The sequence below is a fragment of the Balaenoptera musculus genome, chromosome 19 (genome assembly GCF_009873245.2).
Source record: "Balaenoptera musculus isolate JJ_BM4_2016_0621 chromosome 19, mBalMus1.pri.v3, whole genome shotgun sequence".
NCBI lineage: Eukaryota > Metazoa > Chordata > Mammalia > Artiodactyla > Balaenopteridae > Balaenoptera > Balaenoptera musculus.
In genome coordinates, this window is record NC_045803.1 from 31,333,474 (window position 1) to 31,404,507 (window position 71,034).

The window sequence follows — 71,034 nt, forward strand, 5'->3', positions numbered from 1 at the left end:
AGTATCCTCAGGACACTTCCAGGACCGAGCCACTTGGATTCCAAATAACCTCCAGACCAGCCTTTGTGTGTCAGGGTCTTGGTGTCTGCAGGGAGATGGCCAGAGCTGGGCTGACGGCACCAGCCATCACCTTGTGCCCATGGCCTGTGTCACCAAGTGCCGTGGTAAGTGGAAGTGACGCCTCCCCAGGGATCCCGTTAGCGCTGATAATGCTCCAGCCGCCTGCCCACCCACTTGCCCTCAGGCCACCTGGAGGGGCAGGAGGCAGGGCACAGAGAGAAGCCACATGGCCCCATGGCTCTTGGAACTGAGGGGCAGGGAGTCTGGGCCAGAGATGGAGAGAGATGCCTTCCCCTTCAGCACAGCCGCGGGCTGGTATCCTCACTGCTGTCCTCCAGAAGTCTCTGAAACCACAAAGTGGAACCCTCAGGACTTGCTGGCGGCCCCTCCAGTGATGTGCATGTATTGGGGGGGGGGGTGTCTCCTTCCATCTCTGTAGCGAACACTTCCACTGCCTCACCAACACCACTCGTCATCCACTATTCCTGCCAACGCAGACCTGACCCACCAGCTTCCTACTGCCCCTACCTGGGACTCTGATGGGAGCCTTTTTCTGGCAACAGGAGGTCGCTCAGCCCACACACCAGACAGGCTGGGAATGCTGGGAAGTTAGCACCCTTCCAGGGAAGGCTGAAGGGAGCAGCCTTCATGGATAAATACTCCAGCTTCCTTGCCCGGGGATGGGACAACTCCGAGGCAATGCTGTCTCCCAGAAGTTCCCAGCAGGACTGACCAACAGCTGCCTACAGCCGTAACTGCTTTTTTTTTTTTTTTTTAACATATTTATTGGAGTATAATTGCTCTACAATGGTGTGTTAGTTTCTGCTTTATAACAAGGTGAATCAGCTATACATATACATATATCCCCATATCTCTTCCCTCTTGCATCTCCCTCCCTCCCACCCTCCTTATCCCATCCCTCTAGGTGGTCACAAAGCACCGAGCTGATCTCCCTGTGCTATGCGGCTGCTTCCCATGAGCTATCGATTTTACATTTGCTAGTAACTGCTTTTTAACGTCCCCTCTGTTGGGTTCCTTCCCTTTCTTACCTCCCCCCTCCTCTATCAGTGCTTCCCGTATCCCCTCCTAAATAAACTTCTTGAATTCAATTCTTTGTTTCAGGTTCTGTTTCTGGAAGAATCCAACAGAAAAAACCCCAGCCAAAGACACCAAACCCAACCAACAATTGAGATCTCTCCTAGTTCTGTTGTGTACACATTTCTGGAGTGCAAGCTATGTAACAGGATATATCAGGTACTGTCCTTGTCCCTAGTAGGGAAGTCACACAGATAAAGTACTAGGCAAAAATACAAAGCAATATAAAGGAGGAGTTTACTCTCTTGTGGGAGGTGGTTATCGGGGAAGGCTTTACAGTGGAGGTGACATCTGAGGTTTTAAAGGATGAATAGGAGTTCTCCAGGTAGACAAGAGGAAGATGGACAGCCTACTTAAAAATCCAGAAGTGTAAAAAGGCACAAGGTGTTCAAGGACCCATTAATAGTTGAGTATCTCTCATGTTGCTGGAGAATAAAGCACATTTTGGAGATGGTAAAGGAATTTTAAGAAGAATGAGGAGAGAATTGGAATAGCAGGAGATGTGGTTAAATAGGCAGGCAGAATCTTGCCTGTACAGCTGAAGGTGTTTTGATATTATCTTGGAAAGATCGGAAGATTTTAAGAAATTATCTTTTTTCTGATTGCATAAGTATCAAATGCTCATTGTAGAAAAGTTGTCAGATAAAGAGAAGTATAAAGAAGAAAATAAAATTACCTCAAATCCAGGGTTAATTAAATCACGTTGATGTGTTGTTGTCTCTCAGAGGAGTTTTATGCAGAAGAGTGAGGTGATCAGATGAGTTTTAGAAAAGGCTCTGGCAGCTGGTGAATATCATGTGGCTGGAAAGATACTGGACACGGGGTGACCAGCGAGGAGGCTGCTGCAGTGGAAGGCGATGGGTGGGCACCCTCTGTGGGGATGCTGCAGCAGTGGGAATGGGGCTTCGTAGCAGGTTTAAAGGTGGGATTCTCAGGACCAGTTGGATGGGACATGGGGTAGAAAACAGGAGGGGAACATGACTCTCAAGAGAGATTCTGAGTGTCTCCATCCATAAGCTGGTGGAGGAGACACAGGCTGGGAGCCAGGAGACCTGGGTTCTCATTTCAACTCTGTCACTTCCAACCTGTGAGACTTCACAAACACAGTTTCCTGACCCCCAGAATAGAAAGATGATTCCATTCCTGCTTTCCTCATAGGCTTATCAAAATGGTCCACGGGTCAGAGGAGATGAATGTCCTTGATGGGCGTGGTTCCAGGCTTTCCTCCTGAAACCTCCTCCTTTCTCTGACCATCGGCCTCCAGAAGGCCAAGGCTGACCCACCACCCCACTATTTTTCCTTTTCTCTTCTCTCTGCATCCTTCACAGAGGACATCTGTCATGCTGGTCGCCCTGATGAAAATGCTCTGAACACCCTCATACACCACCATTAATTCATTCACCTTACATAACTGATGCCCTAGTATGTTCCAGATATTAGGAATATGGTAGTGTATAGGACAGCCAAGGTCCCTGCCCTCATGGAGCTCATAAGCCACCAAGAGGAGACATATAATAGATAAACAAATTTTAAAATTTGGATAGTGATGTAATGAAAGGAATAAAACAGGATGATAGGGTGATGTGATAGAGAGTGGGCATACACTTTCAATTTGAGTGGTCAGGAAGGGACCACCAAACTGAGACCTGAACAACTCAGGCAGAGGAAACAGCAAGTGTAAAGGTCCTGAGGTGGGTTTGAGCTTGGAATGTTTAAACAAAAGAAAGGTTGGTGTGCCTGGGCTTATTCAAACTCCTACCTATCCTGCTTAAGTGTTGTCACCTCTGTGAGGCCTTCTTGGATCACCACCCCACCCCTTACTCGCTAATTCAGCTGCGCCCAATTTCCACACCCTTGTGGTCACAACTAATTCTGACCACACTGATTTGTGATCAACTCTTTACACACTGGACTGAGAGCTCCTTGAAGCCAGGGACTATCTCCATAGCTCCACCAGCCAGCACACTTCAGGCATATAGCAGGTGATCAGCATCTACTGATGAATGAATAAATTAACCAATAGGTAAACGAATGAATGAATATCAGGTCCAAATGGCTCACTCCTTTACTTGTTTAAGCGTCGCCTTCCCAAATTCCCTGGTCACACTGCAACTGCACCCTCCCCCCACACAGCACTCCCTATCCCCTCATAGTACAGATCACCTTCTGATATACTATATAATAATGTGTTTACTTGTTATGTTTCTTGTTTTCCCCTGACTCCCCCTGACAGATTGTAAACACCATCATGTCGGGGATTTTTTTTTTTTTAAAGGGATTTTTGACTGAGTTGTCCACTAATGTATCTCAAGAGCCTAGAACAGTGCCTGGCACATAAAAGGCATATGTAGGAACACGTGAGCAAAGGGGTGCATGAATGGGTGAATAAATGAATGAATAGCGACTCTAAGCCTCATACAACAGGGGTCACAACCTCAAATCCCTTGCTAGCCTACCCATAACAAACAGATGAAGGAGTAAGTGCCCAGTTGTGACCTTTCAATTCGAGCCAGCTAAACAAAACCCACCCAATGGCCTGCAGGCCCTCAGTGTGCCTTCCTAGGCATTGAACAGAATATTCCCATTTTGTTGGTGGAGAAACTCCGGCCAGGTAGTTTAAGTGGCCTGCGGCGGATGACAGAGCTGGTACCGAACCGTCATTGATCTCCCCAGTCCTTTCCCCGTCCCCTCTCAAACGCGACTCAGATCCTAGTTCTGAGAATCTCGCTCTCTTCCCGTAGTCAGAGGTCAGAGCCTGGTGCCCCCAGGAGCTGAGTCTGGTGTCCCAGTGCGTGCTGGAACGGGAATGGGCACCCGGGTCCCGTGAGTCGCCGGGAGCGGGACTCCCGCCGTCCCCCGAGCCCGCGCCGCGCTCCCGCCCCTGCCCATCCCCGGCCGCGCTGTCAGTCTCCATTAGCGCTAACAGGCTCCAGACAGAGCGGGCCCGGCGCTGGGTTAATGCAATCGGCGCGTTACCTGGGGCGCAGGCTACATTACCAGCCCGGCCCCCACCCGGCACGGTCAGAACCAGCCAGCCTGCGCCCCGCCGGCCGCCCCGCGCTTTCAGCGCTCCTCGGGCCGCGCCCGAGCGCCACGCGGCGGAGCCCAGCCCCAGCCCGCGCCCCACAGCCTGGAGAGGCGAGGCGAGGCGAGGCGGGTCCGGAGCAGGCAAGGCAGGGCGCACGGCAGCAGGGATCCCGTCGCCGCGGAACACGTGAGTGCGCCCTGCGCGCGGAACCGAGCTAGGTGTGCCGGGGAGGCCCAGGTTGGGATGCGCAGAGCTAGGGTGCCAGCGAGTTTGAAGTGCAGAGGTAATAAGTGTCCGGGGAGACTCCTGGGGCTCTCGGACGTGGCTCAGACCCGAGCCGAGGGTAGGGGGCAGCCAGCTGCACCCGGCCGGGTCACCGCCCTGGGAAACCTCTGCCTGGACGTGTCCAAACTCCGCCGTTTGGGGACAAGAGAGAGCGGGTGAATGAGGGAAGAGCTGCGGGGTGCCTAGCAGGATCCCTAGGGCGGCAGGGGCGGTCTCCACCTCGAAGTGCCGTCCCTTTCGGGCGCCCCACTACTCTGCTTCCAAATTTTTCCAACAGACGCGCGCCCTTTTCTAGGAACCTTGCGTCCGCTCAGCGCGCGCCAACCACAGTATCCCAACGCTCCCGGGAGGCCTTGGGAGGCGCAGGCAGGGTGGAAGGGCCCAGTGACCGCGTCTTTTCCTTTGATTCCAGCAGAGCCTCGGCGTGGTCCCAGTATCACCGACTCCCCTCTCGCCAGCCGCACCCATGCTTCTGGCGCGGATGAACCCGCAGGTGCAGCCTGAGAACAGCGGGGCGGGCCCGGGGTCGGAGCAGCCCCAGCGGAAGCGCAAAGCTGCAGAACTCTTGGTGGTGAAAGAGCGCAACGGCGTCCAGTGCCTCCTGGCGTCCCGCGACGGCGACGAGCAGCCCCGGGAAACCTGGGGCAAGAAAATCGACTTCCTGCTGTCGGTGGTCGGCTTCGCCGTAGACCTGGCCAACGTGTGGCGCTTCCCCTATCTCTGCTACAAGAACGGCGGAGGTGAGCCCCCTGACGGGCTGGGGGTTTGTACTTGGGAGGCTACCTAAAGTCCACAGCGGTGGCCGGGAGAGGAGCTGGGATACACACGGGAGGAGAAGAGGAGGCAGAAGGGCAAGTCTGGGACGCAGGAAGGGACTGGATAGGGCTCACGGAAAAAAGAGTCCCCTGTGGAACAGGGAAATCGAGGCATGACTTTGGACAGTGATAGGCGCATGCGTGGGCTCACGGAAAAAGGAGTCCCCAGTGGAACAGGGAAATCGAGGCATGACTTTGGACAGTGATAGGCGCATGCGTGGAAGGACCAGGTTGGGTGAGGAACTCTGACCTTTTGATGGTCCGCAGGAAGGGAGGTGGAGATCTGGAGAGCTCTTGACTGGGCGCCAAAAGTGCCCACGGTGACCCTAACTCCAGCACTCCAAGTTTGATAAAGGACTTGGGAACCCTGAAGGCACTTGGGAGGCCCTGCTCCCTTGGGGATGGAAACCCTGGAACAGAGACGCATACAGAGAAGCTAGTGGCAGAGAGAACTCCACTCTCAGGTTGGTGGTCCTTTGGCTGGAGGGACCAGAGCACACAGCCTAGGCGGGATTGCATCAGTGGGTACCAAGAACCGGCCTGGTCCTTGAGACAGGAGGCCTGGGTGATTGGGATGAAGCCTCTACCTCCCGGGGTCCTGGCCACGTTGCAGGGTGGAGTGGGAGGAGGGCCTGGAGGAGACCCCAGTCCAGCAACCAGGCTCTCTCCCCCTCCCCCTGCTGGGTGACCAATTACTGTCTGCCCTGGGATGAGAGCCTAGAAATCAACTGTAGCCTACTCAGGGGGCAGAGTCCTGGGGGAAGCAGCCCAGGGGGCAGGATACTGCGGCCTAAAGCCCGAACTCCTTCCTGAGAGCTTTTGCCCAAACCACCCCAGACCTGCCCCCTTTGCTGGAATGAGCTCAGGAGTACCCTGTAGAGAGCCTGGGAAAATGACCCAGAGGAAGAAGTCGGCAAAGGGGGGGCCACCAGCAACTGAAACACTTTTCTATCCACTGGGCCATCTGCCTGGCAGGGGCTCTGGCTCAGGACTCCAGGGGGTCAGAGGGAGGTAGGGTGAGGGTTTGGAGTTGGAGGGAAAGCTCATGACCTTGTTCCATAGGGTCTGGGACCCTGCTGATTGCTTCAGTGTGTACTCTGGACCCTTGCTTTGGGTGAGGAATGGAAAACGGATGATCCAGAGGTGAAACTTTCCCTCGTTTGACTGCTGCAGCTTCTCAAGAGTTTCTGGTCAGGTTTAAGCATTCTGGCCCTTTGGACTCAAGGAGGGAGGAAATGCAGATTCTCTGTATTTTTAGCAGACAGGAAGATGAGGAATGAAAGACAGACTAATAGAACCTAGGACACTCTGTCTAGCATGTCCTCCATGACTGTCCGAGGCTGCGTGTCCCTAGACGGCAGAAGGTTCTATCATTAATCCGCAATATTTATTGGGTTCCTCTTGGCATGAGGTACAGTGCTAGGCTCTGCAGGGGTCACCTAGATGTATTAACCACCACTTCTGCCTGCCAGGAGCTCTAGTCATCTAAGGGCTTCATTGTCATGCGCTACACATCATTTCCATTGTTATAAGTATCTGTTGAAACTAAAAGCACCCCAGATGGCCAATTGAACACATCAGCTAGATGGATATTCTGGGGCTTTCACTGACACTGTCCGCTCACTTGGCCACCGCCACCAACTGAGAGTGCCTGCTGTATGCCAGGTAGTCTGTACCAGGCGCCCAGGGCACCAAACACAGCACATTTGTCACACGTTCCAATTTGTAGGTGAAGTTGGCCAGAAGCTCCCTCTCCTAGGCTTGCTAACCCTGCACATCACCCATCCTGAGTTGTTGAGCGATTTGTCTCTTTGTGGGTCCGTCTTCCAAACAGACTGGGGCACACTGAGCGCGGAGACTGTGGCTTTTTCATGCCTGTATTTCTAATGCCCAAGATAAGGGCTAGATCCTGGCAATGTGGTAGAAGGTGCCCGACAAACTTCTGTTGAATGAAAAAAATGAATGAAATGGTTCAAGCCCTCAGAGACCTAATGCCTACCCAGGAACAGCAGAACCCCCGCCTCCACCGGCAGGAACTAACAAAGTGAGGGAGCCTGTGCTGGTGGGAGGCGGGGTCGGCACCTAGAGATCAGAAGCCCTGGCTGTGGAGTCCTGGGTCCCAGCTTCTAGCTGTGTGACATTGGGCAACTCTCCAAGCCTCCGTTTCCTCATCTGTCAAATGGAAACAATGGTGTTCAACTCAGAGCGTTGTTGTGAGGACTCAACGTGATAATGCTGTGGAGGGCCTGGCATGAAGTACGGCCTTAGTAAAGATAGCTGCCGCCTCTTATTCACATCCTTGGGATGATGCGTGAGATGGATGGGAGAGGTGTCGTGCTCTAAAGGCCTGAGTAGAGGCTGCTTAGGAAAGACTCGGAGGAAGTGAGCTGTGTGGTTGGAACTCAGCTCCTTGGGACGGATGGAGCACGGACAAGCCTGGGGAAGGGAGCAGGTCTACTAGTTGTGCAAGAATGCAGGAGGGATCGTCTCTGAGATTAGGAGTGCAGACTGGCTGAAGGGCAAGCCGGGAGAGATAAGGGTGGAGAGGCAAGTTGGGGCCAGGCTATGGAGACCTTGGCTGGCAGGCTACGGGGTGGGGAAGTTATACGAGTGAATTTCCATTTCTGCCTAGGATGTCTATGTCTGGCACAATGGAGCGGTGCAGCCCCACATCTCAGAGTCTGAGGCAGCTCCTGTTCTAACTTACTCCGCACCCCTCCAGGGGATGCTTGGCTGGCCCCTTCTGGGCTTTGTCTCTGCTGAGACCTCCTGGCTGCTCCTTGTGGATCAATTCTCATCCAGCAAGTATAAAGTCAGCCCTAGAGGTGGGCAAGCAGGTTGGCAGGTGGATATCCTGTAATTCTAGAAGCAGCCAAAAGACCCAAGTTCAAATCCCATCTCTGTCACTCTCTCTGAGCTCAAGTTCCCCGCTACAGCTAGAGGTGAGCTTGGATGACCCCCAAGATCCGTCCCTCTCCAATGCCTGGCTCAGCACTGCACCCAAGCCAGGACTCACGCACCCTGTTATTTAACAGGCTGTGTTCTCTTCTGGTGCCAGTATTAACATGGTAACCTCCAAGTCCAGCTGTTCATGCTGGCCCAGACTGGAGGATGTTTTGAAATGATAAAGGTGCCAATAGTTTAGGCCCCTGGCTAATATTTTTTGAATGAATTACGGAGAAAGATCAGCCTGTCCGAACATCTTCCCATAAGCCAGCTGCTGGTTTGCACGGGGGCAAGTGGCTTCCTTCCAGCTGGGAAAGCCACTCTTGGAAATTCCAAGGCTTTGTTCAGAACCTTCTCAAACAGGGAGGCGGTGCCAGTGGGGCTCTTTCCAAGGTCCTCCGCTCCTGCGGTCTTGGGCCAGGCCTGTGTTGGCCCCCAGGGAGGAGTGGACAGATCCATCGAGTCCCCATGTCTGTCTCCTTGCCATGGAAGAGGCCACTCTGAATTATCCTCTGTAAATGACAGCTTCTGTTTGAGATGTGTCCGGCTGACAGCTCTGAGCCGTCAGAGATGTCCTTTAGGTTCAGACAGACCTGAGTTTGAATCTGAGCCTGACATTTCCCAGAAGTGTGGCCTCGGACAAGGCACTCGTCCTCTTTGGACCTCAGTTTCCTTGTGCAGAAAAGGAAGGTGACTGCCTCTTCCCACAGGGTGATATGACATTAGATATAATATAAGCAAAGTACTTACAACAGTGTCTGACACATAGTAAGGGCTCAATAAATGAAATTGTTGCTGTTACTTTTATTGTTCAATGATTTTTAACTGCTAGACCCAAGCTAGATACAGGAGTAGGGCAGGGTCCTGATTTTGGAGCAGATTTGATTCTAAGAGGAAGTTAGAAGGGATATAAGGCTGGAAAGTAGTCACACTTGGGCCTGGGATTTCTAACAGCCTAACCTTATCCCACTGTTTTTTCCCTACCTGGAAAATGGGGATTGACATTCCTATATGGGGTCCCATGAGATATGTAGTTCTGGGTCCCAAGTGGGGTTCCCTTCCTTCCTCAAGTGAGCTCAAGGTCTCAGGTACCCACAGACCTTTGGGAATCCTCTTGGCCAGAATATCTGGGGTTCTTGAGGTCAAGTGAGAGGCGGTGACGGGTACAAAAAGCAGGAGTTTGCAAACTCATCGCCCTGACGTTGGGCCTGGCTGCAGGGGGCCATCTACACCCTGAGCTTGCCAAGCCTGATGCCGATTGCTCAGCTCGGATGTACATGAGCCAGCCAGCTGGTATGGCCCTTCGGCTAACAGGTTGCAGGAATGAGGCATTCATCAGGGGCTGGAGCTGAGACCGTGATCTGGCATTACCAGCATGATTTGGCCCATTGCTCTGAGCTGACCAAAAAGATCGAGAGGGACTGTTTTCAACAAAGTGGGATTTCATAGGGATAAATGTCACATCCTGCCCTGTGGTCCCAAACCCAACTGCCTAAGTAAGGATTAGGCCACAGCAGAAGTGGAGAAAGGCCCCGGGGCTTTCATTAGCTGCATCCTCTGTATGAGTCACTGCCGGGATCCATTTATTTAACCAAAAAACCCACTTACTAAATGCCCGTCATATGCCAGGAATATAGAGATGAGCAAAAGGCAATCCCTGCCTTTAGGGAGCTCATAGTCTATTACAGATACTCTACGAGTTAATGTCATTTTCAATTCTGTTATTGGAGGTACTATATCCCAAATCAGAGAGGTGAGGTTCCACTCTGTTCTTTGTGAGTTATATTTCCTTCTCTAATATAGTTCTGACCATTCCAAACACCCTGTAATTTGTTCCTCTTAAAGAGACCAGGATGGAAGAGATGGGAAACCAGAATCTTCGAGGAGCTTCATTAGGAAGAATCAAGTCAGATCCTGCAAAGTTGACAGCTGAGGGAGAATTGTCACAGGAGGAGGGGTAGCCTCAACTCCAGTTTCCCTGAATTTCACCCCCACTGACCTCCTTAGAGGAGCGGGGTTTAATCTACCAGAGGAGCAAGCATGTTTCCTCATTGGAACTGTCCTGCTCTCAGAGCTAGGGTCCAGAGATCAGCTGGAAGAACCCAAAGTGCAGATGAGGGAGCAACCCCTCGTGGGACCAGAAAAGCCGGTCCTCATCACTTGGTAGATCATTCTGTAGAATCCCCTCTTGGAATAGCAGGGGCTTACGTAGAGGCGTGTATAGGTGCTGCTGGCTAGTCTCAGTAGCGTGCAGGGGATGGAGTGAAGAGGTGCAAGACTCCACTTGGGCTGAGGTCCCGGGAGCTCTGAGGCCAGTGGGCACAGCCCCACAGTGGTCGCTGAGGGTCCTAAGGAGAAGGTCGGTCTTGGGGCAGAGAAGACACAAGTTGACACCACATGGCTCAGCTACCCTACCCACGGCAGAGCCTCTGTGTTGACAAACTTGAATGACCTGGGCGTGATTTGTTATAGGAACAGGCATGGTTCCTTACAGAAATGGCCACTGGCAAAGACTCAGAGGGGGACCCTACGCCTGGCACCCAAAGGGCACAAAGGATTGCTTTGGAAAAGTCTGATTTGTTTTGTTCTGGAGGACAGAATGAAGGCAGTAGGTGGAGGCTGCAGGGAGAGGGATTTAGGAGAAGGGAGGAAGCAGAGCTGGCCAGACGGAGAGGTTGGGCTGCCAGGGTCAGCAAAGCCTCAGCTGACCATGGTGTCCTCTGAAGCTGGGATGGCCCTTCAGACTAGTCCTGAGTTGGGGTGAGGGGGCCAGGACTGTATGCCCCAGGGTCCATCGGTCATTGGATGCCAGCTGCCCTGGGAAGGGAATGTGGCCTTGGGCGAGGCAGCTGGCTTCAGCCGAGGCAATTCCCAAAGGGCTGCAGCCGAGGGCTGAGCAGTCCCAGCTGCGGGGGAACAGGTCCTTCATTCTTGAAGGAGAATCTGGGCCGTACCGCCGGAGCCCTTTTTGCTCATGGGGCTGGCTGTGACCTGAGGGAATCCTTGGATCTACTCCTCGTGGTCAGCAATCTTGTTTGGACACGAGGAGGAGTAACCAGCCTCACTTGGGATGGGGGCAAGCAACTTGCCTCAAAATCCTTCCGTGCTGGGAGCCTCTGTGCTGTGCTCTGCAGAGGACCCGGCCACCTTCAGCCTCACGGGCGATCCCTTGCTTGTGGTTTCCAGTCTACAAAGGCGCATCCCAGCTGCTCTTACATGTGATGACAGGGCATGCTTCCCATTTACAGAGCACCTCAGTGCCAGGGACTTCACCTCCGTTATCTCTAACGATCACAGCAAACCAGTGATGCAGGTATTATCCCCCCTTACAAAGGGGGAACCAAAGCTCAGAGAAGTCACATTGGCTCAAGGTCACAAAGCCATAAATAGCATGGTTGGGGGCCAGGATTGCCTCAGATCGAGGCAAGGGGGTAAGAGGAAAACTCCATTTTTGTACACATTCTACAGTCTTTTGACACCAAATCTGTAGGGTTTTTCCTAACACCAACCCATCCTCCAACTTTGGGGTGGGTGTCCTACCATTCAATTCTGACACTACCTGGAGTTAGTGCAGACCCCACAGGTTAGGGCTCAGTCTCACAAGAATTCTTTCACTTCACATGCCAGTCACAAGGGTCAAGATGTCACCTGTGCTTCTGACCAACTGGTTATAATCAGGGGTTCCCATGACCCCCTCTGCAGGTTTGATAATTTGCTATAACAGCTCACAGAACTCAGAGAAACATTTGCCAGTTTGTTATAAAGGATATTATAAAGGGTACAGGTAAACAGCCAGGTGAAGAAGTACACAGAGGGTGAGGTATGGAAGGGTCCTGAGTGCAGAAGCGTCTGAGCCCATGGAGATGGGGTGCACCACCCTCCTAGTACGTGCATGTGCTCACCAGTACATCAGTCCGGAAGCTTTCCAAATGCCCTACGTTTGGGATATTTATGAAGGCTCCTCGCAAAGGCATGATCGATATTAACTCAATCTCCAGCCCCTCTTCCTTCCCTGAAGGGTGGGCGTGGGGCTGAAAGTCCTAAGCCTCTAATCAGGGCTTGATCTTTCTGGGGACCAGCCCCCATCCAGAAGCCCACCAAGAGTGGCTTCATTAGAACGAAAGACACTCCTATCACCCAGAAAATCCCCAGGGATTTAGGAGCTCTGCGTAAGATGCTCCTGTCACCCCCATCACTCAGGAAGCTGCAGGGGTTTTAGGAGTTCTGTGTCAGGAGTCCAGAGCAGAGACAGGGGGTCTGCCCTGGACCCTGTGCTTTGGAGAGCAGAGAGGGCCCTGTGCCCTGCTCTGCCCTCCTCTCCGCCTCACCCAGGCCAGGGCTGAGAGGGCCTGCCCACCCAGAGCACTGATTCTAACCCCCATCAAACTCCAGGTACCTGGACTCCGGAATTCCCTGCCCAAACACTCCAACATCCACCCACCCCAGTCTACAAGGTCCTCTTACCTGGACCCTGCTTCCCCAGCCTGGGCTGTGTTACAGGCCTGCACAGCCCCAGGCCCAAGGGGAAGCCAGAGGCCCCCTGTCTGCAGAGGCTGTGGACAGAGCTTAGACGTGTGGGCACAAGAGTCCACACGTACGTGCAAAAGGCCTCACACACTGCTGGTTGGAGCTGAGGTGGGGATGAAGCAGGGTGCGGCCTCCCCCCAGGCCTCCACACTCCGGCACAAAGCTCCAAGAACTGGGGATTCCAGATTTGAACTTTATAATAGAACCATGCTGAGTTGTCAAGGTAGGATGATAGAGCAGGTTTGGTTCAGCAGCTGTGGCCTGAGTTGTCACCTTTAAATGTGTAGATATCGCAGGGTAAGTCTCCACGGGTGCTCTTGTCCCCATTTCTGCAAGTCGGGTGGGCCTGCTGCATGCAGCCCTGTCTCTACTGAAATCTCACCTTCTTTTGCACCCTGATGTCTATACCCTCGGGGTAGTTGGGGAGCGGGGACAAATCTGGCTACCGTAGGCATTGACCAAGGTTTTCTTGGAATTCTGGTGAAAGCCACGGGCAGTGAGAACCCATAGCTGAGCTGCAGGCACCAGGCAAACAGTTCTGTGGGTTTTCACTTCTTAAGGTATCAGGATGTGGCCAGTTTGAGGAATCCTACCCTCCACCAACTGGGAAGCTGGTCCAGTGAGGTCTCAAGGGACCCTCCTGTCCCTCCTGCAGCCCCTCCCTGATCACAGTCTCTCCACCCCCCACCAGGCCTGGCCCGCACCTCCTCTTGCTGAGCCACCTCCCACAGGCATCCCGTCCCCTCCCCTGGGGTCCCCCTCACCCACCAGGGGTCTGCTCCAGCACTTCCCACTCTGAACTGAGTGACCGCTGGCTTCCCTTTTCTGAGGACTTGGCATTTGCACAGAGGAGTCCAGAACCCCTCTCTGACCAGTAGGGTTCCTCTCTAATGCTGGGGCATCAGGCAGTGTGTGCCAGACAGATGCTTTTCTCACTGAATTCATCCGAAGGCCACGGGTCGGAGTCCCTTTCGCAGCTGACAGTCTTTTCTTCCTGTGTTCGTGTGAGTGTGTTGACGTGCAGAATCCGTGTGTACCTTTGCATGAAGATGTACAGGTGTGCATCTGTGTACGTGTGTGGATGTTGGAGACTCCTAGGAGCTGAGACCCTCAGGAGGTCTGCCCCTGTCAGCCCAGCCAGAGCATTCCAGAGCCAGGATTCTGGGCCTGTAGCTCCTTAGGTTCTCAGCTCTCTGGCCCTGCATGAGGCTGGATAAAGCTGACACTGCCACGCATGGAGATGAGGCAGGGCCGTGGGAATGTGGCAGTTATGAGCCTTGCAGAGCAGTACCTTCTAGGAAGTTTGCAACCAGCCTCGGTGTCCCAGGAGCTGCTGCATGGCTGTTTCTAGGAGAAGCATCCTTAGCTGACCTCAGGCACCCCCGAAACCTCTTTCTGACTCTTCAGCTCTGTCCTGGCTTCCTCCAGATCTTTCTGCAAGGGGGCTTGGGCCATCTCCCTGGTCGATGTCCTCTTTTAGAATAAGACACTGGCCACTGGGCAGCTTTCTGGTTTTCATTCGTACTCAGCCATTCCATCATTCTTGAACGTTCCCCGTCTGTTACCACCTGAAGCTTTGGCTGGCCCGCATCAAACGCACTTGGAAGAGTCTTGGGCTTGTGCAGACCCATCATCTTTCCTCCTCTCCTTCCACTGGAACTCCCAGCCAGCACAAGAGGAGATGAATCTCAAACTGGGCAATTTACCTACCTGTTGGCAGTGCCACCCAGAGGGTTAGAGTTGAGAAAACTGGCCAATGTGAGATCCCTGGTGAATTGGCTGGCGTTGCTCGTTCCTCTGGTTGTAGAAAAGAACATCTAGTTGACAGCGGCAAACCACGGTGCCAAGATCTGAGCCGTGACTCCTGGCTTTTTCCTTCCCTGTTGTCCCTTGGGCCACTGACTTCAGTCTTCAGGCCCGTTAAATACTCTAATACGTCTATTTCCCTTACTCTCTGGCTCCAGGCCCCCAAGGGCAGCGACAGGCGGCCACAAGGCAGAGTGGGGCTCTGACAGATCCAGATGTGGAGCCAAGCAAGCATACTTACTAGTTTGGACAAGCATCTTGACCTTTCTAAGCCTCAGTTTCCTCATCTTTTACATGGGATTGGTGGTAATTCTCAGGGATGGTTTTAAAGGAATAATTATGCAAAAACTTAGTGTGCGGCTTGGCGTATAACGGAGGCTTAATAAATGGTACTTGTTACTTTCACCAGCTCCACCGTCACCACCACCACCCCGACCTCCATCAGCAACACCAGCACTGCTATCAGCAGCGTGAACAGACGTGGGTTCCAGTGCCAGACTAGCCCTCTCTGTGTGGGGAAAGAGAAGGGTGGAGATTGAGAGTAGAAATGAGGAGGGGAAGAGAGAGGTTGGCATGTGGCCGTTTCAAAGAAGTCCAGCCTGGAGCAGGGGCTGGAGGCTTGGACCAGCCCATGACCAGCAGACCAGCTGGCTCAGCTGGCCCCAGAGTCCCAGTTTCAGATCACCCTCCACCAAGCCTCTATGCAGACTCATGTCCTCCATCGAGGCTGGGATATTCTGGAATCAGCAGAATATTTGGGGAATGGCTCTGGAGCTCTGGAGCCAGGCAGACCTGGGCCCAAATCCCAGATCTATCACTGACCAGTTGGGTGAACTTAGACAAGTCACTTAATTTCTCTAAGCCTCAGTTTCCTCCTCTGAAAAATGGGTATAGCAGTTGCCACCTGAGATGGTTTCTGGGTAGGGTAAATGGGATGACAGATGTCCAGTGCCCAGTGCCCTGCTTGATACATAGGAGGTACTCATGTTCCAGTGGTTTCTTCCCTACTGCCCACTCTGCTGGTCCGTCTCCTGCTTCAGAAGGACTGGGTCTCAGAGCACTGTGGCCAAAACTTCATGCTTTGTCCCTAAGAGCCCTGGGCTTCCTGAGGAGAAACCCTGGGAGGAAAGTGGAGACTGACAGTCTGAGTAGCTGGGGGAGTTTGACTCTGGGTGCATGCGACTTTGCCACAATTCTCTGCTAGCCTGGAGCCCCAGTTTCCACATCTAAAATGGCGGTAGTAATACTTTTAGGGTTGTTGTGAAGATGGAATGAGACATTGCATGGAACACAGTGCCTGGAACACAGCAGGGAATATTATATTCCTAATATTATCATCGTTACGTATTTCCCGGTTTCTGCACTTTCCTAGTGTGGGCGGGTCAGAGAGTGTTTGGTTTCCAAGATTACGACATCTCAGCCAAAGGCCAATGGCGAGAGGAGTGTGGATCTGGCCTGGCCACCTCCGGTTGCACCAGGCCAAGGAGCAGCCTAGGCTGACGTGGCAAGTACCCCTGTGAGTCACCTCACGGCGTCAGAGCCCGTTAAGCTCACCCCAGGCTACCAGGCATACCGAGAACTGTCTCTGGAACTCAGACGTGTCTAATTCTACCAGGAATTTTCCCAGGGATTTGCTGCTGCCCATTGCCAAGGGCTCCCTGTAGCTTCGGCAGTGTTCTGGGTGGGCATCTTCCCTGGTCAGAGACTTGAGCCTCTGGCCTCTTTGCTCCAGTGTTTGTTTACCTTCAGCCAGCAGTAACAGAGTGAGCTTGATGGGTTGGAAGACATGAATGCGAATCCTGCTTCTGTCACTTAGCAACAGTGCAAACAAAACCAATTCGACTCCCTTCTCTGCCTTCAGTTTCCCCTGGGGGGAGATAATGACCCTCTCTGATTATTTCTGTGAGCTGATGTGAGACTAAGGACAATCCAGTGAGGTCATGTTTGGGAAAACCCGAGGTGACCTTAAACTGATACAGACATGAGCAAAATGAAAACTCAGTCATATGTAACTTTGGGCACTGTCTCTCCCTCTCTGGCCTCAATTGCCTTCCCTATAAAAGGAAGGGTTTGGGGTGATTGGCATTCCCCAGAGTTGTGATTCATGAAAGGAAGGGTTCTGTGTTGAAATTAATTTGGTAAAGACTGCACCTGATCTCCCTCATAGCCCGTCACAGCTTGTGCTTGTGTATCAAAGGCTAGGAGAATCCTGCAAGAAACAAGCCTATTTAGCTTTTTTTTTTAATTATTTTTTTAAATTGACTTTTGGCTGCTTTGGTTCTTTTGTTGCTGTGCATGGCTTTCTCTAGTTGCGGCGAGCGGGGACTGCTCTTCATTGCGGTGCGCGGGCTTCTCATTGCGGTGGCTTCTCTTGTGGAGCACAGGCTCTAGGTGTGCGGGCTTCAGTAGTTGTGGCACGCGGGCTCAGTAGTTGTGGCTTGCAGGCTCTAGAGCACAGGCTCAGTAGCTGTGGCGCACGGGCTTAGTTGCTCTGCGGCATGTGGGATCTTCCCAGACCAGGGCTCGAACGAACCCATGTCCCCTGCATTGGCAGGCAGATTCTTAACCACTGCGCCACCAGGGAAGCCCAAGCCTATTTAGCTTTGATGAACACAGATTTTACTAATTTGAGCACAGAACCTCATTATTATGATTATGATTATGACTATTGCTTTAACTGTTATTATGTTATGGTTATTTGTATTAATTGCTCTGATTTACCTACCACAAGACATCCCTTGTGAAGTGGCCGGGTGACATGAATGAGGACCCTCACAGCTCTGGCTGACATGGGTCCACACACGCTGAGGGGCAGGCCCCAGGCTGGCAGGGATCGAGGGGCTCACGCTCTGCCTCTGTGTCTTCCAGGTGCCTTCCTGATCCCGTACACCCTGTTCCTCGTCATCGCTGGCATGCCCCTGTTCTACATGGAGCTGGCTCTGGGCCAGTACAACCGGGAGGGGGCAGCCACTGTGTGGAAGATCTGCCCGTTTTTCAAAGGTAAAGAAGGAATCTGGGGGAGTCAAAGGTTGTTCTACAAGACTTCTGTGTGCCCCTGGAGAATCTGCTCCAAAGGTGGGATCTGCAGTAGACCAACTCTCTCGAGAATTACAGTTATTGGCAAGGTCAAGCGCGTCCGCCATTCAAAGTAACATGGAACGCATTGGGGGCGTCAGGAACAGCTTTAGCCTAGAAAGTCTGGAAATCTGGGCTCCAGTCCAGGCTGTACAGCTGAGTGACCAGAGGGAGTCTGTTTTCCTGAATGGGAAAAACTCATAGAAGTGTCAGAAGTACCCAGCACGCATACCACTACTCTCCCCTCTTGCTCCCATGGCAGACATGATAAGTGGATCACGTGCCTTTCCACCGTGGGCAAGGGGCTTCATTCCGCTGGGAGAGAATGTTATCATGCCTCAGTGTTATCCTGCCCAAGGGGTGGGGGGAGCTGGGATACTTATGCTCCAACACCTGACCCGGCTGCTCCCTGGGGCATTAAAGGTCCTGGCCCTTTTGCCTTGCCTGATGAGTGGATAGAAGGGGCTCCAGGGGCAAGAGAGAGCCCTCAGGCAAAGGAATGGGGGGTGGGGCCCTAGGGGATTTAGGGCTCTGACAATCTGCTACAGAAAAAAAGAGAGGTGTGGGGGGTCGGGCAGTGCAATGGTTGGAGCCAGCTCCCCAGGAGAGGTGGTTCTGGGGAAGCCCCCGCCTGACCCCCTCTGCCCCCCACCCAGGAGTTGGCTATGCTGTGATCCTCATTGCACTCTACGTTGGCTTCTACTACAATGTCATCATTGCCTGGTCACTCTACTACCTCTTCTCCTCCTTCACCCTTCACCTGCCCTGGACTGACTGCGGCCATGCCTGGAACAGCCCCAACTGCACCGATCCCAAGCTCCTCAACAGCTCCGTGCTGGGCAACCATACCACGTACTCCAAGTACAAGTTCACGCCGGCAGCAGAGTTTTATGAGTAAGTCGTCAACCCCTTGTCCTGTTCACACGGGCGCATCGAGACCTGTGCTGGGCAGGACCTGAGCCAAACGCTAAGGAAAACCACAGGAGGGGAGGGGGCCACGCCAGTCACTGTAATGTTTACTCAGCAGCCACCACAGGCCTGATCCTGGCTAGGAGCCAAGGATAGAGCCATGGACAAAGCTTGAGGAGCTTGTGTTCTGGCACAGAATGGGGGTGGGGAGACAACACGCTAGCAAAAAGGTAAGGAAGCAAGAACACTGTACGGCGTGAACATGCCCTTCAGGAAATCAAACACATTTTAGGGAGTATAAGTGCTCTTAAGGAACTAAAACCAGTGCTACACAGTGATTGTGTAGGGAAAAGGAACTTTAGTGCAGGTGGTCAGGGAGGGCTTCTAGGAGGAGGTGTCATAAGAATTGATGAAGTCAGCCAGGGGAACACCTAAGGGCTCAGCTGGTAGATGATGGAGCTGCAGCTTGAACCCAAGTCGATCTGATCCTGAAGCTGTCACCTGGTCCCCCCTGTGCTGCTGTCTCTCTGGGGCTTCCATGGGTGAAAGTAGCCAGAGTTTGTGAGTGAAATTTAGGAAGCGGGAGGCAGGCCAGCTGTGTACAGCTCAGAGAAATTATTTGGACTATGTGCATGAGAGGCACTGACTGGTGGTAGAAGACAGAACATCTTTTAAAAAAAGAAACATTTTATGTTGAAATCATTTTAGAGGTAGAAAAAAGTTGCAAATGTAGTACACAGAGCCCCTGTAGACCCTTCACCCAGTTTCCCCTAATGTTGACACCTTATACAACCATAGTGCAATGATTGAAATCAGAAAATTAACATGGATTAACTAACCTGCTAAAGACTATTTTTGAATTTGTCAGTTTTCCCACTAATGTCGTATCCTGGTCCAGGATCCAACCTAGAGTCCCATGTGGCATTTAATTGTCACATCTCCTTAGTCTCCTCCAATCTGTGAGAATTCTTTAGTCTTTCCTTGAGTGTCATGCCCTTGATGCTTTTGAAGAGCACTGGTCAGTTTTTCTATAAAATAGCCCTCAGTGTGGGTTGGTCATTGTTTTCTCCTGATTAGACTGAGTTTGACATTTTTGGCAAGAATAACTTGGAAATGACATTGTGTCCTTCTCGGTGCATATCATATCAGGGGGTACAGGATGCCAGTCTCTTATTACTAGGCATGTTGACCTTGATCACTCGGCTAAAGTGCTATCTACCAGCTTCCTCCTGTGCAGAGGTAGCATTATTCTCTGTAATTAGTAAGTGTCTTCTGGGAAGTTACTTTGAGGTTATGCAAATATCTCACTTGTCATCAGACTTTTGCCCACAGTTCTTACCATCCTTCAATGAGTCTTGCAAATGAGGATTATTATTTATAGTGTTGGTCTAAAGCGATTTCTACTCCCATCATTCCCTCTAGATTAATTGAAGAGAAAAGTCCCTTTTCCCCTATTTATTCATTCGTTCGTTTACTCATTTATTCATTTCTATCAGTATGGGCTCATTGGTGTTTATTTTATTCTGTGGTTTTAACCCATAGCCATCATTATTTATTTTGTTACTCCCTAGAATCCTCTCAACCTCTACTCCATCCTTTTAAGTCCTTGAGGTCGGTAATAGTCAATTGTTTTCAGTCACCTAATTTCAAATGTTTGCATGGTGGTCTCTTCAGAATGTAGCATCGATCGTCTTTATGCTTCAGGCGGGGGTGAGTCCCATTTTAGCAACCCCTTCGCAAGTGTTAGCAGCTAAGCAGAAAGTCCCTGGTACAAGCTGTGGGGCAGGACAAGTAAATCCCACTCAAACCTCACTCTCAAGGTACACATGGTCTAGAGTAGTGGTTGGAAAACTTTCCAGTAAAAAATTAGATAGGAAATATTTTGGGCCTTGTGGGCCACATAGGTCTCTTGCATATTCTTTATTTGATTTTACCCTTTAAAAAGATAGAAACCATCCTTAGCTCACAGGCCATAACTCAATGGGCCACAGCTGGATTGGGGGGCAGGGTGGGTGGGGCATGGCTTGCTGACTGCTGGTCTGGCGCAGTGCTGCTACGGAGAACTCCCCGTGATAGAAATGTCCTATGTCTGCACAGCCCACTGCAGTAGCTACGTGCCACACGGGGTTAGTGAGCAGTTGAAATGTGGCTAGCGTGACTAAGTTGAATTTTTAACTTCATTAATTTTCATTCGTTTATGTGTAAAAAGCTCGTGGTTACCGTATTGGGCAGTGCAGGTCTAGAGGATGGAAAACAACAAATTCACCAACACCGAAACCTTAGGGCCACTCTTCTTTGGTCCTATGTATTCCCTAAGCCAAGGACCTTGGAACGAGTCCTGATTATCCAGAGAGTGGGGTTCCTGAGGACCATTTCCACTCCTGCCATCTCGGTGCAGCATGACCAAGGAGTCTTAGTGTGGTTAAAGGTGGCCTCTGGAAAGTCTGCTGCCTCCTGGGGCTCAGAGGAGTCAGGGTTCTCAGGACCCAGGAACTACCCTCAATGAGCCATGGCGGAGAATTTGCTAAGGGTCCTGGACCTGTGTGTCCACCTGCCCCCATCTGTGTTTTCTGCAGACTTCCAGCAGGCATGTGCACAATTATGTAGATTTGGGAATTTTGTGGGGACAGGGTCCACAGTTGTCATGGAATTCGAAATCCTTCTACAGCCCCAGACGGATCTGAAGGACTGCTTTTACTTAAAGCAAGCGTCTCAGTAACACCACCATCCCTGTCTTCCTCCTCATCACAGCAACAGCTAATCACTTACCGTGCGCCTCAAGCTTTCTGCTAACTTCTCTGTATGTGTTATTTCAGTGTAAGCCTCACACCGACCTGATGAGGTTTCTGTAACTCTTACCTTCATTGCATACATGACGCGGCCTCATTTCACAGGTGAATAAATCACTGGCCCGTGGCCACATGGCTAGTCCCGTGCAGAGCCAAGATTTGGACCCAGACGGTTTGCAGCTACGGGACCCCAAGAGTGAGCGCCCCCTTACACTCTGCCCCCAGGAGCCTCACTCTCCTCACCCTGGCCCCTCCCTTGCCAGGCAGTGAAACTCCAGAGCCTGCAGGCTTAACTTCTGTGTTATATTGGATTCTAGCCATTATAAACGGCTATGATTATTCCAAAATACCGTCATAGTCACAACTAACATCTATCCAGCTTAGATTCTATCCCAGCCATGCATTTGGAAGTGACATTTGAAGTGGGTTTGAATCCAGGAAGTCTGGCTCCAAAGTCCAGGCTCTTAGCCCAGCAATTCTAAACACTGGCTGCTCATTGGAACCACTTGGAGAGCTTTAAAACACACTGATGCCTGGATCCCACACCCAGAGATTCACTTCGTTGGTCTGGGTGCAGCCGGTGGGGCGTGGAGATTTTTATTAACGGCTCCTCCAGTGATTCTAATATCCAGCCAAGGTTGAAAGCCCCTGTCTTAGCCACTGCACTCTCCCATCTCAAACAGAATAAGATTCTCAGTGGGCTTAGGCTAACATGCCTACAGTATCATGTCATGGAAAATCTAGGGCCTCCTTTATTCTTCTCCTTAGGGGTGTGGCCTCGGACATTCCCAGAACCGTTAGGGACCTTGCAGGCGGAGGTTTTAGGCCTTCCTAGTTTATAAGTGTGGTTTGGACTAGGAGACGGTAAAGGATAGTGGAGCTCAGGGTGCTGCTGATACAAGTAATTGGTTCCGTGCTTTCTCCTTTATCATCTCATGATAAAGGAAGAAAACAGGATCTTTCTTTTTGCTCTTGGCAACCCTCGTCCTTATAAATTAAAATGGGAAATGATAGCCTTGTCTCTAGTCTAGTTATTATTTGATTCCTTCTCTGATGTCTTCATAGCCAGTAGATCTGCCCCAGCCGGAGGGAGAAGTGAGTTGGGTTTTGAAACCCAGGTTGCTTTAATTACAGCCTGAAACTTCCTCCCGGCTTGTCTGTGAGCAGAATGAGGTGGAAGGAGATGACATTCTCTTACGTGGGGCCGCAGGGGCTTGGGGGGTGTAGTGGGGAGCAGAACCCAGGGCTTATTTCTACATCTTCCTGCTCTGCAGAGCTCCTGTACCCTCCCCTCCTCCCCCTTCCTTCCCCTCCTCCATCCTTTGAAGTACACCCCCACCCCAAGCTTCACAGCTGCTGTGAGCCAGGCACCAAGCATCTTCTCATGTCCAAGTCCCATTTAGTCCTCGCAGTTCATGGAGGGGGGAATTACTCCTATTTTACAGATAAGAATGTAGTGGTACAGGTTTTAGGGAAGTGGCAGAGCTGGGATCCGAACCCGGGCTGTCTGAGTTAAGGCCCTTGCCCCATCCACAGGCCTCTCCCGTCTTCTCTTCCATCCCATCAGAGTCTCCAGTGGGGTGTGTTCGGGACAGGAGTGCAGGAGACCCTGTGGGGAGATCGGAGCCCTTCTCGTGCATCTCTTTCTCACCTTGAAGCTGCTTTTTTTTTTTTTTTTAATTTTATTTATTTATTTTTTTTTTTTTTTATTTTTTTTTTTTTGGTTGTGTTGGGTCTTCGTTTCTGTGCGAGGGCTTTCTCCAGTTGTGGCAAGCGGGGGCCACTCTTCATCGCAGTGCGCGGGCCTCTCCCTATCGCGGCCCCTCTTGTTGCGGAGCACAGGCTCCAGACGTGCAGGCTCAGTAGTTGTGGCGCACGGGCTTAGTTGCTCCGCGGCATGTGGCATCTTCCCAGACCAGGACTCAAACCCGTGTCCCCTGCATTGGCAGGCAGATTCTTAACCACTGCGCCACCAGGGAAGCCCTTGAAGCTGCTTTTGTGTGCTTCTCAGTATCTAAGTCATGAGCTGCCTCTGGATTTGTTTTTAATGGCCCTTTTATCTAAATGCTTCTGCTTTAAAAGTTACCCCCTCTCAGTCTGGGGACCCAGCCGGTAGGACTCCCAGGGCCAACCCTGAGGAGATTACTTGGTTTTTTTGCTTTCCTCAGAGCCTGCTGGCCGATTCTCTTGCCATCTTGTACTTATTTAAGCCGATAGATTGAACATATCATTCAAGGGAATAAAACTTCGATACTCCCCAGACTCCAGGCCTGAAGCCAAATAGCCCAAGGCTGAAGGAAACCCCAAGACTCTGTAACTTAATCCGTAAAAGGGCACCCTTGGTGAACACGCTCAGGGAATAGAAAACTTCTACCCCCCTGCCTGTTCCTGGTGGGGAAGAGAACTCTCCCTCCACCCCAACACTAACCCTTTGCACTTAAATGTAAAGTGAGATCTGAGCCCGTTTGGCCTGTAGACTTCGGAAAGTCTGGACCGTGTACTCCACGATGATTCATTTTCATTAAACTGCTGGAAAACTACAACAAACCCAAGTTACTTGTACTAACCCCCAAGGCTTGGGCCTGTTACGGGGGAAGAGGCTGGGTTCGCTTTTCTTGGAAATCAGCTCTGGAGTCTGGCTTTTTCACTGATGAACTATCTAGACAACCACTGCCAGGCTGAAAGTGGACCTCACACACATGTGGGTCACCTGGGCCGGTTAGGAGGCGTTTCGGCCATCTGATTGGATTCTAGAGTCATTTTAGCACATTTGAGGGCAAGCACAGTTGGTTCAGTGCCTTTTTTTTTTTTTTCATGATTTTAACAGTCAAATTGGCCAAATGGTTATTGATACCATTCAATACTTGGCCCATATGGAAAGAAATGGGAAGAAGCAGGATTAAGAGTCAGATGGGCTCAGTACCTGATTCTGGTTCTCCATCTTTTTAGATATGTCCGGCCTCTCTTCTCTTCCAATCTCCTCCCTTCCCTTCGCTTCCCTCCCCTCCCCTCTCCCCTCCCCAACCCCATGCTTCTCCTCCTCTTCCCCCTCCCCCTCCCCCTCCTCCCCTCCCTTCTCCTCTCTCTCCCCCTACTCTTCCCCCTCCTCCTCCTTCCCCTCCTTCTCCTTCTTCTTCCTCTCTCTCTCCCTCCCTCTCCCACTCTCTCCCTCCCTCTCCCACTCCCTCTCTCTCCGTCCTTCTCAGCATAGGAGAGGGACCTCAGCCAGGGCCTCATTTTTGAGCTGAGACTAGCAAGGACAGAAGTTCACCAGGCAGACACATTGGGCCAGGAAGTGTGTTCTAGGCATAAAGGAACAGACAGTTCCAAGGCCCAGAGTGACAAGAGCTTCATGTAATTGGGGAATGACAAGTGGCTGGTGGTCGCCAGGAGCCAAAGGCATGGTGTGGCAAGGCACGGGGTGCACTTGGTACAGGACGAGTGAGAAAGGCCTCCGATTCTGAAAGGCTTATGTTTTTATCCTCTCTACCAGGATTCCACAACGCTGATGCTTTTGACATTTGGGGCTGGATAATTCTGTGTTGCGGTGGGAAGGCTGTCCTGTGCATTTTGGACGTTTAGCCCCATCCCGGGCTTCTGCCCACTAGACACCAGTAACACCCCTCTGCCCTCCAGCTGTGACAACCAAAAATGTCTCCAGCTGTTGCCAAGTGTCCAGGGAAGGCAGGGGCAAAATTGCCCCCAGTGAGAACCACTGTTTTAGGTGATGAGGAGCCGCTGAGGATTCGGGGGCGGAAGAGTGACAAAGTTAGAACACAACTTCAGATGAATCAGGTGGTTCTACGGCAGCACAGACTGTGGATTTAAGGAGGCCGAGTGGAGGCAGAGAGACTGGGAGGGCGGGAGGATGGGGAAGTTTTTACAGTAGTCCTGGAGGAACAGAATATGGGTCCGGCCTGGCATCGGGCCATGAGGACAGGGGTGTTGGTTGCAGATCAAGAGATAGGACTAGGAGGGGCCAGACACAGAGACTGACTGCTCAGGGAAGCTGATGCAGGGTGAGTAGTTTAAAGCCACAGCATCCTGCCTGGGGGCAGTGGGGATGAAGGCCGTTCTGGAGATGGGGACACAGGTCTTTGTGGGCCTTGATCAGCCACACAGCTCTGCTCATTCATTCCTGCGCGCTCACGGCAGACTCCTCTGTTTGCCTGTCACCACCCACCTCCCTCTCCCCATCTCGCCCCTACCACACCTGGGCACCCCTTCTCAACTCACCGGCTCTCCCACAGGCCCGCAGAGAAGGCACCAGCCACCCCCTCCCTGGAGCCCGCCACACTGACTCCCTTGGCTGAGTTTTCTGGGCACTCCTTAGCTTCTTTGCCAATGCCCGCTGCTCCTTGAAGGCTGGGACTCAATCAGAATGATAGTTACAATGACCACTGGCGCTGAGCATTTCCTGGGTTCTAGGCACTGTCTCACATTCTGCAATGTAAGCCTCGTGAGAGCCATTTTACTGAAGAGGAAAAAGGCTCAAGATGGGGAATGTTTGCACCCGCTATTGTCACCCAGGAGCTCCATGTGGCTGGAGCCGTCACCTACTTGTCCACAGCCTTGTCACCTGCCCCCAGCAGTCCTCTTTCAGTTTTGACTTCTTTCTCACGAAATTAGGTGTGTGAGATTCATCCATACAGAGCTAGTTGCTATATAATATTCCAATTTATGAATATATCATAATTTATGTAGTCTACTGTTTTTGTTTTGTTTTGTTTAATATTTATTTATTTAGTTATTTATTTATTGGCTGCATTGGGTCTTAGTTGCAGCATGCGGGATCTTTCGTTGCAGTGTGCAGTCTTCTCTCTAGTTGAGGCGCACGGGCTTAGTTGTCCCAAGGCATGTGGGATCTCAGTTCCCCGACCAGAGATCGAACCAGCATCCCCTGCATTGCAAGGCGGATTCTTAGCCACTGGACCACCAGGGAAGTCCCTGTAGTCTACTGTTTATAGATATTTATTTTGCAGTTTGGGGTTGTTATGAATAATGCTGCTATGAACATTCTAGACCATGTCTTTTGGTGAACATATGTACATGTTTCTACTGGGCAAATACCCAGGAGTGAGTGGAATTGCTAAAGCAGAGGATACACATACCTTTAGTTGGGGTAGATATTCCCAAATAGGAGAAAAGTTTACTCTTATCTCAGTCTCTAGACCAGGTATTCTAAACCTCAGCAACATGGGAATTTTGGAGGCTGTCCTGTGCCTTATAGGATGTTTAGGTTGTCCTGTGCATCATAGGATGTCCCACTTCTCTGTCCTCTAGATGTCTCCTACCCAAGTCGTGACAATCAAAGACATCTCCAGCCATTGCCAAATGTTCCAGTGTCCACTGCTTTAGACCATGAGTGCTATGAGGGCAGAGACCTTTCCTCTGTTTATTTACCACCATCTCCCCAGGACCTGGCTTGCAGGTGGCACTCAAGAGATATTTGTTATGTTGAAAGCTTCTGTTACCATTAAAAAAGCAGCCTTGGGTGGGGACGTCTCCCCAGATGAGTTGCTGGCCCAGGGCAGGGAGGTGCTGGACACAGGCCATGACTGTGCAGGGCAGGTCCAAATGATGCAGGGCTGTAGCCGGGGCAGCCCAGGGCCTGTCTCCATCAACGTGCACTTTGGAGGACTGGCCTGTGGTCGAGGCCTTGGTCATCCTCCCTGACGACACCATCTTCCCCGGTCCGCTCCCCTCTCCTCCCCGCAGGCGTGGCGTCCTGCACCTTCATGAGAGTAGTGGGATTCATGACATCGGCCTGCCCCAGTGGCAGCTCTTGCTCTGTCTGATCGTCGTCGTCATCGTCCTGTTTTTTAGCCTCTGGAAAGGAGTGAAGACATCAGGAAAGGTAATATCTTTGTTTCTCTTTCAGTTGGGAGGTTGGCCTCAAAAAAGATGTTTTTTTCTACCTATAAACAGGTAGTTGGTGAAAAGAAAAGGTGGTGCTAGAAGTACAAAACCTGGGTTTGCACCCCAGCTCTGCCACTGGCTTGCTAGAGACTTTAGATGAATCCCCTCCCTTCCCTAAGCCCAGGACTCCCCAGCAGTAGGATGAGGGAGTGCAAGAGGATCAGGGTTCTTCACACTTTCCCACCAAAGCCTCCCTAATAGCAGAGACCAGGGAATGGGACACCCCAAGGGTCTCTGGAAAAAGCCCAGAGCAACCTGTTGACATGTGTTTGATAAATCTTAAATTCTGGACTAAAACTGCATGCAAATATTGCAGCCTTCTCTAGCATATAACCATTTCCTTCACTATAAAATTGATTGTTCCCACCTCTGAATTTTTGAGTAGATGAGAACGCTTCAGAAGATATCTAGATGAATCCTGGGGCATCCTCTGACACAGTGCGGAGTGCTCGCAAGGGTCTACGTTTCCTGGAGAGAGGAGCACAGGGTTCGATGACCTAGGAGAGCCTGCCAGAGTTGGCATTCTGACTTAGGTGACACTGCCCCCCGTAGTCAGCACCTCAGGGTGGAGTATACTCAGGTCATAGCCCACATTGATTCTGAGCCTGAGGAATATCATGAGAACAACAGCTCCATTTGGATCCTATGGGTCCATGTGGAGCTTGGCTGTATTAAAGAGGCTGTAGCTGGGAACTATACTGTCCAGTGTTTTGGTTAGCTATCGCTGTGTAACAAAATACCTCAAGATGTAGAGACGTGAAATAACAACCACTTTATTCCCTCTCATGATTCTGTGGGTTGACTGGGCTCAGCAAGGTGGTTCTTCTGCTCCATGTGATATTGCCTGAGCTACATGTCTGGGGGCTTGACTGGGCTGGAACCTCCAAGATGGCTAACACTCATGGATGGCAGTTGGTACTGGCTGGGAGCTTAACTGGAGCTGTCAACCAGAGCACCTTGGGTGGTTTCCATATAGCCTTGCGCTGTAGCTTGGGTATCTCACAGCATGATGGCTGAGTTCCAAGAGCATGTTCCAAGCAGACAAGCCCCAATGTACAAGTAGCTCTTCCAGTCTCTGTTTCCATCATGCTTGCTATTGTCCCAATGAACAAGATAAGTCTTGTGGTAAAGCCCAGAGTCAGTGTGGAACACACAGTGTGTATGTTCATTGGGGGTTACAAAGCAACAATAATCAGGTAGGCATGAATTTATGAGAAGCTTCATTAGGCAACTGATTTTGAATTTTTTTAAATTTATTTTATTTATTTATTTTTATCTGCGTTGGGTCTTCATTGCTGCGCGTGGACTTTCTCTAGTTGCGGCAAGCAGGGGCTACTCTTCCTTGTGGTGCATGGGCTTCTCATTGCAGTGGCTTCTCTTGTTGCGGAGCATGGGCTCTAGGCACGCGGGCTCAGTAGTTGTGGCTCACGGGCTCTAGAGAGCAGGCTCAGTAGTTGTGGCGCACGGGCTTAGTTGCTCCACGGCATGTGGGATCTTCCTTGACCAGGGATCGAACCTGTGTCCCCTGCATTGGCAGGCAGATTCTTAACCATGGTGCCACCAGGGAAGCCCTAGGCAACTGATTTTGAAAAGTGGGGTGCATCAGGGTTCTCTCTGGTTCTCCTAAAGTCTTGGTTATGCCATAGATAGCAAAGATAGTGACAGGGGACCAGCAACCAACAGCAATGAAATTTGACAAGAGCCTGAAGTGGAACTTCCTATCAGCGTATTGGAGACATGGTATCTGCCCCAAGGAAGAACCCAAATGAAATGCAGACCAGGGCTTGGAGGAATTCTAAGATAGAGCAAAACCAGGCTAGGACCACAACCATCCCAACACCTGACACATAGTAGGTCTTCAGTAAATATTTATTGACGGACTAGTGAGGAAAGAAGGGAAGACAGGAAGAAAGGCAGGTGGGTAAATAAGTTTGGGGAACTTCATTAAGTGTTCTTTTGAATTCAACTCGTTAAACATTTACGGATACCTACTATGTGCCAGGCTTGATGCTAGTACTAGTGATGCAAGAAGAAATAAGACAGATTCAATTGATTGTAGTATTATGTGTGTTATAGCCAGGTAGATGTAGGTCAATGTTATTAGTTTCTTGCATCTCCATTCAGAGACATATGTGTGTCCCCCTTTCAATAAACACTAATGGTCACAAACTATACACACTATTATAGATCTTGCTTTTTAAAAAACTTAACTTTACCTTGAAGACAGTTTTACATCAGGTAGGTTGCACTTTAATTGAGATACAAACTGTGGGGTTTTCAACTGTCATTAAATCAATTTAGTGGGTCACCACAATTTTTCAAAATGAAATCGTCTAGATAATAACAGCATGCATTGCACAAACTAAAGTTAGAGCTGTCTTGTGGAATTTTTGTGTTTCAGTTATAGCAACCCATATGTCTCGATAAATAAGGTTTTTCTTACCATGAGTGCCCATGGTCCAAGAAGCATAAGATGTTACATTAGTGGAAGAAGGAACTCTTCAGACTGAGAGGGTCTGCAAAGACCATGGCGAAGGTGGCATTGGGCTAGGTCAGGTAGAGATGGGGCAGAGGGAAAGGGTTTTCAGTGGAAGGAGCTGCAAGCAAAACTACAGAAGCCCCAGGCCAGCCTTGTCCAGCCTCTCTGCGCCTCTGCTGGGTATCAGGAGCAGGGCTTTCCTGGCCTCTGCAGGCAGCAGAGCTGCAGAAGGTGTATGAGCTTTACTACTGCTGCCGGCCTGGGTGAGGGGCCAGCACAGGCTTCTAATATTACACCCCAAGATTAAGCTTCCTGTAGCCATCGCCAAAGGGGTACAGCCTGCCCCGCCTTGTTTAGCACTTGGCTGGAGCAGGCCTGAGTTGTCTATGGGGAGACTGATGCTAAAGAGAAAAGGAGTGGAGCCTCGCATGCTCCGTTTCTTTGTGCAAAGTCACCTTTGGAGGAGGAGGACTCACGCCCTCCCCTGAGGAGTGTAATGACGAGTGGGGCAGGAGTGTTGCCCTAGGAAGCCCCCCGCAGATGGAAACTTGTCGTCTGAAGTCCCTGCCCACGTTTTGCCTCCAGAGTAGGCGAGGACCCCTGCACTCCATGGGGAGGGGCTTTCTAGAATAAGGAACTTCATGCAGGACATTGTTGTGTCCTGTCTTTAATTGTTTTTATACCCTGGCTCATGAGAAAACCAAGAGCATTGCTTATTTCTTCCCAGACTACGTCTGGAACAGGACACGGATCTTTTCTTAGCAGGCTGCCAAAGCCACAGAGCCGGCCTGAAATGAATTGCAAGTGTTCACACTTCCCGTCTTGGCCGGTGAAGGCTCTGTTCTTGGGAAGATGGCTCCACAGCTGGGACACTGGGGGGCGAGGTACAGTCTGAATCAGGGAAAGGGGTTACCGCAGACCACACACTCTGTGACCCTGGCCCACCGACCACCTCAGGGTAGAGGGTGGAGGTCAGCCAGCCCCCAGGGCGTCGGGCACGTGTGCACACACTGCCGCTTGCCGCCCTGGAGTCCTGTCTGCCCACCCGCCGCTCACAGGCGTTGGCTGAACCAGCACTTAGCAGCTACAAGCCTGTACCGAACGCCTAAATGTTGATCTGGAAGGTTCTCCAAAGCCACCTACTCCAGCCTGCTTGTACAGATGGGGAGGCTGAGGCCAAGAGAGGGAGAGGGTTTCACAGCCGTCTTGGCAGAGCCGGGACTTGAACCTGGGTCTCAGATATGCAGTAGCGTGAGTGATTAAGCACGTGGCTTTGTGGTCAGACCACCTGGGTTGGAGTCCAGGCACCATCGTTCCCTAACGGGTGACCTCGGGATGAATGATGCCCCCTAAGCTACAGTGTCCTCACCCGCAAGATGAGGGCAGTTCCTGATCCTGCCCGCCTCCAGGGCAGTTGGGAGGATGGGGTGAGAGGTCCTCACTGCTGGGCTAGCAGATGGAAATTGCTCAGTAAGTGATCCTCATCTGTCTTTGTCCCCTGCATCCACCTGAGGGAGCTTTTAAAGCATGGAATGCAAGCCCCATCCCAGACCAATTAAATCAGAAAGTCCAAAAATGGAGTCTGAACTTGGACATTTTTGTCTATAACTTCCCCCAGAGTAGTCTACTGTATAGTCGGGTGAGAAGGCACAGCGAGGAAGCCTACGCAACCTTCTCCTCTCCCCACTTCTCTTCTCTGTTTCTTCATCGTGGGCAGGCTGGGCTGGTGTCTCTTTTCAGTCTGGGGACAGTTTCTTCCCTTATGGGTTTCTGGACGAGGCAGTTTGTCTTTGCCCTAAATCCATCCCCAAATAAAGAGCAGCCAGGGATTCTGCTTTCGGCCCACATCCCTCCCTGGGCGGTGAGCTTAGGAGGATACACTTGCATGAAGGTAAACGAGAGGGGGAGAGAAGGGAGGAAGGAGGGCGTAAAGGTGAGGGTGCTAGTTCCACCTGGGGCAAGTCAGCGCAGGAAGCTTGTAGAGCAGGAGGCGCTGGGCACCAGGAGAGTCTGCGTCCTCACTGCCCTTGGCTTCCTTGGCAGCGGTGACCCCAGGGTGCCGACTTTCTCATTGGGTGCAGCCTTGGTCTGTCCACTCTGTCCTGGAGTGCCCCAGGCCTGGCCTGGAGGTGGAGCTTCTAGCCCGTGCACTGTGTGAAGGAAGGTGTGGGGAGGGTGTGACTGGCTGCCCCCCGCCAGCCCCCCACCCCGCTGGCAGCAGAGTCAGGCTCTCACTGCGAGCTTGTCCACCGCCAGGTGGTGTGGATCACGGCCACGCTGCCTTACCTCGTGTTGTTTGTGCTCCTGGTCCACGGCATCACGCTGCCCGGCGCTTCCAATGGCATCAACGCCTACCTGCACATCGACTTCTACCGTCTGAAAGAGGCCACGGTCAGTGCCCAGTGACCACCCCCCCTTGGGCCCGGGTTGGGGAGGGGTCTCGGTGCAGGCAGTGGAAGAAACTCTGGTCCCAGCTCTGCGTAGCCTGGGATGGATCCTTCCCACTCTGGGCTGCAGCTTCTCCACCTGACCAAGGCCAATTTGATTTGCACCTGACAGTCTCCGTGAGCCTGTCCGGCTCTGATGGCTTGGGATCTGTGGTTCTGTTGAGTGGCCTTTGCAGACCCCTCCTTTCAAGGAAAGCAATACCCTGTCCTGGGTCCTTACCTCTGCCCTGTGCCGTGGCCCCAGCCTCACCCCAGCCACCCTAGCCCTATTTCTACTCTGGTCTCCAACCCTGGCCTCTGGTACCATCTGTGATGTTGGCATAAGGAGCAGCATCAGCCACAGGGAGACCAGACCCTGCTGACTCTCCCCTCGCAGCCCCTCGAGCTCACTGTCCTGCCCAGAGGTAGAGATTACAATGAAGGCGGGGTGAATGTGGAGTGGCGTCCAAAGTAGCGCGGTGAGGCTGGGAGCAGGGACAATCTTAGAGGTTCCTAGTGCCTTGAGCATCTTCAAATCACAGCTGAGATGATTTCCAGCCTCCTCCCTCGCGTCTGCCTCAGTGACCACACCTCAGTATTTCCCCTCATAATCCCCAAAGACTTCCCCACGCTCTACTTGAACCCATAATCATCCTGGCAGGCAAGATCAACATAGGATTAGGACGGACGCCTCCCAGTACACACCTCCCATTGTCCCAGCACAACTCAGTGTTATAGCCCAGTAACCAAGAGAAAAACCTACTTCCTTAATAACTGTCAGAAAAATAACAGAGCGTAAGACATGAAACAGCCTTGTAAATTGTGAAGCAAGTCAGAGTTCTATCTGTTCTGCATTGTTTAAATATCCTAAGTCTTTCTGGACAGTAGAAACTCAGCCTGAGTGCCATCTCAGGGAGCAGATCTATCTTCCTCCGCCAGATTGCTTCTCTCATTACACCCTTTGCTTACAAAGCAGGGGAAGTCTAGAATAGCATGCGTGGGGAGATGACAGAAGTCTCACAAATCCGAATTGTGGCTTATTCCTGGTGAGCTAGGTAAAATTATCCCCAGTGTACAGATGAGGAAACTGAGATATAGACAGTGAAATTGACCAGGGCAAGACCATGAGGCTGAGAGGTTGGAGAGGAGCTCAGATCTCCGGGCTTCCAGCCATGCAGTCTCATCATCCAAAAGATGAAGGAAGTAGACCCCATTGGCCACCAAGGAGTCACCACTGTCTATGGGTTGGTAGAAGCTACTAGGAATCATTACCCCTTTCTGAAGATGTTGTCTCCATAACCCCTGAGATAGTCATAACCCTTTGCCCTTGCCCTATCCACATTCTAGCCTAGAACATTTTGTTTATTAACTTTCTTTGAAAATCAGGATGTCAAATTGAGCCAGTGAGTTCCTCTGGGGTGAGCTCACTCATGACCACCCAAGGCTGGGAGGTGCTAGAGAGACCCCAGCCTCTCTCCACAGTGATTTTGTACAGGCTGCAGGAGAGCAGGAGTTGCGTGGCTCCCCGTCTCTAGTTCAGACCTCATTTCCTCAGGTCTTAGGGCGTCCCTGGGGCTTCCCAGCCCTTCTGGAGCAGTGAGGTAGTCCAGTTCTGTGGAAACAGAGGGTGATGGCCTTTATCTGCCCATTTCAGGTATGGATTGATGCTGCAACTCAGATATTTTTTTCCTTGGGTGCTGGATTTGGTGTCTTGATTGCATTTGCTAGCTACAACAAATTTGACAACAACTGCTATAGGTAAGATCCTTCCTGGGGCTCTGGAAAGCTCTAAATCCTGGGAATCAACCCTTGCAGGGATGGGAGAGAGGGCTCTGGTCTGGGACAAGTCAAATTTTCTTCTTGGGTTTCTTTCCCTGTGAAATGAAGCAGAGTAGACCATCCTGCACGTTCTGTGAACTCCGACGTGGCCTATGGGGGTCCTGATGAACATATGTCAGTTCAGGACACCTCCCAAATAGATGCAGGGTGAGGAGCTGGGAAAGCTGAGGCCACTAACACTGGGATATCATGAGGGTGGGTAGCTGGGACAGGGGGGAACTGTGTGGCTTTCAGAGCAGCCAGCACTGCCTGTCTGTCCATCTGATGCCCGGGCAGACAAGGTTGGAATATCCAGGCTGGTTGCTTGAGGGGTGAGGGCCTGGCAGGGTCAGAGCTCAAGACCACACAGCAGAATGAGAAGTCTGCTCAGTGCCATAGAGTCAGAAGACCGTGCTCTAGATCATCTGGTCCTGTAAGCATTTAATGCTGCCTCCCGCAGCCCCAGTGCTGTGAGGGCTTCAGACATGGGCACAGATGGGGCTGCTTCCATCCTTCTCTATCAAAGGCTTAAGACAGAATCATAACCTCCCTGGTACAAGACAGAGTAGGATGAATGCAGACCAGTGGGACAGGCTTTAGGGGGGCTAAGGAAATGGGGCAATCAGCCATCTGCTGGGGGATCAGCAAGAGCATAGAGGTGCGTTTGAGGTGAGCCTTGGAAGATAGTTAGGGTTGCGATAGGCAGACACAGAGCGAGCGGACAACTTACAGCATGAGCAAAGCCAGGGGACGTGGTACGTTTGTGAACCAGCAAGTCGACTGGTTTGCTCAGAGAGTACATGTTGGGGAGTCATGGGAAATAAGCCTGGAAAGAAGGTTGGGTCCTGTCAGCAAAGCTCTTGAATGCCCGGGTGAAAAGTTGAGAGGCACTGGGGAGCCACAGAAAGTTGGTTGAGGAAGGAGGCTGGTGACTCGATTTCCCAACAAGAGTTTGATATCAGGCTCTGGTATCAAAGTGTTTCATCCAGAAGCTGCTGACCTATTTTCTGCACCTACAGGTTCTGACCCTGTGGTGGTGGGGTGCTGGGGGGTCCATGTGGCAGCAGGGACGCTGAAGAGGGGGTTGGCATTTGAAGCCGTGGATTCCATAGACGGTCCGGCAGTCCATAAGCGGGGTTGGGGAGAGTCAGACCACTTGAACTAACAGTGCTTTCTTTTCCCTCAGGGACGCCCTGCTCACCAGCACCATCAACTGTGTCACCAGCTTCATCTCTGGGTTCGCCATCTTCTCCATCCTTGGTTACATGGCCCACGAACACAAGGTCAACATTGAGGATGTTGCCACTGAAGGTGGGTGGGCAGACTCGCCCACTGAGGAGGAGGGGGCTGAAAAACTCACCCCTTTCTTAGCAGTTCTCCTGTGGCTGTGGGACTGAGAGGACTGGACACGGAGCTTTCCCAGCTGCCCACTTTCTTTGAGGCCATCAGTAGGAAGTCCAGGCAGAATCGTCTTCTCAGTCAGGCCAGACCAGATAGATTTTGGACCACTGACTCTGTACCAGCCCCTGTGCTAAGCACTTGACGTATCTTGGTTTAGTTCTTGCAGTGTCACTAGGCAAGTGTTAATAGACCCACTTTAAAGATCAGAAAGCTGAGACTCAGGCGACTGAAGTTGTTCAACCAGCTCGTGTCCTTCCCCGCTGCTTCTCATATTCTTATGGCCACAAACAGGCCGAGACTTGGGGAGGGGCTGCCTCTGATAGACTCTGAAAATCACGAAGTTCTGAGAGTAAGAGGATCCCTCATGGGGTGCGGGAGGTGGGGTTTGAGGCCCATTGCCTGTAGCGGTCCAGGAGAGGCACTGCCCCCTGGCGTGGCTGTTTGAGGTCAGCCTCTTGGTGCATTAGGTGAGCTCAGGCTGGAGCTGGTTTCGTCAGTCATCTTTAGACCTTGGTTTGCTCCATCTACACGTGACTGCCCCAATATCATGGGGCTGGGCTGGGGCTTGTTGGGCCTCAAAATGCTCTCCTATCATCTGCAGCTCAGACCAACAGTCCCAGCTATTAATGAGGTCCTTGATGTTTCTTACAGGAGCTGGCCTGGTCTTCATCCTGTACCCAGAAGCCATTTCCACCCTATCAGGATCCACGTTCTGGGCTGTCGTGTTCTTCGTCATGCTCCTGGCTCTGGGAATTGACAGCTCAGTGAGTGACCTTGCTGGGGATACCATCCCCCCACAGACACCACTAGACCTGACCCTCCCTCCCCTAAATACACACACACACTACTCAGTCTAAAGCTCCCCCCCATTCAAGCCCCTGATCAGTAGTTGTTTGCACAAGACCTTATTTAGATGCAAACAAGGAAATCAGTACTCGCTCAGAAAGGCAAGATTTAGGCCAAAGCCAAGAACCAAGAGAAACCTACTTGGCATCGTGGAACTCTACATTAGAAGGGACCTGGGATAAGCCAGCCCAATACTCTCCTTTTACAGATGGGAAACTGAATTCAGAGAGGGCGTGGCTAGAACTCTTGTTCTCTAACCAACCACTCTTCCCATGGTATTTCATAGGCATCCACTCAGGCTGAGTGAGTGGACAGGAGTCAGGTTCCTGTTGATAAGGGGGAGACAGGAGTTAACTCTTCACCCTCTCCCACATGGTTTCTGAGTTCTGAGGTTGGTTGAGAACAGGGCAGAAGTGGGGTGAGAGGATGGGGAGAAGGGAGGACTTGCTGATTTCTCTAGAGAAGCAAGGCAGCCTCCAGGGCTCATGAGTCCAGGGCTGCGGGAGATCCAAGGGATCCAGGAGGCCTGAGACTGGGGTTCAGAGAGTCCCTCACTCCTGTGTTGACTGAAAAAAAATGCACAACCTGGGACTTCCCTGGTGGTCCAGTGGTTAAGACTCCGAGCTTCCACTGCAGGGGGCACGGGTTCACTCCCTGGTTGGGGAGCTAACAATCCCGCATGTGCGTGGTGCAGCCAAAAAATGCACAACCTGAAAGTTGAGAATTATGTTTCAGTTGGCAGACTTTCTGGGGACTTCAAGCCTGGGAGGCAGCCTCTCAGATCGCTCTGAGGGACTGCTCTGAAGAGGTCAGGGGGGAGCCAGGATATGTAGAAGTTTTTGCAGCAAAGACCAGGTGGTCAGAGCATCAAAAGATGACTGTTAATTAAACAAAACCAGACATCTCAAGTTAATGAATTTAGCGCTTTTCTATATATGGGAAGATGCAAGAGTCTGGGCTCATTGAAATCATTCCTTTGATATGCACCTGAGCTATCTAGGGCCAGTATCCTTTCTTTCCCATCCTGAGTCCCCTCAGGTGCCCCTTTGCAGGGGCAGCGGTCGTGGCTGATGGCTTCATGGCTGCAGCATCCTTTGTTTGCTGACATGTTGGACAACATTTTTCATTCACCCCTGTGTCCCACCTGCCTGGTTCCCTTCAGATGGGAGGCATGGAGGCGGTCATCACGGGCCTGGCCGACGACTTCCAGGTCCTGAAACGACACCGGAAACTCTTCACATTTGGTGTCTCCTTTGGAACCTTCCTTCTGGCCCTGTTTTGCATAACCAAGGTGAGGGGGGCTGGGCTCTGGGTCACCTGGGGCTTCTGAGGCTGCATTTCAATCCAGCCAGATATTCCCAGACTTGAAGCTGGGGGGTAGGGCTAGGGTGAGCTCAGGGGAACCATGGCAGTGCCTGGTATCCTGAACTCCGTGGCCCAGTCCCCTAGGGTTACACCCCATTGTTATCTGTCCCTTCTGAGCCTGAGGATATCCAGACAAATCTTTCAACTGCTTGTTGGTTTGGGGGGGCAGCAAAAGTCCATTTTAAACTGCCAGCTGAAAAAAGTGCACAACCTGAAAGCTGAGAATTATGTTTTATTCGGTGGACAAAACTGAGGACTTAAGCCTGGGACACAGCATCTCAGATAGCTCTGAGGGACTGCTCCAGAGAGGTAAGGGAGGAGCCAGGATACGTGAGTTTTTGCAGCAAAGATCAGGTAGTTGTTACATCAAAAGATTACTGTTGACTAAAGAAAACCAGACATCTCAAGTTAAGGAATTTCGTGCTTTTCCGTGTATGGGAAGATGCAAGAGTTTGGGCTCACTGAAATCATTCCTTTGATATGGACCTCAGCTATCTAGGGCCAGTATCCGAGCTTTTTGCTGACTGCTAGATGGCGGGCATCCTGTTTCTATCCTGAATTCCCTCAGAGCTCACCTTCAGAGCGGCGGCTATAATGTGATGGCTGCAACATCTTTTGTTTACTGATACGGCAGGCAACATTTTTTTTTTCATTGATAAAATCCATCTTGCTTTTTACTGGCTGAAGTCCCCACCCTCAGACCCAGTGAATACGTAGAATACATAGCAGCAACACAGTAGCACCAGAAACGCCATTACCTGTGTTGGGGGTGGGTGTGAGTTCTGAGTGAGCGGGACAGGGGACAGCTAAATTTTGATGGATGTAACAGTTGATAGCCACTTCTATCCATCATGGCCTCAGACTTTCTCTGTCCATGCCCCAGGGTGGAATATACGTGCTGACCCTGCTGGACACGTTTGCGGCGGGGACCTCCATTCTGTTTGCTGTGCTCATGGAGGCCATAGGCGTCTCCTGGTTTTATGGTACGTGCTGGGTCCTGAGCATGTGGCAAAGCCTCGGGCCCCGTGTGCTTCTGGAGCCTTTTCACCTGGAGGTGCAAAGGGGCTGTCCATTTCCAGGGCAGTCACTGGCTGATGCCAGAGTTGAATGAGTTGCTTATTGGACGCAGCTCTCCCAGCCCTCAGCTCACCTTTGCATGAGCTCCCTTTAAAAGGAGGACACAAAGGCCCCAAAGGCATCAGTGTCAGCTGTTAGAGAGGAACTCAGAGGAAGCCGCTGCTCCTCAAGCCATGTAATTCATTCTAGAGTAGGGTTGCCAGGTTTAGCAAATCTGGGATAAAACACATCCAGTTAAACTTGAATTTCAGGTAATGAATCATTTTTTTTAGTATATGTCCCAAATATTGCATGAAATTGCTTAAACTAGAATGACTTTTGTTGTCTCTCCGAAATTCAAATGTAACTGAGTGTCCTCTGTCTTCTCTGGGAACCTTACTCCAGAGCTGAATGGGGAGAACGTGGTAGAAAGTGAAATGTGTTGTCATTGTTCATTTCTTCCCCATGTGTCACTCGCTCTTTTCTACTCACTGGAAAGAGTCTGGTCTCTTCTACCAGATTAAAGTCGGGGAAAGCTCTATATACACAGCCATCAGTGTTTTAAGAGAGAGGGAGCGGGAGGAAAGAGCTGGGCTTTGGAGTCAGGCCACCCTGGCTGTGTAACCAGGGCCAAGTCCCCTCCCCTCCCCGAGCCCTGGTTTTCCCTCTGAAAAAGGAATTGGGGCGGCACCTACAAGGGAATGCTACCCCTGAGTGTGTTCTCTCCCCTGTTCTGAACCAGCCAAGTGCCTGTCCCCAGGTCTCCTAAGTTCCAGGGTATCCCCGTCTTAGGAGATAACTGTTCTGCTCTCCACCTGGGGACAGACCCTCTTGGGAAGGCAGCAGGGCTGGCCCCAGGCTCTGCAGGGGCCGCTGTGATGGGCCTGCCCTGTGTGTGCGCAGGTGTGGACAGGTTCAGCAACGACATCCAGCAGATGATGGGGTTCAAGCCGGGCCTGTACTGGAGACTCTGCTGGAAGTTTGTCAGCCCTGCGTTCCTCCTGGTGTGTAGTGTGGGGTTGGGCATCCTCGGGGGAGGGGTGCTGTGTGTCTGGGGTGAGGGTGGGGGTGGGGATCTTTGCTTCTGAGGGGAGGAGGTTGGGATGCAGGGCCCTGGTCACGCAGACAGATGCTCAGGATGCTCTGCCCTGTTGATTCCCAGGAGGCTGCACATGAGCGGGGTCGCCAGCCTGGGGCCAGGTCTGGGCCGGGGGCTGTCTGTGCCACCACTCAGTTCCAAGGTCACCTTTCTAGTCTTCTCCTCTTTGTATTGCTCCTGTTTCTTTGTCTCCTTTTTGTTATCCTTCCTTACTTGGATTCTTCCTCCTTTCTCTCTCCATCTCCCTCCTTCCTTATCTTCTCCATTCCTGCATCCATCTCACACGCTGGTCCTCACTTCCCTCTGGTCCCTCTCTGCACCTCTCCCTCTCTCCCACCTCCTTCCCTCTCTCTCCCCTCTCCTTGTCTCTCTCCCTCTTCCTTCTGCCCCTTCCCCCCAGTTTGTGGTGGTCGTGAGCATCATCAATTTCAAGCCGCTCACCTACGATGACTACATCTTCCCACTCTGGGCCAACTGGGTCGGGTGGGGCATCGCGGGCTCCTCCATGGTCCTGGTGCCCGCCTACATCGTCTACAAGTTCCTCAGCACGCGGGGCTCCCTTCGCGAGGTGAGCTCTGGGCCGAGCCTGGGGGAGGGTGGGGGACAGCACGGGAGGGGGCATCCCGAGTCATTCCCGCTGGGGTGAAAGAGGGAGACAGAAGGACACGGAATCTAGAGTCAGACGGACCTGCCACATTGGCCACGTTATTTACCCCCAAGCCTCAGGTTCCACATTTGTGACCTGGGGTAATCATACAGACCTTGAAAGGTGAAAGGAAGTGCTTGGCACAGCACCTGGCACACGGTAGATGGTCACCACGCGGCACCTGCTCTCGTGTTGAACGTCATATGCACTGTGTGCTCCCACTCTGTTCCTACCGTTGTTTATGTGAGGAGCTCAGCCCTCCATTCCCCTAAGGAGCAGTTAATCTGCATTAACTGTGCCCACTCCTGTGTCCCACCTCCTAAGGTTTGTCATGTCCCCAGATGTCCCCCACTCTCCCCATCCAAACTCACCGTGACCTTGTATCTTGGCTTTCACCTGCTTCTGTTGTGAACCTGATACCTGATCAGCCTAAACCAGAGATTTCCAAAATACATTTTCTTCTTTGACCTGTGTACATTGCAGATACATATACGCATGATCTGCCTTTTAACTAAAATTATGTCTTTCCTGTACTTTGGTTGTTAAATGCCCTTTCTTTTATAAATAATGGTGATAGTCTTTTCCTCATGTCCTTACTTATAAAGATCTCATCCCTTCATTCCTTTATCCACTTCCTTCACAGATATTTACTGAGTATCTGTACGGGGCAGGCAGTATGCTCAGCCCTAGACACGCTCCCCGGAGCTCATGTTCTCATGAGGGGACAGAAAGACACAGGAGGACGTAAAGGAGTGAGCTGTACAGGAACTTAGGGCAGAGGGTCCCAGGCAGGGCTGTGTCCACCCCCTCCCCCTTGTGACGTGTTTCCTGTCCGTGAAATCCCGAAGTCCAGGAGCCTCTGGGTCACTGGGAGGACCCGTGTTCCGTGAGCTCATCCCGGACGTGGAACCAGGACCTGCTTTGAGCTTTTTATTCTCCACGCTTTGGGATCCCCCTCTAGTGATCAGGCATTGATTCCAGACACATTCCCTGGGTCCACCCTGTGTCTACAGCCCAAGGAGGCGGCCCCAATCCCCAGGCAGGGCTGAGGTCCCATCACTGAGTTCTCATTGTGCTCTGAACTTGACCTCTGCAGCACTGACTCCGATCGTGGTTGTAAAATTGCCGGTGTGTGTTTCTGTTCAGTGTCAGCCCCTTCCATGAGCTGTAAGCGCCCCCAAAGCAGAATGTGTGGGTGACCTTCAGCTCTGGATCCCCAGGGCCTAGGCCAGTGTGTGACTACAGTCATTGACTCAATAAACATTCACTGGATGAATGTCTCAAAGTGAACCAAGCAGCTCCACAAACCAGGGTGGGGAGTGTCTTGTACGAACCTCTCCTGCTGTCCATGTGACACTTCAGGGCCAAATAGCAGGTGGCCCTGATGTGTGGTGTCCTCTGGGCTGCTGGAAGGGTGTCCCTGGGCCAAGCTGAGACCTCCTCCCCTTCTCCGTCGTTTCACAGAGACTGGCCTATGGCATCACCCCAGAGAACGAGCATCACCTGGTGGCCCAGAGGGACGTCAGGCAGTTCCAAGTAGGTGCAGCTTGGACCATTTTGATGGGGACCACGGGGCGGGGGCGAGGCAAGACCACACACCACACTCCAGAAAACCCAGAGCAGCTGTGGGCTATAGCCCCTGGGGGTGTGATGTTACGAACGGAGGAGAGAGGCCTGTCTTCTGCCTTCTACCAGCTTTCACCTGCCCCTCCACTCCTTGGTCCTGAGATACCAAATGCCCAGACTTTCCTAAACTCGGTTCTCCCTCTTTGAGTTGTGACCACAGAGTATCCCCAAATTAGGCTGAGGATTTCTTATCTTGAAGGAAGCACTGTAGGTACATCAGTAACGTGTTGACCTGAGTCCTACCCTTTTCCCCTGTAAAATATGGGGGTGGGGGAGCCAGGAGGGTCCCGGTGAGCCCCCCCTGCTTCAGACATACTGTGTGACTTTGTGAAGGTTCCTTTGCCCTTTCTGGGTGCCAGTGACTATTAGGGGATTGGCCTGCGTGTTCTCCGGGTCTTTGAAGGAAGCAGCTGTGTTTTCTGCCCCTCCATATGTCTTACTGCCCTTCTCAGCTGGCCCTTGTCCCTCGGTCCCTGCCTGCCCTGGCCCTGGCCTAACAGCCTTGCTGTCTTCCTCTGCAGTTGGAACACTGGCTGGCCATCTGAATCTGACCCCGAGGAGGAACCCTGCTGCACCAACGTTCAGGTCAAAGGCTTCCTACCACCCCAGACACTGTCCGGGGATTCCTCTCCGACCCCCCTCTTCCTCTTTTCCAAGTTACAACTGATTTAGTGACCTGGTTTTCGTTCACCTTCTGTTCACCTGGCCTGAGGGCTGTGAGCTTGGATTGGTAAGCCTTGTGGGAGAAGAGGAGAGGAGGGAACAGGAAAAAATGACTTCTGTTGAACCTCTTTAGTTTTGAGGAAGTCTCACCCAGTGTGGGAGCCGGCCCGAGCTGACGTCCACGGGCTCGGGCAGAACTCCCCACCTCGTTTGCTGGTACTTTGGGCCGCAGAAGAAATCCTCAGTCCACCAAATGAGACAGAGGATGTTGCTTTTTGGTCAGACACCGTAAAACCAAAACACAAATAAAAAGCCCAGCTGAGTTTGGGAGGTACAGAGATCTTGCCTCTCTCGTCTGCCCCGGTCAGTGCTCTGTTGTTTGGACCTGGGTTGGGGAGCTTGGGGATATTTGTCGCTGTTCTGAAGTCCGTGGATAGAAGCTCTGGGGGATCGTGAGCAGAAATCTTCATAGATTAGTTTTCACTCTGGTTGACCTGGGTTTGATTTGTGTGTGTTCTGGAATATTCTTCTGGTTTCTGGCACTCAGAGGGTCCAGAGCTATGGGTGTCGCAGTGAGTGGCTTCTGCAGAAGAAGCAGACAAGTCTGTAGAGACCACATGCGGGTCTCGCTCTGTCAGATGCACGGAGCTCAGGAACCTACCTGTGGCTCCTGAGACCTTCCTGGGGGACTCAGGACAGGAACCCAGCAAGGCCAGCTGCGTGTCTCCGCTACAGGATCCTCTGCTGTCCTCACGGGGCCAGGTGGGTGTCCAAGGGCACAGCCGACAGGCTGTCTGTTTCTGTATTGTTCACAGACACCTGCAAAGCCTGTCCCTGGGAATCCCACCCAGCCCGGACCAGGAGTCTCGAGTGATGGGGAGTGGGCCCTGAAAACTCCCTTTGTCTCTCTTCATGGGCCATACTTTGCACCGTGGAGGGCAGCATGGAACCAAGCATATAGCACCCCGGTCACTCAGGTTGAGGGGAGAATAGTCTCAACTGACGGAGCAGGTTGGCGGCTGTAGAGAATTTCAGGTTGATTTCTGATACAAACTTATAAGTGGTGCCCTCTGGTGGTGCTGGTAGCTAGTCTCAGCTCACTCAGAGAAGCGATTTGTAGTTTGGTAAGTCGGTGGCATCCATTTGGAATTTCTGTTTATGGTCTGAGTTTCTTACGCTCTCATTGGCAATCTAGAGTTGTGGGTTATCGTCCTGACTGTGGGAGCCCCTGTTGCAGTATCTTGGGCAAAAAAAAAGGCCACATCATTTCCACTGGGAGTAGAGGGTGACACATATCCAAAGGTGCTTTGGGAAAGTGGGGTGTCACTGACCCTAATCTATTGATCATGCAGTCTGTGGAAGATGGGCCGGCTGGGGGCAGGGAGGTGGTTTTCTCCCAGGGACAGGGTCCTTATGTCATTCTTTAAAGAAAAGTAGGAAAATCAGGAGACTTTGGATCTTTCCATATAAAAAGTTCAGTTCAAAATCTGAGACAGCCCAAGTGGCAGGTGTCTTGGACCCTGAAAAAGATGGGGCCTGGGAGCATCCAACAGAGTGGAACAAACGGGTAGGGGTCTGGGAATGAGAGCAAGGTGACCCGTCACTGATGGAATTTGGCCTCACAAGTGACTGAATCCACCCGTGAAGGATAATTCCTCCCTAGGTGTGACAGTTTTTTTGTTTGTTTGTTTGTTTTTAACAAAGCACTTTCATCCACGTTCACTCCCATCCGCCCAGCAAGTACTGCAGGGCTGGCTTCTGTGTCCCCATTCTCCAGGTGAGAAAACCAAGGTCCAGCATTTCAGTCATTCTTGCTCAAGGTTCCCCAGCTACTAAGGGATCCAGTTGGACCCTCAAGTCAGAGCCCCTGACTCTCGGCTGAGAGCACTTTGAAATTCCCAGCACAATATGGTTCACCCGACCCAGGGCTGTCATTAAACATAAACAAAAATCCATCCAGTCAAGTGGCCAAGGCATATTTCTTAGCAAAAGAACAATGTGTTGGAAGAAGGGGGGTGGGGGGATGTCATTTATTCTCCTCTAGCTGGTTGCTAGAGAGGAAATGATTTAGCTGCTCTCCTTTGATGAAAATAGTCACTCTAGGGAACAGCGGGTTGTGAAAAGCTGAGTCTACTTGGCAGAAATGAGTCAGAAAAGCCTGTGTATCAGGGGCACCCTTCAGAGAGAGCCTGACGTTTGCGCTTTGCCAACTGCACGTAGCCCTTCTGCCTCCAGACATTTGTCCGAAGGCAAATCAGAGATGCGGTGCTAGCTGAACCAACACCAACCAACCCAGTGGTGCTGCCTTGCGGGGGAAGTTGGCTCCCGAGCCTGGGGAGGGGCTCTGGAGATGGGGGGACCCGGGACACCCATGGACATTTTCGAGGAGGTGCTGGCAGACCTTCTGGGTTCACCTTTCACTCACACTTGATGGAGAGGGAGCATGGGCTTTATCATAAGTAATGTTTGACTTCTTATTTGAGGCCTTTTTTTTGATAGTAGAGGTTATCCGGGATAAGGGTGCTCCTGTGTACTGTATAGAGCACTTTTGATACTTTACCAGATTTTTTAAAGAATTATTATTTTCCATGAAGTGTAAAAATATCTGTTTAATACCATCCCGTTAACATCTACTCAATGTCTAATTATAACATTTAGTGTCAACCTGTGAGTCGGTCTTCATTCTAGATGCGAATGAGACAGAGGAGAAGGGGACCTGCCAACTCTTGCCAAATATCGTGCCAAATAAAGGTCCTCAAAGCTGCCTTAATTCTCAGAGGGGTTCCGGCCCAGGTGGGAGCCAGTCTCTTGCCAAATGATCCCGTTAATGTGAGACCGAACATTCTTACCAAAGATGTCATTTCTTAGTAAGAAGCCCACTGAGCTCATTTCATTTCTTTATTTCCTTTGAAAGCCATGGAAGGGAGAAGAACAGAGAGGGAGTGTGGCGTGGGGGAAACAGCACAGCATTTAGAGTTGCACAGACCTGGGTCTGCGGCTGTCTTACTGGGTCACCTGGGGAGAGGGGCTCCACCTCCGTGGGCTTCAGAGTTCTCTGTCTGTAAAAGCAAGGGTTGGATCAGAGATCAAAGGTCCCATCCAGTAAAAAAAATTTCCTGTCTCCGTAACAATGTTATTGTTGTAAATTTACAATGAAGGAAGCACATGGTTTACTGTAGGACTTTCCAGAATGATCTAGTGACCAATAACCTACTACTGAGCAGAGACGTATCAGAACTATGATTTTTCTGGACATTCAGTAGTTCCTCTTTCGACAACATTTCTTCAACTGATGTCAGAAACACTTGGTATTTTAAACAATAAATCCAACCCTTTTGTTTTGCGGAATTTGAGGGTAAGTTTTCATGCTCTTATGAGTCCCAAAATCCACAGCTCTCTGCGATGTGCAGCATGGCTATAGCTGCGATCATAGAAGTCACCAAAATTCTGGTGAATGTGAAGTTGCTTTTGGGGTTCCCGCCCTCATCCCTCTGTTTCTCCACTTCTGTGTAAATAAGGACTCTTTCAGTGGCGCCCTGTGTCATGGACTGTTCCAATGTCATGCAGATTTCTATATCTGGTGTGCGTTTATTTTAAAAGCTGTTCTCTTCATGGAAAATTAAGTGTACAGAATAATAAAGGATATTTCCTGTGCCATGTATCTGGTAGTGGAATTCTTTCTGGCGTGAAGGTAAAATGCTACAAATTAAGTCCAATGGGTCTTCTGTGATCAGCCTCCAGCTAGTAAAGTAGAGCTTCTGGTCATAGTGGCCCACCTTTCACCCAAACAACTCGTTTGATAACCTATGGAACGGAAGACTGTGGGGGAGTTAAATCTGTAATCCTAGCTCTGAGATTGACACATTTTTATTTAAGTAGAAAGTGGATACCAAGTTAGTAGTTTTGCTTTTTCGTTTCTAGGGCTGAATTTCAAGGGCATCAGAACTTCCAGTTGGATGGAAATGAATGTGCAATTTAGCACTTGTGTGCAGTTTTCTGGGAAGAGGGATACACTAACACTTAGGGCCTTAGTGCTATATTGTATTGTTTGGGGAAGGTGTGACCTTACATTGTTATTTTTAACGCAAGTAAGCAGATAGACAGTGACACCAATATAAGGGAGGTATTGACAAGCAACAATTCGGTCTATGTCTTCAAGTATGTAAAGGCTGTCAGGGAGTGGGTGGTGGGCCCCAGGGCTGAATTGAGGCCAAACAGAGCATGGGATGGTGCCGGAAGTAGTGAGCACCCCAGTGATGTCTCTTAGGGAGGTTGTAGAGGGAACTCAGTGTCAGGTAGGGCTGTGAGAGGGGGTTGCATACCTCTAAGGTCCCTTCCATTTGGAGCTTATGGAATTTTTTTTTTTTTTTTGGATAGCCATGAACCCAACCTTGCACAGCAGCATTGGGAAAGTCAAATACATTTATGCCAAAGATGTCAGGGTGGGTTTGGCTTGTTGAATTGGAGTTGGGCAGACATCCCAGAGGGGGTATTATCATCTGATCATTTAAATTTTACCTCCAGAATTGGAGTTAGGGTTTATTATAATGAATCAAACAAAAGGCAGCCACATTGCTTCCAGCCCTCCCCTCACGCCTGCAGACATTTAATAAGGGGCCCTGCGGGAGTAGAGGAGGGAGCCTGGGGCAGAGGGGGAAAGGGCAGCTCTTCTGGGGGGCTGGCTGCCACTCTGTCCCCTAGGCTGACAAATGTAGTTGGAGAAGCCTCACAGGTGGGCTTCACTTTAAGAAACTGGTGGGCTTTTGAAATGTCCCAATTTTAATCGCACTCCTGTCCTATGTTTGGAGAGATAGAGGTTCATTTTTATCTCCTTCCAAAAGGCCCTGATATGTGGAGTCTCTCCCTAGGCCTCAATTTGTTCATCTGTGCAATGGGTCAGGGGTTATTAACACAAAGTGTTCATGGATAGGCTTCAGAAATATCAGAACCTTCTGAAATGAATCGCAAATTTTTGTGTGCATGAGTTTGTGTCTACCTTTCTGGGAGAGAGAATTGATACATTCATCAGATTCTCAAATGTTGAAGACTCACAGGTATATAGTACCTTTGGGGGCCTCTTTCTTCCGATAGTACGTGGCATCTCTCTGTGTCCTCACCCCAAATGAAATTAGTATGACAACAGAGTTCATTTCTAAATCTCCATCGCCCTGCATTATGTTGACTTTTCATTTTAATCCACCCCAGATCCAATATCTCATCTGTTTTCCTGGCAACTGTTATTAAACCTTAGCTTTCCAATCGGTAAAATGAAAATGTTGGATTAGGTGATTCTGTAAAGTCCCTTCTGTTTTTTGTTTGTTTGTTTGGGGGGTTTTTTGGCCGCACTGCGTGGCATACAGGATCTTATTTCCCTGACTTGGGATGGAACCCCATGCCCCCTGCAGTGGAAGGGTGGAGTCTTAACCACTGGACCACCAGGGAAGTCCCCCCTTCTGTTTTTGACTCTATGATATACTCTCAGGGAGCGACCACAGATGTGATTGGTGAATTCACACTAAAATGTGAATGACTACCTTTCTAGGCAGCTGCTGATAGACAGGAGTGGGAGTTGCTACTTTTCACCCATTCTACGTTTTTAGTGTAGGTTTCAGCAAACATTTTCTGTAAAGGTCTCTGTCAGAAGTACTCAACTCTCCTGTTGTAGCATAAAAGTAGCTTTATTTACAAGACAGGTGGTGGGCTGGATTTGGCCTGAGGTCTGTGGTTTGCCCTGGATTAGTGAAAAGAACAAAGGTTTTGAGTCAGGTTAGACCTGGGTTTGAATACCAGCTCTACTACTTACTCCTGTGGAATCTTGGACAAGTTATGTAAAATCTGAGTCTCTCTAGCTTCTGAAGAGTGGGAATAAGACTGCCAAGAGGATCGGCAGGATCAAATAAGATGATGAACACTTAAGAGCAACCTCTCTGGGGCCACAGTGCCTGGATCCAAATCCTGGTTCCATCACTCAACTGTGTGAAGACTTGGGCAAGTTACTTAACCTCCCTTTGCCTCAGTTTATCATCGATCCATGGGAATGACAATGACCCCACCACCTCATGGGATCATAGATAGGATTAAATATTAATATTGGATTCAGAATAGTGCTAGATTACACAGCTTGTTGTTATATGTTTAGTACATGTCAGTTACATAATGATGATCTATTTCTTCTCCTTCTCACCCATCTTTGCCCATTTCAAAGGCAGCCCAGCTACTGCTGTGTTTTCCTGTAGCCGAAACAATGTCTCTCTTCCCTTGTCCCCTCCTTAGGAAACTGCCCCAGAGGTTTGAACTGGGGTCTGAGTAGCCAAATCTGAGTCTCCTTGGGCCTGAGTGCACGTGACCACTGGGCAGGAAGTTCCAGCTTCGGAAATACCAGCCTCCACAGGCCTTGCCAGGCAGCAGCCAACCTCCTGCGGGATCTGGCTGCCTCACAAGCCCTCCGCTGTCAGTCCCCATTAGGCCGCTGGCAAGGGAGATGTTCCCTCAGCTGGGCCATGTCTCAGCGAGGCCCTGACCTCAGCTATGACCCAGAAGAGCTGGAGACAGAAGTGTGGTAAGCAGAGGCTCCTGAAAGAGCTGGCAAGTGATTGGCTTCTGATGTCTTTCTTATTAGCTACTGGCTTGTCATCAGGCCTGGGAGGGGCTGAGCTGGGCCCCTAGCAGGGCATGAAGGTAAGGGGTTAGGCTGCAGGAAATCAAGGGAAACCATCTCTGTCCCCAGAGAAGGCCCAGCAGGGGTCGTGGCCGGAACATACCCTTGAGCCACGGTTGATTGTTTCTACAGCAAAGAATATAGAGGGAGCAGCTACCCCACCTACTGCAGCTTCAGGCTCCAGTCCGGAGTCTCAGCCTAGGACAGGAAGATGTGGAGTCAGAAGAGGAGAGGCCTGAAGCAAAAACCCAGCTTCCGGCAACGGTGAGCCTGGGGCAGACGTGAAGGCCATGGTCAGGCCAACAACAGGGCACCTGCCTACTGCCCACCCTGAGTCCATTCCCAGGTTCTTGCTACATTTCTGTTCTTGCACCACAGCGCCCCAGACTTCCCTGGTAGTTGCCATTGACCCCTGACTCCCATCTCCAGTCACTTGATGGTAACAATAACCTATCAATGGAGAGGAGTGAGAGGGCAGGGCCGATAAATGAGGCAAACTCACTTCACAGATAAGGAAGGACATTGCCACTCTGACATTTCAAGTGAGCTGCAGAATCAAGTCAGGGAGTGTCAGAGCCAAGACTAGAATTTTTAGGTAAGCAATTGAATGTAGAGAGCTCCCCACCGGAGTTTTGGGATTGGAAGGGAGCACGGCACAAGCAGGACCTGGCTTTGTTAAAATAGAAAATGGGGCCATCCAGGTCTCACAGGCCATGGTTCCCAGGAGGACTGAGACCTTAGGAGCATCAGCACCTTGGACAAGGCCAATGCACTGGGCTGACATTCAGTTAACAAGCACATTAGCTTATCCCGCCGCAGTTACTATTCCCAGTGCTTTACAAATTGCAACTCTTTGAATCCTCTTAATGAGTCGATGAGGTAGTATTATTATCCCCATTTGTAAGTGGGGAAAGTGGAGACACAAAGAGAAGAGACAACTCACTAGCTGGTGGGGCTGGGATTTGAAGCCAGGAAGTCTGGCTGCAGTTTGTGCTCCTAACCACTCTGATGTGCCATATTCCTTGGTCCCCAGCCATCCAGGCATACCATGACCCAGCTGGTAGGGGCCTGGGTCCTCAACTAGTTCCAACACCCTCTTCAATTACAAGTAAGTACTAGATGTGAAAATTAATTTATTTATATGTATACACATTTGTAATTTGTACACATATACATACTTTATATACACATGTTATATATGCATATATGCATGCACTTAAATCTATATACATTTATATATAAATATAATTTGCCTACATGATGCTAGGAAGTAAATGACTTGCCCTAGATCGCGAAGTAAGGGATTTCATCTTGAACAGACCTCTCCTGTATCTTGAGGAAAATATCTTTGCTGGTTTTCTCCACACACACCCCAGTCCCATGCTTTCTGGTTCTTATGTCCATCTGGACTCACTATCAAAAAGCAAAAACGTTATACTCATATGCGTTAGGATAAGTGGCTGCATGTAACTGAAATCTAACCATGGTCTCTTAACAATGAGTTTTTCTCATTTTCTTGTAACAAATAGGCAATGAGTCAGAGAGAAGATTGTTCTTCAGCAGGAAGAAAAAGGGAGCGGTGTCCCCAGTTCTGGAGAAGGACTTTAGTGAGGATCTCCTCCTGGACATGCCCAGAAGCCCAGGATGCCTCTGGTGATGCTTAAGAAAGTCATCAAGGATTTGGACTCCTTCTGGCTTCCTGTTCTACCATCTACAGCATGCGGTTCTCACGGTCATGGAGAAAAATGGCTAATCCACCTGCTGACATCTTGCCCAACTTTCAGGCAGGAAGAAGGGAAATAAAGAGAAAGAGCAGAGGGCAGAGGCCTGCTGAATCTGTGCCTCTTGACTCTGAAGAAGAGTAGATTTCCTAGAAACCTACCTGGATGTTCATCTACATCTCATTGGCCAGATTCATGTAACCTGGCAACTTTAGCTGTAAGAGAGTCTGGGGTGGGAGAAAGACTGTGTAACTGGATACATTGCTTCTCTGGACAGAATCAGGAAGAGGATCTTAGGAAGAGGATGAGGATATTGGGAGGACACTGGTCATTACCTCCCTTTCGTGGCTTCCTCACCTGAATTCCATCATCTGCTGACAATGGCAGGGGCCCTTGTGGAAAGCACCATGGTCTGAGTGGCCATAGATAAAGGGTTTCTCTGTCCTATGGGGTGAGATCAATGACTCCCTTGGCCTCAAGTTATGGGGATTCGGGACGCAGATCTTGCAGGTGAGGACAGACTGACCTGGGTTGGCATTTACAGAGGCACCTCTAACTGGCTGAGCAGGCAGGTATGTCTGCTTGTAGCCAAACATAGAGTTAAAATTCTAACAACTGACCTTCTCTTTTAACTCATGTATTAATTCAAATAATGTACACATGCTGCTTCTCTCTGCTAACTATGCTGATAGGCTCTAGCCTGTTTGGCTATTTCTTTTTAATCCTGAATCACAGGTGTGTAGGATCAAGCAGTCAGCAGAAAAACAGTCAGTCTGGTCTGCCTTGACCAGAGGCAGATCACCACAATGTCCATGAATCACGGAAGTATCAAAAGAAGCGGCTCCAGCCCAGCGAGGTCTCAGTCACATAGTCTTGCGATCCCTACCCTCAAAATTCTCCTTAAATAGACCTGCCCTCTTTCAGAGAGTAGGACTAGTTGTCAAGATGTTAGTCTGTTACCCTCCTCATTTGCTGGCACATTAAGAAATTCTTCTTTCCTTTATCCTCAAAACCTTGCCCTCGTTATTCTCATTTGGCATCGGGGACAGGGACCAAATTTTCGGTTACAAATTGGCTGAGCCAGCCAGAGGCACCTCGGCTCCCCAGTGGGGTGTTCATCCCCTACCCAAGTCCAATGGAACACTGTCGGAGCGGGGGAGGGGAGGGGAGGGGAGGGGAGGGGAGGGGAGGGCCCGCCCCCCGCCCCGCCCCCGCCCCCGCCCCCGGGCCCGCCCCCGCCCCAGGTTGCACTTGGAGCCCAGGCCGGCAAGAGGGCCCCCTTCCGGGAAGAGAGTGAAGGACTGTCTAAGCAGCTGCCGGAGCCCCATTTAACTCTGGGGAACTCCGGTCTCTCTCCCCGGATAGGACGTCGTCCCCTGCAACTTGAACCTTCTTGGAGGAAAAGGAAACAGATTTTGGAAGAGTCAAGACACCTGGGCCATTTGGGTAAGTCCCCTGGTGTGCACACCGAGATCCTTGATTCCGTACTTTTAAGGAAGGTTGTGATACTTCCAGGCCTTTATGAGGTGTTTGTGGCACCGTTGGTATGGAGGTCGCGGTTGAGTGGGACCAGAGAACCCGGGAAGTTGTTCCCTTTTGTTCTCTTTTGAGTTTTGAAAGGTTCCTGTTTGTTTAGCTGGCCTTGTTGGGTTTGGTTCCTTTGTTGTTCCTTTGTCGTTTGTCTGCTTTTAAACATGGGAGGTGCCGTCTCAATTTCGTCCGAAAGTCCCTTGGGAAGGATTATGGCCGAATGACCAGCTTACAGCTATAAGTCTATGTCTAAAAGGAAAATGGGTAATGAGAGCGCTATTCCATCTTGTAGTTGTTCCCTAGGGTGTATTTTACAAAACTGGGTGATTTTTAGTATGCTCCTAGAAAGAGAAGTTTGTTTTTTTTTTCAACACTGCATGGCCACAGTGTTCTTTAGACTCTGGAGAAAAATTGCCAAGATTAAGTTTTTTTATGCCAAAACTGTTTCTTTTTGCATATGCAGTTAGAGAAAGCTGGTTTGATAAAATACTTTTTTTCAGAATTCTGACCCTGTGGGAACAAAAATATGCCTAGCAGAAAGCTCGAGGTGAACTCTTACATGTCCTTGAAATATAAACGCAGCCCACTTTGCCTGAGACTTTAGCCTTGGGTTAATAAGCAGAACTGTTGCCGAAATCTCGGCTTCTCTGTGCACCGATGCCGAACAGAAAGTCGGAGCCAGAGATTTTGGAGGAAGATAGAGATGGCTTGATTTTTCTGCCAGGCACAAGGGAAGACACAGCAGGCTAGCGCCTCAAGGACTGTGCCCCCCACCTCCTTCGGGAATCGGAGAAGATTTTTTATGTGGGGCTGCAGTCCAGGGTAGATGATAAGGATCAAAGTAGTGAAGGTCTTGCATTCTTCTTCTTCCCGCATTATTTCAAAACAGTCACAGCTGGCGTCAGGCAGTCGGGTAATTGGGTCCGTTTGTCTCTGGGTTATCCGCCTGCGACCTTTTTTCTGAAATGCAAATGCTACAAGGGGTAATTTACTACAAGGGAGTGCAGGATGTAATTCACATAGTGTTAAAGAGTAATAGGTAAAAAAAAAAAAAAGAGTAATAGGTTAGCTTTGTGAAGTACAAATCTAGTTACGGAAACTACAGATTAGTAACAGTTAAAAAAAAAAAAAAACTAGGAGTGATTAACTCTTTCAGGCCAGGTTATGTTTCTTCTCTAGCCTGTTCAGTGTTCCCTTGTTCTCAGGACAGGGAAAACTTCTATTTTTGCTGCAACAAATTCCCCACTGCTAGTTCATTCCCTCCATATCAATGGAGGGAGGGAAACAGGCGTCATTCTTGTCTGGCTGAGGACAAAACTTCAGTTTTGCTCCACTTGACAAACACCAGCCATCCGGCCCAGGGGCCCATCTATCTCCTATTTTATATCCCCACTGAGAGGTGTGAACCCCAAGAAATCTTCATTGGGAGGATAAGGGATGACGGGGACGACGGTATGTCTTCTGTAGCTTCTTTAGGCTGGCAAGGGACTCGTAGACCCTACCTAGTTGGGGTCACGGAGCTCTCACCCTATCTTATTAAGGGCCCCGGGGTGACTTCTGTTGTTGTTTTGGCAGGATCTGTTCTGAGAAATGGCTGGAATCTTTGCATCATCATTATCTTGATGTGAACCTATTGTAATCTGGAAGAGACAGAACTTAACAAGTAGTTTAAAAAAAAACAGAGGCCAAAGATTAGTAAAAGAATTATTGTAGCCGGGGGCCCAAGCAGGACTAAGAGCCATGTTACGTTTGGTAGTAATTTTGATCCTGGTCTAGATAGAGTCAGCATTTGGGTTACCCTGTCTAAAGGAATGGAGCCATTTGGTGTAGTCATATATATAATTTTATGTCCTCTTCTATTAGCTCAGTGTGATTGATGTAGGTATAACAGACCCTGTTAGAAGTATTTGGAGGAGTGACAACCTAAATGTTAATAGACAAAATAGATCTCATTTCTTTTTAGGAGACTAAGCCTGAAACCCAATCTAGGCCTGGCGCTTTGGGGAGACTTGTAGCTAGGTAGCCGGTTATCTAGTTTCATCAAAGTAGGTTTTAACCTTTGATGTGGTATTAACATATAAATAACAGGAGCTACTGGTCATTACATATGTGTTTTCTCTTTTTGTTAACATATGATCTAGAGCAAGTTTTTCATCTAAAAGTGTAATAGTTACCAGAGGAGACCTTTAAGAAGTAAGGTTGCAGTTACCAGCTGCCAGCAGATGTTCTTTTGAGAATGGCTGGTAACATCCCAAATCTAACGCAGCTCAGAAAACTCAAGTTCTTAGCAATAAAAGGACTTGCCTAAAATAACACCTTAGTGTCACTGTTAATGATGTCAGTGTTTCTCTAGGTATGAGAAGATGCAAGAATTTGGGCTCATAAAATCTTCTCCTGAAAGTATTTAACTATCTGAAGGCCTGTCCTGTCTGTTTTTCCCAGAGCAGAGTGTCTCATTTAAGATCTCCACCCTGAACTCCTTGTAGAGGGTGTTGAAGGTCACCAGCTACAGAAGCTCATGATTTAATCCTTGTAGAAGTGGATGGCAAGTGTCAGTTTTCAGTCGGCAGGGCCCCTTTATGGTCATAATTTCAACCATGGTTTGGGGCGTTTCATGACCATTTTGTCCCACAGTACTAGGAATGCTCTTTCCCAGGTCTGGCGAAGATTTTGCTGATAGGCCACTCATGTGCTATTACTGGACTAGGCCTTTACTCGTATCCAGAAGTCTCTGGACCACCTGTCTTCCTAGTCTCTTATGGTCCAGGATATTCCCTCTTGTTGCTTCCTCTCATATCTAGAGTTAGGTTATGGTAATCATTTGATCTCCTATGGAACTATATATCCTCATTTTATCAGAGGCTCAGTCACACATCTGGTAACATAAGAAACAATAATTTTTTTGAAATAGGCAAAATACAAATAGCAGCTGGTAGTAATAAAGTCATAAGTAAGAATTAAGCCAAGAACTTCCATTAGGTGCAGCCCAGTATATCCCAGGTTGTCTTGACTTAGTCTGTTCTATACCAATCCCTATTCTTCAGGGAAATTATATATTGGCATTGTCCATAAGGTACTCAGCCCAGTTTCCTAGTGTTACTAGAATGATTATCCTTAGTATGATTTAATTGTTCCCAACATAGAGAAGCCTTTAACCTTAAATTACCATAGCCTGGTGTTAATTACATAAATCCATCCCGTAATTGTGGGAGGTTTTATTCCTTGGCTGAAATTTTGCTTGTTGCTCTGATTGAACTTTGAGTAATAGAGGAAAATTCATATTTATGGTCGGGGTCAGAGCAGGTATTATTAATTGGTCAGGTGAGGGGAACTTATCTAGTAATATCAGTAGTGGCCTGAACATGATTATAATTTTCCATTTAAGATTAATTTCTTAAGAGTCAACCAATTAGAGCCTTGGAGTGGAGAAATCCACTCAGGTGATCCAGAAGTACTAGACATAGGTAATTGGCCACAAACCCAACAACTGGACTGATTTTTAAAGCTAGCATAGGATCGTGCCTATGATGGAAAAACATTTGATTCATATGCGAAGGTCCAAGAAGTCAAGAGAACATTATAAATGGGCATATGAGTCAGGTCCAGGATCTTGGGTAAGCTGTCTACTTCTGATGTTGTCTTTTTCTCATCCTGGTGTGAGTGTAGTTTCTCCTCTGTTTGAGCATGGTTTTAAGGTGATTTTGAGGTCAGCTGCCCTCTCTATAGGCCAGTCCAGTGCAGGGGCCCTTTGTGAGTGGAAATTAATCCAAGAATTAATTCCCTTTAGTTTTACTGTGTATGAGCTAGTTAAGAGTACCTGATAAGGGTCCTTCCATCCAGTTTGGAGATAGTCCTTTAAATTATGTCTTTTCCAGTATGTATAATCCTCTGGTTGTAGGTAGTGGGGCATCTGATCTTCATCCAAAGATAGATTACTGAGATAAGCTTTAGAAACAAACTTAGAGTGGCCTTTAATAATTCAATTAAACTTTTTAGCAATATAAAATAACAGCAAGGAACTATCTGGGAAGTGAGTCTTGGTAAACACAGACCTCAATTAACAAAACTAGAATTTAATATTCAGTAAAACATAATTTTTTTCCTTCACTGTGAGGGCATTAACCTTGCAGCCAGGGAAGGCTTTATCCCGTCAAATAAAAAATGAGGTTTGTTAGGGAGCCGGAAAAAGCCAAGCAGCCGTCTTGGATTTTCCATAGCCCTGACTGTTTGATTGACAGCTATTGTTTACCCATTTTTAATTTCCTGATTTAGGAGTAGATATGTTGTCATGTTTTCAGGACATCAGGATGGCAAAAGTCTGACAATGAGGGGTTAATTTTTGTAGAAGCAGAGTGAACTTTATCTACGTGTGCCATCATAATCTTTATAGAGCATTGTGAAATAATACTTATTTACTTTACCGAAGTAACAAAAGATTTTAAAAGCAAATGTAAATCACTTAAAGGCAAAGAAATTTACATAGTCTGTTATTAAAGCAGCATTCCAAGAAAACTTTGTTCTCTTAACAGAGAGAGAGAACCAAATTTTAGTCTGGTATCAATAAACTTGGCCTGATGATTTATATAACTGTAATTGATCATATAGGCTTTTTGCTTGCTGAAACTTTTATAGGAGTCTCAGACTGAACTTTTAAAAGACCTCTCAGGGAAGTCACACCAAGGGCTTGTCACAGATTTCGCTTACCAGATGTAGGTGATTTCCTCCCTTTTCAAGGTCCCGAAAGTACCATGAGATTTCTATACCTGTTAGTGAGGTAGCCTTCCTAATCTATCTGATAAAGCTGCTGGGGACCTAAGAGTTTCCAGTTTCTGGAGGGAGCAGATAGAGAAGATAAATGTTTTAATTTTACCCATAAGTGTAAATCACCAAATTGTTGTAAACCATAAGTAGCTTGAGGAGAAGAGCTTCTTTATATCCAATTTAGCATTATGGTCTGAAAGTCAGAAACTTGTATTTATCCAAAAGTCCTTTTTATAAATCTTCTTGAAGAGGAAGCATTTTTGCAAAGGCATCGGAGTGAAACTGTGTCTATAAAGACAAAAGACTTAAGGCAAATTTAAAATCTGATTACAATGTAATTAACAAGGTAACTTGGTTACTGTTGTGACATATGACACTTAAGATAATAACTAGAATTATGACTGATAACATTTTACCAGGACGTATCAGAATTTTTTTGAAACTCCATATAATTTCTAGAATATCTATATTAGTAACAATTACCATACAATATAACCTAAGAAGATATATTACACATTTGACAATACTTCCCACATACTTTTAACATACCAAATGAACCTAATTAGTGTAACCTCTCTCTTTGGGATGTTTCAGGAGCCATTTGAAGCACCCCAAAGTTACCTAGAGGTCAAAGAAACTTCATTACATTTGACTTGGGAAGTTTTATCAAAAAAATCAAAAGTGTTTAGAACACTCAGTCAGATAAGATCATACGTCACTAGGAAACAGTAGTTATTCACTTAGCCAAAGTAACGATAAAAGATTTTAAAGGCAAATATCAAACGGATCACTTAAAAGGTAAAGAAGAATGGGACTTCCCCGGTGGCACAGTGGTTGGGAGTCCGCCTGCCAATGCAGGGGACATGGGTTCGAGCCCTGAGCCGGGAAGATCCCACATGCCGCGGAGCAGCTAAGCTTGTGCGCCACAACTACTGAAGCCTGCACGCCTGGAGCCCACGAGCCACAACTACTGAAGCCTGCACGCCTGGAGCCCGTGCTCCGCAACAGGAGAGGTCACTGCAATGAGAAGCCCATGTACTGCAACAAAAAGTGGCCCCCGCTGGCCCCAACTAGAGAGGGCCCGCGCGCAGCAACGGAGACCCAATGCAGCCAAAAATGAATGAATGAATAAATAAATAAGCAAGCAAGCAAGCTTTAAATCTGTCATCCAAGGCAGTTCAACATCTTAAGAAAACTTGTACCATGTATAAAACTCTTTCCTAAGGGTCCGCATTCTGCAAACCATTTTTATCACTTTCTGTATCCATCACTTTATTTTCCCATTCAGAAACAGCCACCTGTAAGTCAGACCTACTTCCTTTTCCCTTAATAAAATGCAATTCCATTCCTCATACCTTCCTTACTAAAAACACACATTCTACTTTCCTTAAGCAACCATGAACTGTCCTTTATATTCAGCACTCTGCAGATTGGTAAACATATATCCAAATAATAATTTTTGAAGAATGTGCTTTCTTATAGAAAATATCTCAGTGTGGCACCAAACACATTTTTTAATAGTTCTAAACCTTTTGTTTCTCTGTAAAAGGAAGCCAGTGTTCAGTAATTACTGTTCCAGTATCTTATTTTATTTGGAAATGGCCTAGTTATTTAATAAACTTCCATCCTTTAACTTAATTTAGCACAACTCTAAATTTTCAAGTTGTCCAGTATCTGGAGAGATCATGCTTAAGTAAATATTCCTAAAACATAATTATTCCTAAAACTTCAACCAAAGTTCTTATCTCATTTGCAGTTTTTCTCCTTAAAAGTTTCTTCACATCGAGTTATTTTCATTGCTGACAAATTTGTAGCAGATATAATAAGATCTTATTTAGTTTATATTAAACCTAGGCACAATAAAAGTATTATACTTAATGTTGATGGCTCTAAAGACATGTCTAGATTAATTAGGTCAACAAACTTAAACATTAATACCAGGTATTAATTTAATATTGAATATTTCCCAGTTCACATGAACCTGAAATTTATTTAACTTTTCTTGTATTTAGAATTGTTTGATTTGTAAGCGCTTACTTTTCTTTAAAGCCAATTAAATAGAGCTCCTTTACAAATTAACCTCAGCAATATTATCCAAAGACAAAAACACATACTGAGACATACACATATATCCAGACAGACAGCGATCTCATAGTTTCCACTTGAGATTTAAAATGTCTCTTTGCCTCTTTTTTTTTTTGGCTTGAAGTTCTACTAATTAACCCAAGGCTGAACTCTCAAGCAAAGTGGACTGTGTTTGTAACTCAAGGACATGATAAGAGTTAACTTCAAGCTTCCTCCTAGGCATATTTTTGTTCTCTCAGGGTCAGAATTTTGAAGAAAAGTATTTTAACAAGCTAGCCTTTTCTAATTGCACATGCAAAAAGAACTGGCTTTGCAATTTTAAGAAAAGTTTTATTTTAACCAGTTTTCTCCAGAGTCTAAAGAATACTGTGGCCATACTGTCAAAAATGATCTTTCTCTTTTTGTGGTCATGCTTTCACAGCTAAAATTTAAACCAGATAGTGCTCAGATTGGCTCTGATAACCGGGGCAGACTGGCTGATAAAATGTCCCAGCAGGGACTGTCCCTCTGGGGAGGTGGGGTTAGTTTGATCAGAAGAATCTGAGGAAGTAAGGGAACTTGCAGGAGTGGGAAGCTTGGTTCCCCACCCCGGCCCTGAGAGTTGGGAGAAGTTAGAAGAGGATCATTTAGAATGTCAGGGGAGTTTTTTGGGGTTTGTTTGTTTTTTGATTGATTCCTCCGGCTTTTGATTATGTAGCCACCTAGAGCAGAATTATAATAAAAGGGGCACAAAGTCCTGAACATAAGGGAACCTCAGTCCATTTTCCCCATCCTGTGGCAAAAAAGATCTAATTGTAGGAGACCCATTTTCAGGCCATTTTTCTTTGTCATTGGATCATAGCTACAGGTCGACCAGTCATTTAAGATTTTCCCTAAAAGTTCCCAGATGCGGGTGGAAGGAACCCTAGAGGAAGCGCTTCCCATTTTGGCTAGAGCAGTTGGTAACAGACGTTAGATGTTAGCGCGCTCAAATCAAAACATAAACCTTCACCTCGTCAGCTGGAAGTCACACATAAACATAAACCATAGAAGGAAACAGCAAAGGGATGCTCAGAAAGAAAGAAGAGAAACACATGGCAGAGACCTGCCCAAACGTGACTTCCGAGTCCCACTCAACCTGGACGGTTGCCCCAAAGCGGCGCCTTACATCAGAATCTCCCTTTGCAGGGAGAATTCCACATCAGGATTTCCCTTTGCAGGAAAATCCCCCAAATTGGAACCGAAGTTCCCCTACGGGGACGATCAAAGGTCACGGAGTGCACTCCCGAAGACTCATCCCGAAGACAGGGTGTGTCGCGACCTCCGTATGCCCTCTTTCTGATCTTCCAATATTTAGTGTTTTCTCAGAGTGAAAGTCCAGGCCGGCACAGGCAAGAGAAGAGAAGGTGTCCTTGAGGCAAAAGAAGCCTGGCAGCTGCTGGGTCAGCCTCTCCCGCGTTCTCTGCCGCAGCCTCGGAGTTCCGCAGCCGAGTCGGCGGGCCGGGTGTGACGGGGCACAGCCCCGGGGCAGGGAGTCCCTGGCGATCTGGACTCAGGGATATCCTCGAACCCTCCGCTCTCCTGAAGGGCGTGGAGAGAGATCCGCAAGCTTCCGATCAAGCCGAGGGGCACGGCGGAGCCGCCTGCCTGCGAGCAGATCCCGGAGGAGCCTCATTTTGTGGACGAAATCTCGGCTTCTCTGTGCACCGATGCCGAACAGAAATTCGGAGACAGATTTTGGAGGAAGAGAGAGATGGCTTGATTTTTCTGCCAGGCACAAGGGAAGACACAGCAGGCTAGCGCCTCAAGGACTGTGCCCCCCACCTCCTTCGGGAATTGGAGAAGATTTTATATGTAGGGCTGCAGTCCGGGGTAGATGATAAGGATCAAAGTAGTGAAGGTCTTGCATTCTTCTTCTTCCCGCATTATTTCAAAACAGTCACAGCTGGCGTCAGGCAGTCGGGTAATTGGGTCCGTTTGTCTCTGGGTTATCCGCCTGCGACCTTTTTTCTGAAATGCAGATGCTACAGGGGTGATTTACTACAAGGGAGTGCAGGATGTAATTCACATAGTGTTAAAGAGTAATAGGTTAGCTTTGTGAAGTACAAATCTAGTTACAGAAACTACAGATGCTAGTAACAGTTGGAACAAAAAACAAAAAACTAGGAGTGATTAACTCTTTCAGGCCAGATTATGTTTCTTCTCTAGCCTGTTCACTGTTCCCTTTATTTTCCTTGTTCTTAGGAGAAGGGAAACTTCATTTCTATTTTTGCTGCAACAGAACCTCAAGCCAAGGGGGAAAAAAAGGCAAAGAGGCATTTTTAACCTCAAGCAGAAACTATGAGATCTCTGTGGTCTGTCTGGATATATGTATGTCTCATTATGTGTTTTTGTCTTTGGATAATACTGCTGAGGTTAATTTGTAAACGAGCTCTATTTAATTGGCTTAAAGTAAGCGCTTACAAATCAAACATTTCTAAATACAAGAGAAATTAAGCTAAATAAATTTCAAGTTCACATGATCTGAGGAATATTCAGTATTAAATTAATATCTAGTATTAAAGTCAGTTTAAGTTCATTGTTTAAGTATGTTAATTAGCAAGGCACATCTTTAGAATCATCAACATTAAGTATAGTACTTTTATTGTACTTGGGTTTACTGAGAGTCAATAAGTTCATACTATTGGGATGGCCAAAAAGTGCCTTCGGTTTTTAAGTGAAAATAAGACACATTTTTCATTTTCATCAAGAACTTTATTGAACAACGTATTCACCCTTTTGTTCCACTACCTTCTGCCATTTTTCAGGCAACTTCATAATTCCATCTTCCCAAAACTTATTTTTTTGAGCAAAGAACCATTCCAGGTGCCTTTTACAGTCTTCCAGGGAACTGAAATTTTTTCCGTTAAGAGAATTTTGTAAAGACTGAAATAAATGGAAATCCGATGGTGCAATGTCTGGTGAATACGGCGGATGAATCAGAACTTCCCAGCCAAGCTGTAACAGTTTTTGCCTGGTCATCAAAAAAACATGCAGTCTTGCACTATCCTGATGGAAGATTTTGCGTTTTCTATTGACTAATTCCGGACGCTTTTTGTTGAGTGCTGCTTTCAGTGGGTCTAAATGGGAGCAGTACTTGTTGGAATTAATCGTTTGGTTTTCTGGAAGGAGCTCATAATAGAGGACTTCCCTTCCAATCCCACCATATATACATCACCTTGTTTGGATGAAGACCAGCCTTTGGTGTGGTTGGTGGTGGTTCATTTCGCTTGCCCCACAATCTCTTCCGTTCCACATTATTGTACAGTATCTACTTTTTATCACCCGTCACAATTTGTTTTAAAAACGGAACGTTTTCCTTACGTTTAAGTAGAGAATCACGTGCAGAAATAAGGTCAAGAAGGTTTTTTTCGCTTAACTTATGTGGAACCCAGACATCAAAGCAATGAACATAACCAAGAAGGTGCAAATGATTTTCAAGGCTTGATTTGGATATTTTGAATATGTTGGCTATCTCCCACATGGTATAATGTTGATTGTTCTCTAATGTCTCAATTTGATCGCTATCAACTTCAGCTGGTCTACCCGACCGTGGAGCATCGTCCAGCGAGAAATCTCCAGCACGAAACTTTGCAAACCACTTCTGACACGTTCGATCAGTCACAGCACCTTCTCCTTACGCTGCACAAATCTGTTTTGCATTTCAGTTGCGTTTTTACCTTTCTTGAAATGATAAACCATAGTATGCCAAAAATGTTGCTTTTTTTCTTCCATCTTCAATATTAAAATGGCTATACAAAAATTCACCAATTCTGATGTCTTTTTTTAAATGCATGCTGATATGACAGCTGTCACATACAATCTAACAAAATTGTTTCGAATGAAGTTAAAGAAAACTAAGAGCTACTAGAGACATCTTATGAAAAAAACTGAACGAACCTTTTGGCCAGCCCAGTATATCTACTGCAAAATCTATCAGCAAGAAAATTAACTTGGTATGGGATAAAAGCTTTTGAGTGAACACTTTGGGAATAATTATGTTCTAGAAACGTCTACTTAAAAATAGTTTTTCCAGATTTCTGGTAACTTGAAATTTTAGAGTTTTGCTAAATTAAATTAAATGATAACATTAAATGTCGAAATCATTTTTAAGGTAAAATACTGGAACATTGATTGCTGAACAAATCTAAGTTTACCTACTTTTGTCTTCTTACGAGAGGGAAACTAAAGACGTTTGGGTTTATTAGACGTGCATCTTGCACCACATGCCAGAGAAATCATACTATGAGGAAACTATGTTTTTGGAGGTTATGAAATAAATTCTTAAGTTTGCTAATCAAGGAATGCTGATATCACAACCAGTTAAATTACTTGTTTCTTGGTTTTCTTAAGGTTTCTAAGAGTTAAAAAATTATTATATATAACTAAAGCTACTAAAATAATAAGGGAAACATTTCAATATGTAAAGATAGTAGGATATATGTTGTCAGTGACAGAAGACATGAAGACTGGAAATATATTCATGGGGAAAAAAAAGGAGAATAATTTTGTCCTAGAGCTGGTTGTTTATAGTTTTAAAAAAGGGGACAAATTAATACGGACACATAAAGTTATGGAAGGCTTACAGAAAAAGAACCTTGAAAAAAGGAGGGTTTTTTAATGATCAGGATTGATTAAGATTAGATTGAATTTAATTAAATAAATGGATTTTGTTATTAACAGTAAGGTGGTACCAAAAAAAAAGAATTTGGTTTTCTCTCTCTGTTAAAAGAACAAAGGTTTCTTGAAATGCTGCTTTTGAGAACAGATTGTGTGAATCTCTTTGCCTTTAAGTGACTTGTATTTGCTTTTGAAATCTTTTATTACTTTGGTTGAGTGAATAAGTATTGTTTCAAAATGACATGTAATTCTGTTCACCAAGTGTTTTGAAACTTTTTGATATTTTTGACAAACTTCCCAAATGTCAAATTCTAGTTAAGGTTCTTCTGACCTCCAGCTAACTTTGAGGTGCTTCAGAGGGCCCCTGAGGCATCTCAGAAAAAATATTAAACTAACTAGGATTATTTGGTAGATTAAATTAGAGGGGAAGCATTGTCAAATAAAAGGTAACATTAAGCCTTCTTTTTGTTATGTCTATATAAATATATTGTGGGTGTTACAGAAATTATATGAAATTCCTTAAAATCTTATATGACCTGACATAAAATGTTATCCATCATCAAACCTGAGGCTCACACCAAAGGGACTGAACCTGAGTATTAGGGAAATGCCCTAACTGACCTTCATGCAAAGGCAACAACAGAATCTATAAAGATTATAGCACATGTAGATAAAGTCCATTCTGCTTCTACAAAGAAAATTAACTCCTCATTGCCATCCTGATGTCTTTATAACATGGCAACAGTCTGCTCCTAAATCAGAGAAATTAAGATAGGTAAACAATAGCTGTGAGTTAAACAGTCAGGGCTATGGGAAACCCAAGACAGCCACTTGGATCCTCCCAGCTCCCTGGCAAACCCCATTTTTTATTTGATGGGTTAAAGCCTTCCCTGACTGCAAGACTGATGCCCTCACAATGAAAAAAGAAATGGTTAGAAAATGTGTTTTCCACTTGGGATATTCTTTCTACAATCATAATTTGGCTATATTTGGTAAAAATGAGGGTACTTTTAGAGAGAAAAGATTACATTTCAATAGGTGTTAAATTCTAGTTTTGTTAATTGAGGTCAGTGTTTACCATCTAAAACTCTCTTCCCAAATAGCTCTTTGTTACTACGTTACGTTATTGTTAAGTTTAACTGAGTTATTAAGAAGGTATTCTAAGCTTGTTTCTGAAGCTCATCACTGTAATCTGTCTTTGGATGAAGATCAGGTGCCCCATGATCTATAACCAAGGGGTTATGCATACTGGAAAAAGCATCATTTAAAGGACTGTCTCCAACCTAGATGAAAGGCTTCTTATCAGGTATTCTCAAGTACCTCATGCACAAGGAAACTGAAGGGAATCAACTCTTAAATTCATATTTCCCAATTAAGAAGGGCCTCTGTATTGAACTGTCTATAGAAAAGACCGCTGACCCCAAATGACAACCACACCAGGTTAAGAAGACAACCGCAGTGGTAGGCAGCTGACCCAAGAATCCGTGTCAGCCCTGAAGAACCATCCAACTAATTTAATTGGACTCTTTACCAAATGTTTGTCTTCCTATCAAAATGGGAAGTTATTGTTTTACTTCTGACCATACTTTGAACCCCAATGTTCAGGATGGAAAGAAAATTCTCTAGTGAAGTTGTCTAACTGTTCATGACATGTATCACTGCTTGCTTTGAGTGTACTGCTAAAAGCACATATACAATGTTTGAATGACAATTTGGTATAATTGATTAAATGCATAGCCTATAAAGTGTTTCCCTGTCAGCATACCTCACTGTATTTGTTTGTCCTATCTGATTAGTTTTCCCCCAACGTGGAGAACTAGGCAAAGGTATAAACGATGAGTAAGCCTAGCACTGAGGGACATGAACGGACCTGGAGCAGGCAACTAAACCACTCCAGCAACAGTGGAAAAATGTATTGATTATCAGTGCTTTCTATGGAGAGATTTGAAACTAAAAGGGGAAAATGATGGAGGAAATTTTCACATATTGAGGTGTGGGAAAGTCATTCTGGCTTATACGTTATTTTGAACTTTAGGCTAATCAGAACAGCCTGTTTGTGGCCTATTACATATACTTGTACATCTGCTTTAACCGTTAAGAAAAAGTATACATTTAAAAATCAAAGTAGAGTAACTGTGGTTCAGGCATTGAATACAGAGCTGGATGGCTCTTATGGATGTGGTTTCAGACACGTTTCTGTACTACTGAGAACCTGGCGGCCGACTGCAACCTTATGCCCTCCAAGGTGTTAATATAACAAAAGGTGACATCAGGCCAGAAAGAAAGAAAAAGCCTCTCTGCTTATCTTGCAGGATTTTAGAGCACCTTTTGGGACAAGCGAATCCTTTAAAATGAAAGTCCAGAACTTTCTCTCTTCTAATCCTCCCCAATTTTAACATTGCCCCCTTCAGCAGGAAGTAACCAGATGACTTTTTAGTCCTCACTCCCACAGATACGGAAGGTCGTAACTGACAGTGGGCAATATGTAGCTGAATATAGGGTTAAAAACTTAACCACTGACCTTCTCTTTTAACTCATGCATTAAATCAAATAATGTACACATGCTGTTTCTGTCTGCTAACTATGCTGATAAGTTCTAGCCTGTTTGGCTAGTTCTTCTTAATTTGAGTCACAGGTGTGTAGGATCAAGCAGAAGAGAAACAGAACATCTTGACCAGAGGCAGACTACTGCAATGGCCATGAATCACAGATATATCGAAAGAAACAGCACCAGCCCAGCGAGGTCTCGGTCACATAGTCCTGTGACCCCTACCCTCAAAATTCTCCTTAAATAGACCTGCCCTCTTTCAGAGAGTAGGACAGTAGTTTTCAAGATGTTAGTCTCCTACCCTCCTCATTTGCTGGCAAAATAATATTTCTCAAGGGAATTCCCTGGCAGTCCAATGGTTAGGACCCTGTGCTTTTACTGCAGAGGGCACAGGTTCAATCCCTGGTCAGGGAACTAAGATCTCACAAGCCATGTGGGGCAACCAAAAAATAAATAAAAATAAATAAATAAATAAATATCTCAAGGACTCCAAAATGGCTCTGGCCAGCACCAGTGTGCTTGTGGTAGAATGAACTACCAAAAAACGGCTACTGCCGGCAACTGTGTCCCCAGGGTGAGCTCCAGTTGCTTCCCGTCTCTCCAGGAGACTCTTCTAGAACAGCAGAGGTGACTCAGGAGGCCCTGGAAGATCTCAGCATCACAAGATGGAGAAGCCAGATGCCAAATCACAAGGGAAGGCCAGCTGCAGTTGGCAAAACTCATTTGGACTGTGATGTGAGTGAAACACATATGCTTGTTGAATGGAGGAATAATCAGAGAGCTGAAAGACTGGAATGCTTCTAAGTGCCAAGAGCAGAAGAGTACGAGGTTCTCTGTGAAACTCTGGAAAGGATGATGAACTACTTGACAAGAAATTTTTCTCACTCCAAACAATTGGGTTGGATCAACTGGCACTTTGGTGAAGCTATCCTGAGAAGCCACTATTCTTTTCCATTTTCTCCTGCTGCCCCCACATCTAAAGAGCACAAAGTGTTTCTAAGGCTATATATAGCCATGTGGGATGGTATTGTAATTAATACTGAGTTCTGAAGACCCTGGTTTTGCTAGTGAAACGATAGGAGAATGATGTGTGTACATTAAAAGAAGTGTTGTTATATTAAAAATTTTTTTCTCTTTCCTTTATTCTCAAAACCTTGCCTCATTATCATTTGGCATTGGGAACAGGGACCAAAATTTTGGTTACATGCTGAGCAGAGCATTTCTGCCCACTCCAGGCTCCTGCTTCCCTTCTCTGGCCTGACGGGGCCCCTTGGCAATGGAGGAAGACAATCAAAATAGAACATGAGCACTGTGGCCACCAGGTGGCACCAGCACACACTCCTGCTGCCAAGCAAAGGCTGAGGGAAGCCCAGAGGACTAGGGGTCTTTGCTCACTGGACCTGTCTCAGAGCCTATCTGAACCCTCAACACCTCCCTGACCAGGAGAGTGAAAAGCAGTTCTTGTTTGGATGAAAAGACCCATTGGGTTTTGTATTGTTATATCTTGGGTGGCATTATTCACTCATTCATTCATTGATCAAAATCATACCCGGCGGGCTTCCCTGGTGGCGCAGTGGTTGAGAATCTGCCTGCCAATGCAGGGGACACGGGTTCGATCCCTGGTCCGGGAGGATCCCACATGCCGTGGAGCAACTGGGCCCATGAGCCACAACTACTGAGCCTGCGCATCTGGAGCCTGTGTTCCGCAACAAGAGGCCGTGATAGTGAGAGGCCCGCGCACCGCGATGAAGAGTGGCCCCCGCTTGCCGCAACTAGAGAAAGCCCTCGCACAGAAACGAAGACCCAACACAGCCAAAAATTAATTAATTAATTTTTTAAAAAAATTTAAAAAATTTTAAAAAAAGAAGAAAATCATACCCAGCCATTCCAGGAAGGAAATAGAGAATACAAAGAAGGAATAACCCTGTCCTCGGGAACTCTCAGTCTAATGGAGAAGACAGACGGTGTGCTAATAAGGAAACATTTATTGAGCACCTATTGCATGCTTCTTTAAAGCCCTCTAGTGGTTCCCATTGCCTTCAAGGTAAATCCAAACTCCCCCTCCTCAGCCCACCCTACCTCTGTGCTCCACTCATCCTGCACTACCTGCAGGTGTGTCCCCAAGCACACCCAGCCCCCTGGGCCTCATACCTGTGCATTTCTCTGAAACTGACTAATTCCTATTTGTCCCTCAAGATGTCACCTCTAAAAAAAGCCAGGTTCTAGAGCCAAACTGGCAAGGGTCATATCCCAGCTCTGTCACCAGCTCTGTCATGGGTGTGAGACCTGTGCTGTCACACAGTACCCACTCAGAAGCCTCCAGGCTCCGTGGTAGCTTTAGTACTCTGCTGTTGCTATCTTGAAATTCTTAATAATTTTTTAATTATTGCATGTGCAGTCCAGTTCCTTTAAACTAATCTTCACAAAAGCCTTGCTAGGTAGACATTAATATGCCCATTTTACAGATGAGGTAACTGAGGAAATGGAGGCAGCCAGTATGGACTTTCTAAAGGTGGAACTGGCGTGGCCCTGCCAGGGGGTAAACAGCAGTAAGGGAATAATCTGCCCCTAATTTGGTTCTTACTCTGCTCTTACCCTCAGTTCCAGGCCTCTCACAGTGTCATAGGCCCAGGAAGAAGATAAAACCCAGTGGAGCCTGGGCTGTCAGTGCACTGACAGCCAGAGCACTGGCTCTGGACTCAGGAGATAGAGATAGAATTCAGAGCATGATTTTCCGGTTGACCTTGGGCATGTACATGTCCCTCTCTGAGTCTCAGTTTCCCCATCTATAAAATGGCACAGATGCATTCTGAGGTCCCTTGCTGCACCCTTGTATTAACCAGGTGTTTCATGTTCTGTATTCTGATGCCTTGACATCTGGGGCCTTGCTGATTCTGGAGGGACTGCCCCTCCCAGAGTTCGCCAATCCCTAATGATAGGAATGAACTTCCCCTTCAAGCGTGCCAGAGCCTGTACCCCAACTACCTTCTTTATCAGGCCCTCCACATCTGGCCACTATCATCCTGCCCTAATCACTCCAGGCCAAGTACCTGACAACTGTGGGAACTCCCTAAGCCCCAGAGCCCATTGCAATTGGCTAGTTTGCCAATCCCAAACCTGCTTATTCTGCTTCGCCTCTACCTTCCCCCCAGCAACCAAGATAAAGGTTCTTGCGCCCAATTCCTCCTTCCTTACTCTGCCTCCTGATGCACCCGGTGCCTCACCTCGTGGCCCACCATGGTGGTGTCACGCCCCCTCCTCTGGGGAACTGTGAGTAACAAACTATCTTTTCAGTGGCATTTGGCTCCTGATCCATGGCCTTACCACACCTCAGATTGTCTATTAATACACTGTATCTTAAAGCAACCCGTTTATTTATGAATTACTTTTTTGCACTGTCTCCATTCCAGACACATTTTAGAAACAGCAACCCATTTCAACCTCACAATAGCCCAATAAGGTAGATACAGTTGTCACCCCCATTTTAGAAATACAAAACAGAGGCACAGAAAAGGGAAGGTTCTTGCCTCAGGACACACAGCTAGTAAGTGCTGAGCTGGGATGCAAACACATGCACTATGGCTCCAGAGTCGGTATTAATATTCTGGTATTAATGTGAGTGTGCCACTCTCCATGATTTGGCCTCATCCATACTAATAATCAAGAGGAAAATAGTAGGCACTCTCCAAAGTTCTCAACAGCAAGGCGGGAGGTCAGCTGATTTCCCTCCTGCACATGGCCTGTGCAGCTGTGTCTCATGGTGTTTACCCTCCCCTGTGTCTCCTGCCACCAGATTGGCTGGGCTCAAAGCTCCAAGTCCAGAGGGTGAGCCATTGCTAGGGAACTTTTGCCCTGTATGCATCTCTGGCACCTCGTCCCAGACAAAGATTTCGAAATGTCACCCCGCTATTTGCATTTCAGGAGGACTCATGCCAGGCTGTGGAAGTGGAGAGGGAGGTCAGGACCAGAGCAGAGAGCCACAGTACGGAAGAGCAGCTCCCATGCCTACAGGTCTCTAGGAGTTTGGAGGGGCAGTGCGGTCCCACCTCTCAGCTGTGCCCTCCTCCAGTCCCGCCCTCTCCAGCTCTGGCTGCAAGCTCCTACCCCCCCGAACCCCCCGGCCACCTCTAAGACACACCCTCCCCTCCCCAGAGTTTGCCCTCTTTTATACTGACAGCCAGGACTAAACCCTCCAATTACAGGTAGCCAGAGACTCTTCAAACAATTTGTTTCATAAGTGTTTCTCCCTTCCCGGACTCTAGCCTTAGTGCGCTGTGAGCTACCCAAGGCAGACACCAGCACACAGAGGCCTTTGGACAAGGGGAGGCTGTGGTCTGGGGTCCTCAGAACAACTTGAAAACTTTCAGAGCAACTCCCAGACCCACAGCTGCCCAGCTGGGGAATTAACGGCAAA

The 71,034-nt window shown here is 48.5% G+C and overlaps 1 protein-coding gene across 1 annotated transcript; it reads left to right on the forward strand.

Moving 5' to 3' along the window:
- The first annotated feature begins 4,340 nt into the window (after positions 1-4,340).
- On the forward strand, positions 4,341-43,924 carry SLC6A2 (solute carrier family 6 member 2). The gene is made up of 15 exons (XM_036833967.1): positions 4,341-4,369; positions 4,884-5,208; positions 17,431-17,562; positions 18,294-18,531; positions 27,054-27,192; positions 31,990-32,124; positions 33,814-33,917; positions 35,164-35,288; positions 36,030-36,142; positions 37,387-37,515; positions 38,473-38,572; positions 39,549-39,649; positions 40,145-40,312; positions 41,855-41,926; positions 42,538-43,924. The coding sequence occupies exons 2-15, from the start codon at positions 4,935-4,937 to the stop codon at positions 42,559-42,561; spliced, it is 1,854 nt and encodes a 617-aa protein (XP_036689862.1). The 5' UTR covers positions 4,341-4,369; positions 4,884-4,934; the 3' UTR covers positions 42,562-43,924.
- The last annotated feature ends 27,110 nt before the right edge of the window (positions 43,925-71,034 follow it).

Excerpts from the sequence above, each read along its gene's own strand:
- SLC6A2 (XM_036833967.1), top strand. The coding sequence starts at position 4,935 with ATGCTTCTGGCGCGGATGAACCCGCAGGTGCAGCCTGAGAACAGCGGG. Across the intron at positions 35,289-36,029 it reads TGAGGATGTTGCCACTGAAG|GAGCTGGCCTGGTCTTCATC; the intron begins GTGGGTGGGCAG and ends TGTTTCTTACAG. Across the intron at positions 37,516-38,472 it reads CCCTGTTTTGCATAACCAAG|GGTGGAATATACGTGCTGAC; the intron begins GTGAGGGGGGCT and ends TCCATGCCCCAG.